Source organism: Eretmochelys imbricata, chromosome 26 (genome assembly GCF_965152235.1).
Source record: "Eretmochelys imbricata isolate rEreImb1 chromosome 26, rEreImb1.hap1, whole genome shotgun sequence".
In the NCBI taxonomy this organism is placed as follows: Eukaryota; Metazoa; Chordata; order Testudines; family Cheloniidae; genus Eretmochelys; species Eretmochelys imbricata.
In genome coordinates this window covers 10,630,409-10,702,497 of record NC_135597.1, presented here as the reverse complement: position 1 = coordinate 10,702,497, position 72,089 = coordinate 10,630,409, and the positions used below count along the sequence as shown (strand labels likewise).

The 72,089-nt window shown below is 40.6% G+C and overlaps 3 protein-coding genes across 3 annotated transcripts in view; 1 reads left to right on the top strand and 2 right to left on the bottom strand.

Annotated features, from left to right (window-relative positions):
- The window catches only part of LOC144257575 (gastrokine-1-like), an 8,623-nt gene extending 1,093 nt beyond the window's left edge, over positions 1-7,530 (bottom strand). Inside the window, exons 1-5 of the mRNA XM_077805558.1 lie at positions 7,513-7,530; positions 5,071-5,124; positions 3,103-3,240; positions 2,751-2,861; positions 176-317 (exon numbers count right to left, since the gene is read on the bottom strand). Coding sequence (XP_077661684.1) covers positions 176-317; positions 2,751-2,861; positions 3,103-3,240; positions 5,071-5,124; positions 7,513-7,530 — 463 coding nt within the window. The remainder of the gene's footprint in view (positions 1-175; positions 318-2,750; positions 2,862-3,102; positions 3,241-5,070; positions 5,125-7,512) is intronic.
- Positions 7,531-18,032: 10,502 nt separating this feature from the next.
- On the bottom strand, positions 18,033-31,803 carry LOC144257574 (gastrokine-1-like). The gene is made up of 6 exons (XM_077805557.1): positions 31,781-31,803; positions 30,624-30,696; positions 22,137-22,274; positions 21,179-21,302; positions 20,420-20,551; positions 18,033-18,130 (listed from the first exon to the last, which is right to left on the bottom strand). The coding sequence occupies exons 1-6, from the start codon at positions 31,801-31,803 to the stop codon at positions 18,033-18,035; spliced, it is 588 nt and encodes a 195-aa protein (XP_077661683.1).
- Positions 31,804-31,953: 150 nt separating this feature from the next.
- Positions 31,954-41,379, top strand: GKN2 (gastrokine 2). The gene is made up of 5 exons (XM_077805556.1): positions 31,954-32,073; positions 39,029-39,082; positions 39,872-40,003; positions 40,417-40,527; positions 41,218-41,379. Exons 1-5 carry the CDS (start codon positions 31,954-31,956, stop codon positions 41,377-41,379), a joined length of 579 nt encoding a protein of 192 aa, XP_077661682.1.
- The last annotated feature ends 30,710 nt before the right edge of the window (positions 41,380-72,089 follow it).

Genomic DNA, 72,089 nt, shown 5'->3' with positions numbered 1-72,089 from the left:
TTTACCATTATAGAATATAGATTGAGGGCAAAAAAATTCAGATCAGAGTCTAATACCCTTCTAAAGCACACCAAGTTCTTGGTTCTGCTCCATCTCTACTTAGGACAGTAACATTCATTCCATGCAGAAAATGCAACGCAGTTCGCTATGAATAGTTACTTTAACTTGCACTCACTCTCAGCCTCATGAGCCACATAGGTAGGAAGTCCTCTGCACAAAGCTTCAATGTTCTTTCCAAAAGGGGTCAGATCAAGGACTCTGGTCTTTGAGACAACGAATCTCAGTTCCTTCGGACGAGGCCCTTGAGCTCCAGCCTTCTAAACATCCGGAAAGCAAACTCAGAACACTGTCATTCAATAAAACTGATGACTAGAATCATTTATGACAGTTTGTGTTCCTGTAGCTGACATTTCTGACACAGTGCACAGTGTGTGCCAGGCTGAATAGTGCCCTACAGACCAGAAGCAAGTAGGGAATGAGCTCCTCAGTTCAGATCTCACACCGGGGCACAAGGTAGAGGTGAGGACTGAAGACGCAACCATGCATTAAGAGAAGAGTACTGGAAACTCCATAAAGTTGACTGGGGAAAAGAGAAAGGCTGTCTATAATTTACCTGGGCCCTCTCTCTAAAATATTCCCTTAATCCTATGTTCAGTCCTATACCCTAGATATACATGGGATTGAAGATAGGAGAAGTGAGGGGCTGGGAATCTATTAATTTATTTTCCCATAACCATAACAAATGAGAAGGCAGGAACATGTATATTAAACACACTTGCTGGAAATGTTTACAACCTGTTCTTGAGAACTGTAATGAATATATTGATAGTATGGCACATTGTTTGGTAGAACTAAGTGAAAATTGGAATTTCCATCCCTCAGGAAAGTCTGATGTTTCAACATTTGTTTTCATTGTGAATTAGAATAAAAGGTTGAAATACTGAAATTGTTCAAGGAATATAAAATTCCAGAATTTTTTTTTTGAAATGTAAAATTTCATTTTGCATTTTTGATCAAAAAGGAACATTTTGATATTTTTGAATCAAATTGTTTTGCTTCAGTTTGTTGAACTGACCCAAACTGCTGTCTTTTTAAACTGTACTGGCTCATTGCCTCAAGGGAGCTGTAGATCAGGTTGCCTGATGTCCCTGTTCTCCTCTGTGGGCAGGCTCCCTGACTTGAGTACATGTCCCATGATGCACCTGCAATGATGTGACTCCCATCTAATGGCACTCAGTCAGAAGAAAAACTCTGTTGCATCATGGGAGAGAATGGAGGCCTAAAGTACAACTCCCATGAAGCATTGTGCCACAATAGGAAATGAAGTTTAAAATTGAACTGACTCAAAATGAAGCATTTTGGGTTAAACTGATCCAAAACAAAATATTTAGTTTCTATTTTCCCAATAAAAATAAATCAATAAAAAACAAAATTTCCCATAGAAAATTTCAATTTTTCAGCAACTGCATTTTCCATTAGAAAATCATTCTGCTGAAAAATTCCCAGACAGCTCTATTGTTCAGCTTGAGTTATTTGAAGCAATGCTGAAGGCTGTGATGGACTATAATGGGGTATCTTCCAATAAGGAGTTTTAAAAACACCTCAAATCTGTCCCTAACTCGGTGCAATCTGGTCTTCTCCAGAGTGAGAAAGTATGTTCTTCAGGAATATTTCGATGAGCCCCCGAGTTATGTCATATTTAGCAGGGAGGACTGAGAAATATCCCTCTAGTTTTATGGTGGAATTGTAACAAGGGGCTGAGCTCTTTTGAAAATCTAGCCTCAATTGTGTGTTCTGAGCCACTGAATATATGTCCTTGAGTTCCTTTGAAAAACTGTCTGGCTCGTTTGGCCAGAGACTTTTCTTCCAGAGCTGGATCATTTGTTCCCCTCCAATTTCAGCTGGTCAGAACATGGATTTTATCTGATGTGAAAAATTTTGAAATTTTTATTTTTTGTTCATCCTAATTGGGAGGAAAAGCCAAAATTTTGAATTTTTTCATGAAATGAAATTCTGAAAAAAATTGTTTCAATTGTATTGTTTCATTTCAATACTTTCAAAATGTTTCATTTTCATTCTGATCCTGCAGGTTTTATATATATATATATATATATATATATATATATATATATATATATAAAATCAGCAGGATCAAAATGAAAACATTATATACATACATTATATATATGTATGTGTGTGTGTATATATACATATATATATACACACACACACCCCACACACACATATATAAAGCTGCAAAAAAAATTTGTTCCAAAAATGTCAAAACAGGACTCTTCTAAAGTTTTTTCATATTTTTTCTGAATAAAATTTTGTCAAAATCAATATGATACTGCAAAAATTTTCAGTTTCATCTAAACGGGAATTTCTGACAGAAAACTATTCTGATGAACATTTTCCTACCTACAACAGCTCTACCTCCAGCATCTTAAGATGATTCATTTCCACAATTAGCTTTATACTACTAGGGCTTGTTTACCTGGGGACACTCAGGAAAGTTAAGATGAATTAATTAAAGGTGTGAAGTTAATGTGCATAAATTAAAGTGTGTTAACACCCCCCCCCTCATGTGGACAGTCTCAGAAAGTGGCCCAAGTTTGTGGAGGATTAAACTACGGTGAACTAAAGCCACTTTAGCTGTGAGTGAGAGCATGTGTGGGGGTGTAGACAAGCCCTTAGAAAAAAGCAACCTCACTTCCCCCCATCAGTTCCAGCATTCCCTACCATCTTACCTTCCTTTCGCTAATCAGCCTGGGAATGACTACAATATCAGGCATGACATCTTTGTTCATTTTAGCAACGATGCAAGATTTCTTGGAAAATACCCTGGTTGCCATGAAACCCTGTAAAATAAAATTACAAAGAGCTAGATGTTTTGTTTGAGCAGCTCCCCAGTAAATGAGACGCAAATTAGGTTTGTTTAATTTTTGAAGCTAACTAACATTTAATACAGATTTCCCTCCCCAACATTTAGACCAATTTTGATAAATTATTCGTAATCTGCATGCATTATGACTAATCATTTAGGCACTACTCCAGTCAGTGACTCCATACGTTTCCCAAAAATGCATGTTTGCCACTTACATTGCCATAGTCCCAGACGGAGTTCCATGAGTTCCAGCCATTGTTTGTGTCAATGTTGGCCACGTGCTTATTGTTGTTGATGCTCACAGTCTGGTGTGAATTTCCACCATCATTTCCCTGGTTGTTTTCATTCACATTCTTGGATTTAAAAACAAAAGGTGACAAACATTTCGGTTTTTCGGGTTTTTCTCGTCAACTTTCTCATAATCACAAGTGCTTTGGAAAATCATTGCTCTTAAAATTATGTTATAGTGATGTAATGGAATGAGCCTCCCACCCCACGGAGGCGACTAAAGATTTCATGCCAAACCCTGAAATCTCTTATTCTAATTTATGCAGCCCTTCTTCGGCAAAATGCTATTGATACAAATCTAGAGGTGGAGTTTTGCCTGAGTGAGAACTCAGTCAGAACTTGTCCAATTGGCTTCAGTTAAAAGATAGCCAGATCATTCCATCACAGATCATCCCTAACAGATTTTCCCTTCCTGCATGGAAGTAAGGGGTCATCTGTCTATGCAGGACAGACCCGCACTTTTCCAGATCCTACTGACGGTGCTCAACAGGGAAAGAACTCAATCATCATCATCATCAGTAATAATAATAATAAAAATGTATCAGAGGGGTAGCCGTGTTAGTCTGGATCTGTAAAAGCGGCAAAGAGTCCTGTGCCACCTTATAGACTAACAGACGTATTGGAGTATAAGCTTTCCTGGGTGAATACCCACTTCTTCAGATGCATGTAGTGGAAATTTCCAAAGGCAGGTATAAATATGCAAGCAAGAATCAAGCTAGCGATAACGAGGTTAGTTCAATCAGGGAGGATGAGGCCCTCTTCTAGCAGTTGAAGTGTGAACATCAAGGGAGGAGAAACTGCTTTTGTAGTTGGCGAGCCAGTCACAGTCTGTGTTTAATCCTGAGCTGGTGGTGTCAAATTTGCAAATGAACTGAAGCTCAGCAGTTTCTCTTTGAAGTCTGGTCCTGACCTTTTTTGCTGCAGGATGGCTGCCTTTAAATCTGCTATTGTGTGTCCAGGGAGATTGAAGTGTTCCCCTATAGGTTTTTGTATATTGTCATTCCTAATATCTGATTTGTGTCCATATATCCTTTTATGTAGGGACTGTCCAGTAATAAAAATGATCTGTTTGTCTGAATTATTGTAGCATCTACAAGCCCCAGTCATGAATCAGGACAATCATGCTTAAAAGCCTGTTTGGAGGTGGGTTTGTTGTTTTCAATCACATTTGTAGCATAATGAATTAAGTTTCTGCAATGGACAAAAAACTCTTGTGAGGTTACCATTGGGTTACATACATTTGCCATTGTTCTAACCTATTGTTATGGGGCAGTCAGAACCATTCCTAAATATTGATGTATCTTTGTGATCAAATTTCCAGCATTCTTAACAGACACAGTAGTGTCCTAAGGTCTGATTCTCATTTATGCTAAGGCCTTTTTGCACCAGTCCGGCAGTATGAAAGGACCTTAAATTGGGTGTAAATTATATATATGCCCTTTGCAAGCACTGTTTACACTACCAGAGCAGCATAACGAGGAGTAAATATAAATGAGAATCAAGCTCATAATATATACAATGGTATCTCAATGGAATTTTATCCACTGATAGAACAAATATTCATTTTCCCACTAGGAACTCCACCAATAATCACAACATTTTCACAATGTCAGAACAATATTGATGCATTGCAATAGATATTACACAATTTTTCCTTTCATGTTTGGTCTGACATGCAGTAATGTTAATAGCAAAATCATTCTCTGAGTAGGTTAGCTGAATAATTATTTTCTTTAGAGCACAAACCCGGTCTTGTGATATTGCAACTTTATGTGCTAAGGACATTTTAGATTTTTCTTCAGAAACATCTTTCAGTAATGTGAAAATTCATGAAGCATAAATTAAACAAATTGACAGGAGGTGTATTATGAACCGTATTTGATCATTATACTCACATCAGTAGCAAGAGATGGAGTTAGGAAGACTCCAAGAAGACTGGCAATCACAATCTGAAATAAACATTGAAAGCATATCAGTACAAAGGCTGATATGGCTAAAAATATAGTAAGAAGAACCTTGACATACACCTTTCCTTCAAATTGATGTAAAGTAAAGTATCTGAACTGATTTTGCTTTCACACTGGATGCATATTACTTCAGGGGATTTATGCCTTTGTTGACACTAGTGTGAGATCAGATTCAGATCCATTGCTTTAATTTTTTACATATCAGCTATTTAAGATTATTTAAAGGGCCAGATTCTTCAGACTTCACTTATCATATTTGCTTTGAAAAGACTTTTTTGCTTGACTAAGGAGAGCAGGATTATGCTCATACTATTTAAAAGTTACAGAAAGTGGGCTTGATCCATCACTGTGTTACACCAGGTTTCAGAGTAGCAGCCTTGTTAGTCTGTATTCGCAAAAAGAAAAGGAGTACTTGTGGCACCTTAGAGACTAACAAATTTATTGGAGCATAAGCTTTCGTGAGCTACAGCTAGTGAGTATATTTATGAAAGCTTATGCTCCAATAAATTTGTTAGTCTCTAAGGTGCCACAAGTACTCCTTTTCTTTTTGTGTTACACCAGTTTTCTGATGGTATAACTCCATTGACATCAATCGGCACTGGACCATGCCCCACGCCCTCTGCATACAATACAATTTGCATCTAAATCGTATTCAGCTTAATGTGGTCTGATAAATTGCATTTCCTGTTGCAGTGAAATCACTAGTGACCCCACAAACCTTGCACCAATGCAGCTCCCATTGAAATGTCTGGTATTTCTGCGTGTGTAAAAACTACCCTTTTTGGACCAACTAGAGTGTTAATGCTATATTATTTTGTAGGAAGCAAATGGTAAATATACTCACGGAGAGCTTCATTTTTACAGTGGAGGAGGTGAAAGATCTGCTTGAGGAAGTGATACAAACCCTTCCACTTTATATACACTGGGGGTTCCCAAAATTAGGTGTGGAAAGTAAATGTATCATACTAGCATGTAGCCATTGATATGTGACATGGAGCATTATCTCCTGGTGCAATTACTATGCAAACAAAGGGGTTTGAAACTGGCCTGATAGAGTCAGTCACCTGCAGCAGATAAGGGTCAATTATACTTAATCAAGATCAGCCTTTCAATCCCTAAAGTCAAACAAGATTCCTGGTGCAAAATAGTGCCTGCATGCCAAATGCCTCAGCCCAGCAAACATTTTTCTCTTTTATAACTCATAGTATTTCATAAAGTATGATAGCATCTCTTTGTGCCAGGAAGCTCTATGGGCCTAGCCCACTCCACATGAAAAGGGTGAGTTAGCTGCCTTTATGGCTATGTGTCGGCTCCTCTGGCACGGTGAAGGGCGATCTCCATGTGTTCGGGGTCTGCACTGAGGGAAATAGCAGGTCCAAGGCATGCTGGGTGCAGGAATAGGTGGAGCAGGGACAATGCAGAAAAAATAATATGTCCTAAGACCATGTTATCTTTTCTTAGCCCCCAAGGCCAGGATCCTGGGGTGAAATGTGGCCCAGGAGTATCACCGGTTACTACTGCCCAGGAACTGGCAGTCCTACCAAGGGTCAGAGCCATGGCAGATCCACCAGATTTGGCTCCTCCTCCCAGCCCCGCCCCAGTCTCCAAATCCTCTAATTTTCTGCAGAACATTAATTTAAACATTTACTGGTTTTTATGAGAAGGGTGTCAAGGAACCGAACAAAGCAACGGGATGCAGCTAATCCCTGTGGTGCAGTGACTAAGAATGCTTCAACAACCATAATTATTTCAACTGCCACAGACAACATGTGCCTCTTAGAAATGTGACTCTCCAATCCCCTTTAGACTGTTGGTTGCTCATTATCGTCTATCTGTCAGCCTTGCATGGCTGGGCCTCTGGAGACTGTGACAAGCTTTGGAAGCTAATTAGATTCACAGAAATCAGAGATGGAAAATACTCTGCAGCACCATGTCCCATCCCATGACCAATGCAGGGTTGTTCCCTATAGCATGGGATTTAATGCTTTGCCAGAAAAGTTCTCTTATGGTGTGCAGAAGGCACCTAGAGGCAGGCAAATGGACCTGGATAAGAATAGATTCATAGATTATAAAGCTAGAAGGGACTGTTGTGATCATCTAATATCACCTCTTATATAACATAGGCAATAGGAATTCCCTGGATTAATTCCTGTTTGAACCAGAGAATATCTTTTAGAAAAAACATCCAATCATGATTTTAAAAGATTGATGGAGAATTCATGAAAGCCCTTGGTAAGTTGCTCCAATGGTGAATTACCCTCTCTGTTAAAAATGTACACCTTATTTCTAGTCTAAACATGTCTTGCTTTAACTTCCAGCTGTTGGATCTTGTTAAACCTTTGTTAGCTCAATTGAAAAGCCTTCTATTACCAAATTTCTGGTCCCCATGTAGGTATTTAGAGATTGTGATCAAGTCAGCCCTCTCTGTGATGAGCTAAACAGATTGAGCTCCCTGAGTCTTTCTCTATAAGGTATGTTTTTCAATCTTTTAATCATTCTTATGGCTCTTCTCTGAATCCACTCCAATTTCTCAAAATCCTTGAACTTTGAACACCAGAACTGGACACAGTATTCTAGTAGCAGCAGGACCGTCCCTAGCGGGTGCGGGGCCCGGGGCAGAAGTGATGAATCTGTCATTTCCAGGACCAACCCATCACTTCTGGGACCAACTGCAACGGCCAATCACTATGATCCCCCAAAGCATAGGGCCCGGGGCGATCACCCTGATTTGCTATACCCTAGGGACGACTCTGAATAGCAGTCACACCAGTGCCAAATACAGAGGTAATACATAACCTCTCTATTCCTAGTTGCCTGTGGTCCATCATGGGGAAAGGGAGCCTACCTCATAAAGGAGAATGGGAGCATGAAGCACTATGGCTGTATTTCCAAATCATAATATTTCTGATTTAAATTTTTGTCTAAAAGTCAAAATTTCTGGGTGTGGGAGGAAAAAACCCCAACATTCCCCCCCCACCCCCACCCAGCTCTGTTACTCATCCCCACACTGGCCCTGGCAGAAGGAACATGACATGGCCAGAGAGAACATGGCTACAGAACTCCTGCACTTCAGCAATACACAGTTGGCAGATGGTAGGATAGGTGCCAAATATTTTAGGGCAGTGAGCTGGAAAGCAGTATAGAACTGGCCCCATCATTGGGGATTCGCAACCTGATCCTTTGGGCCCCCCATCTCCCACTGTGTTGCACTTCAATTCCTCTGAGCCTACCAGAGAATTTGTCCCCAAGTACTGAACTGAGAAACACAGTTTGTCTGCTACACGTTATTTGCTTTAGGTGGAGAGTTCAGCAGAGGTGTAATAACTGAATGCAAAGGTCACCGTGGCACATTTTGTTAGTATTTTAGGCGGTGGCATAGAGCTCTATTGCCCGATCCCTCTTATCTCTTGTGGGTGAAGTCAATATTCATCAAAAGCATCTCAAGAAATGTTGTATTGGGGATTGGTCCTGCTTTGAGCAGGGGGTTGGACTAGATGACCTCCTGAGGTCCCTTCCAACCCTGATATTCTATGATTCTATGATTCACATGGGGAGATTTCTGAATCAATGTTTTTTTCATCTGAGTTTGTTTGATCTGGTTTTTCAGGTGTTATTAACCTGCTTCTGCATGGTTGAAATGAAAGAATTTTGCAGATTAAAAAAAAACTCTTACTACAATTTTATAAATTTATCTTTTTCAAAAATCCACATCTCTTTTATTTAAATGATTGACATCGGGTGCTGGGACTAAAAACTAATTTCCCCTTGCTAATTTTCCCCCTACTGTTACTCACACCTTCTTGTCAACTGTTTAAAATGGGCCACCCTGATTACCACTACAAACGTGATTTTTTCTCCTGTTGATAATAGCCCACTTTAATTGAATTGTCTCTCTAGAATTGGTGAGGCAATGCCCATCTTTTCATGTACTATGTATATATATCTTTCTACTGTATTTTCCACTCCATGCATCTGATGAAGTGGATTTTAGCCCACGAAAGCTTATGCCCAAATAAATTTGTTAGTCTCTAAGGTGCCACAAGTATTCCTCATTGTTTTTGCTGTACAGAGTAACACGGCTACAACTCTGAAATATTCTGCCCTTGGTTACATTAATGTAATCTGTGTTAAATCCATTGGCTGCAATGATACTGAAGTCATTGCAGTTGCACTGGTATAAGCTACAGCAGGAATTGGACCCCTGAAAGTAGCTAGGAGAGAGGCAATTTCCTGCAACTATTTTTCTATTTTTACAAAGCATTTACAGAACATTTTTTTCCATTCCAACACCTTAGTCAAGCTCCATTCTCTCCTTCTCTCTTCTCTGCAGTGATATTACCTGTCTGACTTTGAGCACTATAACACAGTAGAAGAGTAGTTAAAGATCTTGCAACCATAGAATGGAGAAGTTTGCTATCCCCTGACCTTGACCAGGAGCAGCCGATGCAAAAAGAGAAATGCAAATAATCAGCTGAAAGTTCAGATTTGCTCAGTGATATTCAAACCTACCATCTTTAGTTTATGCTGCTTTCATTCTACACAAGAATTGACACTAGTGGAAGCATTTGACATCGACTGAAGGCAATTTTATGGCCTTTGGTATTTAACCGTTTACCCAGCTTTAGTGAACATAGCAAGTATTCAGCTACACAATCAAAAGAGGTTTACGTGGCTTTCCCTCATTGAAAATCTCCCATTGGTGCTTTTGGGATGAATTGTGCATACAATAAATGGGGACTGTATTCCCCAAAGTAGCAATGGTATTTGTGCTAGGAAGGATGTACAAACTTGTGTGAAGAAAAGGAGAACTTGTGGCACCTTAGAGACTAACAAATTTATAAGAGCATAAGCTTTTGTGAGCTACAGCTCACTTCATCGGATGCATACAGTGGAAAATATAGTGTGGAGATTTTATATACACAGAGAACATGAAACAATGGGTGTTACCATACACACTGTAACGAGAGTGATCAGGAAAGGTGAGCTATTACCAGCAGGAGAGCGGTGTGGGGGGGGGAGGGGAACCTTTTGTAGTGATAATCAAGGTGGGCCATTTCCAGCACTTTACAAGAACAGTAGGAGGGGAAATAAACAAGGGGAAATAGTTTTACTTTGTGTAATGACACATCCACTCCCACTCTTTATTCAAGCCTAAGTTAATTGTATTCAGTTTGCAAATTAATTCCAATTCAGCAGTCTCTCATTGGAGTCTGTTTTTGAAATTATTTTGTTGAAGAATTGCCACTTTTAGGTCTGTAATCGAGTGACCAAAGAGACTGAAGTGTTCTCCGACTGGTTTCTGAATGTTATAATTCTTGACGTCTGATTTGCGTCCATTTTTTCTTTTAGGTAGAGACTGTCCAGTTTGGCCAATGTACATGGCAGAGGGGCATTGCTGGCACATGGCATTATCACTTTAACACCCATTGTTTCATGTTCTCTGTGTATATAAAATCTCCCCACTATATTTTCCACTGTATGCATCCGATGAAGTGAGCTGTAGCTCACGAAGGCTTATGCTCTAATAAATTTGTTAGTCTCTAAGGTGCCACAAGTACTCCTTTTGTTTTTACAGATACAGACAACACGGCTGCTACTCTGATACTTGTATGAATTATAGTGCAAAGGTAGTTAGAAAGCAGCCTGTAAAGTGACTGAGAAGTGGGAAAGGGAAGACATGAACCCCACCCGGTAGCCGGAGAGACAAGCAGAAGATTCTATTAACCAATGGAGCACCTGAGCTCTGACAGAAAAATGGCGGGAAAACACTGAGGGGAAGAAGAAAGGGAAGAAGAATCCCAACCCATGCCCTGAGAGGAAAACAAAGCCTCTTTTGAACAAATCGAGAGTCTTGCTCCCTGAGCCATGGCAGGAAAATGGAGGGGAAACTGCTCTTGTGCAGCACGAGGGAATAGAGGAGCCTCACCCCCACCCAGTGACTGAGCATACCACAGAAATTCCTATTAAACCACACAGAATGTGAGCTAGAGTGGAAAAATGGAGGGAAAACCTGAGACTGCGGAGCACGACACGAACCTCACCAAGTGGCTGACAGAAATAATAGAAACTCTCATTGATCCAATAGAGAGTCTGACCTAGGGCAAGAAAATGGAGGGAAAATCTGACACTGAGGAGTGAGAGATGAACCCTTTCTGGAGACTGAGCAAAACAGAGAAATTCCTATTGAACCAACAGGGGACATGAGCTAGGAGAGAAAATGGAGGGAAAACCTGACACTGTAGAGAGGGACGTGGGTACCGCCCAGTGACTGAGAGATAAACATAAAGGCCCTGTTGATCAAAATGTCCTGGCATCCGAGCTTCCACACTCTCTGAGAAAGGCAGACACCTCAGTCTAAGGGCCCAGTATTGATAGTGTGTTGCCGTCATCTTGCTCTTCTTTTCTGATGACTCTGTGAGGTAGATACTATACCTCTTTCATAGATAGCTAAGGGATACTCATTTAACCAGGGAAGCCAACAGCATCCCAGAGTTGACATTTTGCTGTCTGGGATTATTATCTGACTGGCTATTAGTGATATTTCTAGTTGTGTCCTTACTCATATTGGCCCGATGCCCATTTGCTGGTCAATTCAGAGATATGGATGTTGACCTGCAAAAAAGCAATATACTATATACTTCCTTTCTAATGGGAGTTAGGTGCCTATGTGCCGCTGAAAATCCCAGCAGGTGTCTTTTGGTGACTAAATATCTTTTTAAAATCTGACCCAAAGTGATTTAGGAGCATAAATCCTACTGAAAGTCAACAGAATGTACGCTCTGCAATCACATAAGTGCTTTTTGAAAAATTACCCTTAATCTTTATTTTATGGCCGTCTCTTGACATGGCTCAGGGTTATGGAAGGTTATAACTAGAGCTGTGAGAATAACTCCTTTTTTTGGTACTGTGGCCAACCCAAAAAATAGGGGGGAGGAATTGTTTCAGGTCAATCCTAATTGAAAATTCTTTTGCATTTTTTCAGTAAACCCAAAAAAAGGTGAAAATATTTTGTTTCAGGTCAAACGAAACTTTTTGTTTTCATTTAGACAGTTGTGGGTTTTTTTTAACCTTTTTAAAAAACAATAAAATTGAAGTAAAATTCTAAACAAAAAGTCATTATGAAACAAAAAGTTGAAATACTTTGTTTTGAAAATTTTTTGGAATTTTGGAGGGTTGGGGTTTTGTTGACCAAAGCAGTTTGGAGATTTCAACATGAATTTGCAGAATGTTTTGATGGACCAAAATCAGCATTTCTCACCTCCCTCCTGCCCCCCCCCCAAAAAAAAAACCCAGTTCCAAACATTTCATACAGCTCTACTTTTAACTCCTATTACATGTTGGGGGTCAGAATCCACTGTCACAATTCTCTCTCATAGATTAGTTTGCTTTACACGTGGAACATTGTTCTCTGCTGGGAAGAATGTCAGATCTGCTCGTGTGTGTGTCAGAGATACAGCAGTATTGTCAACCCCAAATGTTCAAAAATCACAATTCAAACTCCAGAAATCATGACATCACAAGTATTTTTTTGAAATAAAAAAAAATATTGAGGGGTCTTTTTATTTATCATCTGGCTTTGGGGCCTTTCAGTTACACTCAGGACATATTATTAATTTTTTCTCTGTGACAACATCTAGAAACTTTTTTAAAAATAAAAAATGAGATTCTCACACATTCATATAACTCCACAAGCTGAGGTTTAAGAAATACACTAAATATCATGAGAGTCATGATAAAATAGTGAGAGTTGGCAACACCAAGTTAGCCCTGCTAGTGGGAATAAAAGTACAGAGAATAAAAGCACTACAGATAATGGAAATTTTCCTTTAGCAAAAAACAAGCCCATGCTTTGCTGAGAAGGATCATTTTTTTCTGCTGATTTGAAATTATGAGTTCCTTTGTTAAATTAAAAAGGTAAATATCTATATGCATTCTTGAAAAAGTATCATTTTATTGAATTCGCAGCTACTGAAGTCTCTTCTGAGCTACTAAACCAGTCACTTTGGCATCTCTGGTTTGATTTCCTCCTCTTCTGACTTTCAGTGGAAATGATTCTCTTTTCAGTCTGCTTTAAGCCAACTGTCCACATTTCTGCCCTGTCTCAAGTACAATTATGGTATTGTGCTGAATAATCAATACCATATTCATCATGCAGTATAATGATTTCCTAATCAATCTAAGTAAGAAACCAAGCTCCATAATATTTGAATTAAATTCTTAAGGTTTTTCAAATGCAATGTGATTCCTCTAAAAAAGTAAAAAGAAAAGGAGGACTTGTGGCACCTTAGAGACTAACAAATTTATTTGAGCATAAGCTTTCGTGAGCTACAGCTCACTTCATCGGATGCATTCAGTGGAAAAGACAGTGGGGCGATAGCTAGATAGATTTTCGTAACATTCGTGATGCTTCTCTGTAAAAATATACTGATGGATCTGCCTAGTTATGTTTTTACAGGCCATTTCCCTGGGGGAAAATGTGCAGTTGGAGATGGATGAAATATTGCAATATGTAATAATAAATTATAACAAAAATAGGCATTTATGGTCATGTCTTTTATTGTGAGGTGTTTGAAGATTATAGATGAGCTTCTTGGCCCTGTTCCAGATGCTTGTTGTGCCACTCAACCCTAAAGTTTGGACCCTGTAAAATTGTCCCTGATTTAGGATAATCATTGATGTTCTAGAATAGGCAAAGTGGCTCCTAGGCTTCTCCTGTCCCAGCCCCCAGTGCAAGGTGCAATCCAGGGAGAAAGAGGGTGAGTACAGAACATCCCTTTCCTTGTACAAGCTCTTACTGCTGGAATAATTCTTTGTGGGCCCTGGACATCCATTGTAAATTTGAGTAGATTGTCCCCTGACATCCATCCGTGGCTCTTGCCTAATTGCATTCTGACTCTTTACTTACAGTTTTAATTGGAAATGAGTATACGTTTTCATGTCCTGTCTTAAACTGTTACTGAGCACTATTAAATAACAGCTGCACTCCACGATAAGGTGTCTGCATTTCAATAATACACTTATTGATCTTCAAATAGCTACACAGATGAATCTGGATTTCAATAATTATTATTTCAATAATAAGTATATTGATCCACAAATATATCTATATATGAGGGCTGCCAAGTGATTTAAAAAATTAATCGCGATTAATCGCACTGTTAAACAATAATAGAATACCATTTATTTAAATATTTTTGGATGTTTTCTACATTTTCAAATATATTGATTTCAATTAAAACACAGAATATGAAGTGTACAGTGCTCACTTTATATTTATTTTTGATTACAAATATTTGCACTGTAAAAAACAAAAGAAATAGTATATTTCAATTCACCTAATACAAGTACTGTAGTGCAATCTCTTTATAATGAAAGTTGAACTTACAAATGTAGAATTATGTACAAAAAATAACTGCATTCAAAAATAAAACAATATAAAATTAGAACCTACAAGTCCACTCAGTCCTACTTCAGCCAATCGCTCCGACAAACAAGTTTGTTTACAATTTGCAGGCGATAATGTTGCCCACATCTTGTTTACAATGCCACATGAAAGTGAGAACAGGCATTCACATGGCACTGCTGTAGCCAGCATTGCAAGATATTTACATGCCAGATGCGCTGAAGATTCATATGTTCCTTCATGCTTCAACCACCATTCCAGAATATATGTGTCCCTGCTGATGACGGGTTCTGCTCGATAACGATCCAAAGCAGAGCGGACTGACGCATGTTCATTTTCATCATCTGAGTTAGATGCCACCAGCAGAAGGTTGATTTTCTCTTTTGGTGGTTTGGGTTCTGTAGTTTCCGCATTGGAATGTTACTCTTTTAAGACATCTGAAAACAATCTCCACACCTCGTCCCTCTCAGATTTTGGATGGCACTTCAGATTCTTAAACCTTGGGTCAATTGCTGTATCTATCCTTAGAAATCGCACATTGGTACCTTCTTTGCATTTTGTCAAATCCGCAGTGAAAGTGTTCTTAAAACGAACATGTGCTGGGTCATCATCCGAGACAGCTGTAACATGAGATATACGGCAGAAGGTGGGTAAAACAGAGCCGGAGACACACAGTTCTCCCCCCAGGGAGTTCAGTCACAAATATAATTAATGTATTATTTTTTTAATGAGCATCATCAGCATGGAAGCATGTCCTCTGGAATGGTGGCCGAAGCATGAAGGTGCATATGAATGTTTAGCATATCTGGCACCTTGCAATGCTGGCTACAAAAGTGCCATGTGAATGCCTGCTCTCACTTGCAGGTGACAGTGTAAATAAGAAGCAGTCAGCACTACCTCCCGTAAATGTAAACAAACTTGTTTTAGCAATTGGCTGAACAAGGAGTAGGACTGAGTGGACTTGTCGGAGCTAAAGTTTTTCATAGTTTTGTTTTTGAGTGCAGTTATACAACAAAAGAAAAATCTACATTTGTATGTTACACTTTCACAATAAAGAGATTGCACTACAGTACTTGAATGAGGTGAATTCAAACATACTATTTCTTTTGTTTATCATTTTTACAGTGCAAATATCTGTAATAAAAATAATATAAAGTAAGCACTGTACACTTTGTATTCTGTGTTGTAATGGAAATCATTTTATTTGAAAATGTAGAAAAAACATCCAAAAAAATATATATAATATATAATGCATCTGGATTTCAATAATTATTATTTCAATAATAAGTTTATTGATGCTTAAATAGCCATCTTGGTCAATAAGCCTTACTGAAATACAGCTACCTTGGAACGGAATGCAGCTGTTGTTTAACAATGTTCAGTAAGAGTTTAATTCAGGAAATGAATCAGTGTACCACAGCCAATTAAAACTGGAGTGGGAAATTTTAGATAATCATATTTATTTGCCCTAATTGGAATTTGGCAAGTACACTACCATTAACCCTATTCTTGCAAAAAGAATCATTGATTTCTTCAGGGCCCGCATGTTCAGGTTCTCAGTTTCAATTAATGGAAAGCACCAGAATGTTCCTTAACATCACACAGAGAAACTGGTTCATGACTGACATGGGAGACTGCAACCTTCTAAATCAGGGGTGGGCAAACTTTTTTGCCTGAGGACCACATTGGGGTTCTGAAACTGGATGGAGGCCCAAGTAGGGAAGGCTGTGCCTCCCCAAACAGCTTGGCCCCCGCCCCCTATCTGCCCCCTCCCATTTCCCGCCCCCTTATTGCTCCCCTCAAAACCCCCAACCCATACAGCCCCTCCCCTGCTCCTTGTCCCCTGACCGCTTCCTCCTGGGACCCCACCCCCTATCCAACCCCTCCACCCCCCCGCCCCGTACCATGCTGCTCAGAGCACCAGGACTGGCAGCCCTGCCGTCCATAGAATCATAGAATCATAGAATATCAGGGTTGGAAGGGACCCCTGAAGGTCATCTAGTCCAACCCCCTGCTCGAAGCAGGACCAATTCCCAGTTAAATCATCCCAGCCAGGGCTTTGTCAAGCCTGACCTTAAAAACTTCCAAGGAAGGAGATTCCACCACCTCCCTAGGCAACGCATTCCAGTGTTTCACCACCCTCTTAGTGAAAAAGTTTTTCCTAATATCCAATCTAAACCTCCCCCACTGCAACTTGAGGCCATTACTCCTCGTTCTGTCATCTGCTACCATTGAGAACAGTCTAGAGCCATCCTCTTTGGAACCCCCTTTCAGGTAGTTGAAAGAAGCTATCAAATCCCCCCTCATTCTTCTCTTCTGCAGGCTAAACAATCCCAGCTCCCTCAGCCTCTCCTCATAAGTCATGTGTTCTAGACCCCTAATCATTTTTGTTGCCCTTCGCTGGACTCTCTCCAATTTATCCACATCCTTCTTGTAGTGTGGGGCCCAAAACTGGACACAGTACTCCAGATGAGGCCTCACCAATGTCGAATAGAGGGGGACGATCACGTCCCTCGATCTGCTCGCTATGCCCCTACTTATACATCCCAAAATGCCATTGGCCTTCTTGGCAACAAGGGCACACTGCTGACTCATATCCAGCTTCTCGTCCACTGTCACCCCTAGGTCCTTTTCCGCAGAACTGCTGCCTAGCCATTCGGTCCCTAGTCTGTAGCGGTGCATTGGATTCTTCCGTCCTAAGTGCAGGACCCTGCACTTATCCTTATTGAACCTCATCAGATTTCTTTTGGCCCAATCCTCCAATTTGTCTAGGTCCTTCTGTATCCTATCCCTCCCCTCCAGCGTATCTACCACTCCTCCCAGTTTAGTATCGTCCGCAAATTTGCTGAGAGTGCAATCCACACCATCCTCCAGATCATTTATGAAGATATTGAACAAAACCGGCCCCAGGACAGACCCCTGGGGCACTCCACTTGACACCGGCTGCCAACTAGACATGGAGCCATTGATCCATGTCCAGCCAGAGCCAGCCACGCTGCTTGCAGCCCCGCCACCCAGAGCGCTGGTGGCACGGTAAGCTGAGGCTATGGGGCAGGAGGCACAGCAGGGGAGGGGCCAGGAGCTCGCCTCCCCAGCCGGGAGCTCAAGGGCCAGGCAGGACGGTCCTGCGGGCCGTAGTTTGCCCACCTCTGCTCTAAATCATTAGCCTCCTTGCATGCAGCCCCAAGGTTCTCTTTCGTTATGGTCTCCCATCCAAATACTAACCAGGTCCAAACCTGTTTACCCTCTCAGATCACATCCTGAGCCAGTGTCCGTGACAGAAGACAGAAATTATTAGAAACATGGCATAACTGACTAATTCTTTTATTGACAGATATTGTAACAGCCTAGATTTCTTCTACACAGAAAACATATGGAGGAGAGGAAAACACATATCTGATAACACGATCATGAAAAGAACAGCAACAAAATTATTATTTGTCTAATCAGTGAGTGCATTGCTAGCTGGATTCTATCAGCAGCAATTTTATTTGAAAGATGCAGTTTCACCACAATAGTTAAATGTCATCACATCCATTATATTAGTCTTGAAACATTGTCCAGAATAAAAGAAAAAGTTGTCTCCTAGGGGAAAAAGAAAAACAAAAATTAATATCCGGTGATGGCTAAGGATGTTATCACAGTCATCCATTCATTACCGTCCTGAATAATTCTCCTGCAAAGAACACTCCAAACCATTTCCCATTCAATCCAAACCATACAAGGTCTATGCCATCTAATAAAAGCCCGCAATGCATGAGCATGATGTGGGAATGAGTGGATTATTAATTTGTGAGTAAGAGCATTAAAATTCCACGTGCCCTACAGTTAATTCTTTTGTATGAAAATGAGTTACTATAATCAGAAAAAATACTCCTTTGATGCAAACAGAATTTTAATATACTGAAGCATGATCCAAAGTTCATTGAAGTTGATGAAAACATTATTTCCATGGGCTTTGGTTCAGTTTCAGGACCACTAGGACATTACTACTTGGATATCTATTCGTCTATCTTAGATATTTACATTGCCCGTATTGGCATATCTGTGTGACTGTGATGTCAGCAATCAACAGAGAATGGTTTATCCCTCCATGCCCTGACATTTCTTCTATTTTTTTCCATTTTATTTTTCAGTACTGATTACAGTCATCTTTAAAATCTTGCTAACTATAAGTAGCAAAGATTCAACTCAAAAGAAAATAATGGGCCAGATTCAATATTGGGTTGGTTCAATTTCAGTTCAATACGGCTGCCCTGAAATCAGTGCAATCACACCAGTGCAAAATGGGAGTAACAAAGTGGGTAATAGGGCCCAGTAACTCTGAAAAAGAATCATTATTCGTTTAGTACCAGTCTTAAAGTCACGCTGGGTTTCTACGTTATAAAAAACTGACAACTACTGAGTATTCCAATAAATAGTAAAAAAAAAAAAAAAAAAAACATCAAAAAATCCACTACTGAATAGGGAGACTATGAGATTTTCCAAGCAATACCGTGGCATCTCAACATACTTTGCTGAAAATCAAAAAGGAGATACTTCTGCCATAAGATTGTCCTCTGAACCATCTAGGTCCGCACAAATCCAGGTGAAGTTCACCCTTGTGGAGAGAGCCAGCACGAGTTCCACACATCTCTTAAGTCTGACTTAAATTATTAAAAAGGTCTGAAATGGAATTTAAATGGCATATAAGCCTTTATCCTCAGTCCTATTTACATACATGACCTAAGCTAGCATGACCTAGCTTCATCAAAATAAAAAGACCAATTTCTTTCCCATCTACAATTAGGTCATGATTTGCAGAAGAGAAAACAAAGGCAATTATGCCACCTAATAAAAACTCAGATTTAAGCAAACAATTTCTTTAAGCAATTTGTTTCGGTGCAGCTGTGTTGCTCTAGTCTTTGTTTATCAGGGAAAAAGTAGTTTTTTACTTTAATGTGATGATTTTTCTTATTTCTCCAAACTTCAAACATGAGTCAGTCTTTATCATTTATTGGAGCAATATTCAGCACAAAGAAGGAAAAGCCAGTGGTGGAAAAATGAATGCGTTAGCAATTTCCACAGACAGCTCCATTTCCCCCCCGCCATTCTTTCAAACAATAAAGGAAGTTTATCACAATAATTTGGCCATACAAGTGCTATGAAATAAGCAATATCCTAACATGACACGATTTCATATTATTTTTACAGAGCTTAAATACTTTAAATTTCTATGAAAATTTCCTTTATCCTTAATCAAAATGACCCTGCTCGCCACTGAAGTGGAATGAGGCATTTAGTGCTCTCAAATACATTCTTCCTCAGATTTTTAGCATTCTGTTTTATAGAGAAAGATTTCGAGGCTATCAAACCTCATTTAAGAGTCCAATTAATTGGAAGGCAGTTGCAATGCTTGAGAGCAGACAAAATTGATTTGGGTGATATATTACAAGATGAGGGAATAGAGTGGAGAGTGGACAAGTTACATGCAGCTCTAACAGCCTCTAAACCTGCTCTGTAAGGAGATTGCAAGGATGGTGAGGGAATAAAGAAATCCTTGCATTTCTCCATCACTTTGGGCAGTGGAAAGAAAGATATGTGAGTATTCATTTAAAATTTTAGATGAGAGCCTGAGCTGCAAAATTCTTTTCTGTATTTTGAACCCCATAAAATCCAGGTGTGGTGGGATCTGGACTTTGGGTTCAGCCCCTTATAGAGATTGCCTGCAAAATTCAGATCCAGAACTGGGTTCAGATCCTGATGCCTTCCTGAAACACCCCAGGTTGCTTCTGGCTCATTTCCACTTAGGAAAGTGACACACTTGCCATGTTTCATATTGTAAATACCCTGGGTGGTTTTGCGGCATGAAATGTTAGTTAAATCTGTACTCACGAGCTTCGCGAGCAACATAGGTTGGAATTCCTCTGCACATAGCTTCAACAGACTTCCCATACAGGGCCAAGTCACTGACTCTGGTTTCTGAGACGGTGAATCGCAGTTCCACTGGGGGAGGCCCTCGAGGCCTTCTAAATATTCAGTAAGCAAACCCAGAATAACAGCATTTAATAAAATCATGATCCTCTTTGTGAAATTCCTAAGAGTGCACAGCTTGTGACAATGTGGGTACAGCCTAACATATCAGGAGCAAGCTGAGAGTCAACTCCATTGCTCAACTCTCCCGTAGGGCACAAGTGGAGAAACTAAGAAGGGCTAGGGGCTGAAGACCCCAAAAGTGCCCTGGAAAGAGTCACTGGAACAGTGAAATGCTGCCAATATTTCCACTGCCATCTAAAAACCTTTTTCTTTCATCACTACTCATGCAAACTAGGGGTCCAGTTCACCATTAACCCACACCCTGGGCAGTCACTTTCACCAGTGGACTGCTAAGAGGTGCAAAATGAGTATAAAACACTACCAGATCCGTTTAGTAGCATTTTACACCCGCTTTGTTCTGTTGTAAATGACGGCAGAAGGTGCAAGGCAACAAAGAATGAGGCTATAAGGCTCCAGAATAAAGGCTTGAAGTAAACCATGCATGGCGAGAAACGTGCCTTTTGCTACAGCAGCCTTTGCCTCTTTCTACCATTTTAAGATGATGCATTTTCACAAGCAAACTCCCTAGCCCCACCCCCACCAATCATCCCACCTTTCCCCTCCTTCTTACCATCTTTTCTTTAATCAGCTGGGGAAGCTCTACAACATCAGGCATAACTTTTTCGTTAATTTTAGCAATGATGCAGGCTTTCTTTGAAAGTATCCTGGTTGCAATGAAACCCTGCAAAATAAAATTACAGAGAGAGTGGCATTTTGTTTCAAAGCAGCTCCACTCTTTGGTCACAAATGAAATAAGCAATGGAACTTGGGGCTCAAAAAATAGATGAACTAGTATTGAGAAATGTGTAGTGTAGAGACTTGCTATAGTGCAAGCAAATGGTGTTTCTGAATTTTATTTGTTAAGGGATAGTATCATGATGACGGGGGCATTTTTATCATGGATGAAGCAAATGAGCATTTCAGTGCTGCTATATGATTGGTCCGCTCTGCTGTTTCAGGCATGTGAATGGATGCTCAATTGATAATGCTGATGCAGCACATAGTACACCAGAAGTAGTAAAAAGGTTACCCAGGACATTTTCAAAGCCCCAGAAGGATTTAGGAGTAAAAGTTCCATTGGCACTCCCAGGCACTTTTGAAAATCTTTTCCTCATATGCTTGATTCTTTTGCCATGGAAGATCTGGATTCAGATTTAGATTGCAAGAGAAGTGTATGTTTGAAAGTTTGCACCTAACTGGTCTTGCTCATACTTTCCTTGGCTTCAGTGAGAACTACTCTACCAGTTTTGAATTTTAATGTAAACTAAAATAATTCTTTTTTCAAGCCTGTTTCTTCTCTCCCTTATACAGGCATAAATCAAAAATAGTTCCTATGACATCAGTGTAACACAGGTGGTGAGAAGCAAATCAGGCTCATTGGAGTCTTATTTACACGGCGTAACTCCATTGTTTTCAGTGCAGTTACTTACTAGTGACTGATGCCCCAATCCACTGGAGCAGAATGCACAGAGCTATTGGCTCAAGGAGTCTCCAAAAATGCATGTTTACCACTTACATTGCCGTAGTCCCAGACGGAGTTCCATGAGTTCCAGCCGTTGTTTGAGTCAATGTTGGCCACGTGCTTATCGTTGTTGATGCTCACAGTCTGGTGGGAGTTTCTGCCATTGTTTCCCTGATTGTTTTCATTCACATTCTGTTTTTGTGGGTTTTTTTTTTTAAGACAAGCATTTATGTGTTTAGATTTCTAAAGCTCAGTTCTATAAATCCATTTCCATAACCAATGCTATGGAAAATCATTGGCCTTAAAATCACATTAAAGGGCTATAACAGAGAGACTTTGGGAAGTGGCTGGGATGCTTCTAAAACTATCTGAGCCAAAGCATAAAGGTTCTTAGACTCATGGACTCATAGACTGTAAGGCCAGAAGGGGCCATCATGATCCTCTAGTCTGACCTCCTGCAGATCACAAGCAACAGAACCTCACCCACCCACTCCAGTAATAGACCCATAACCTCTAGTAACTGAAGTCCTCAAATCTTGATTTAAAGACTTCAAGTTACAAAGAATTTACCATTTACTCTAGTTCAAACCAGCAAGTGACCCATGCCTCATGTTGCAGAGGAAAGCACCTCCCCCCCCCCGCCAGGGTCTCTGCCAATCTGACCTGGAGAAAAATTCCTCCACAACCCCAGATATAGCAATCAGTTAGACCCTGAGCATATGAGCAAGACCCACCAGTCAAATACTTGGGAAAGAATTATCTGTAGTAACTCAGAGCTAATTTGTAAACACAGGGGTCATACCCTATGATTGCAGAATTGCAAATACAGTATGAATGGGGAGGGGAAAAGTGATCTGGGAAACTACAGGCCCATTACTTTGTCTTCAATTGTGTGCCAGGTGTGAGGACAAATTTTGAAAGAGAAAGCAGTTAAGGACATAGAGTTAAATGGTAATTGGGATAAAATACAGCATGGTATTGGAAAAGGTAGATCATACTAGACCAACCTTATCTCTTTCTTTGAGAAGATACCCAATTTTCTAGTTAAGGAAATGCAGTAGATCTAATCTGCTTGGACTTCAGTATAGCATTTGATTGATACAGTTCCACATGGGAAATTATTAGTTAAATTGGAGAAGATGGGGATTAAAAGAAGAATCAAATGGTGGGTAAGAAACTGGTTAAAGGGGAGACTACAGTAGGTCATGCTGAAAGGTGAACTGTCAGGCAGGAGGGAGGTTACTAGTGGAGTTCCTCAAGGATCAGTCTTGGGATCAATCTTATTTAATATTTTAATGAATGACATTGGCATAAAAAGCGGGAGTGTGCTAATAAAATGTGCAGATGACACAAAGCTGGGAGGTATTGCCAATATGGAGGAGGACCAGAATATCATGCAAGAAGATTTGGGTGACCTTGAAAATTGGAGTAATAGAAATGGGATGAAATTTAATAGAGCAAAGTGCAAAGTCATGCATTTAGGGATTAACTACAAAAATGTTTGCTATAAGCTGGGGACACATCAGTTGGAAGTAACAGAGGAAAAGAAAGACCTGGGTGTATGATCAATCACAGGGTGACTGAACTAGCAATGTAACGTAGCTGTGAAAAAGGCCAATGCAATCCTGGGCTGCATCAGGTGAGGTATTTCCAGTAGAGATAAGGAATTACCATTATACAAGTCACTGGTGAGACCTCATCTGGAGTACTGTGTGTAGTTTTGGTCTCCCATGTTTAAGAAAGATTAATTCAAACTGGAACAGGTGCAGAGAAGGGCTACAAGCATGATCAGAGGAATGGAGAACCTACCTTACAATCGGAGACTTATGGATCTTGGCTTGTTTAGTCTAACCAAACAAAGGCTGAGGGGAATATGATTATGCTATAAATACATTAGAGGGATAAATACCAGGAAGGGAGAGGAGTCATTTAAGTTAAGAGCCAATGTTGACACAAGAACAAATAGAAATAAGTTGGCCATCAACATTTTAGGCTTGAAATTAGAAAAAGGTTTCTAACCATCAGAGGAGTGAAGTTCTGAAACGGTCTTCCAAGACTAGTAGTGGGGACAAAAAACCTAACTCATTTCAAGAGTGATCTTGATAAATTTATGGAGGGGATGATATGATAAGCTTGCCTACAATAGCAATCTAACAGATTTCATGAAAAACAAAATGCATTTCCCATCCAGCTCTCGCCATCATTAATCTGCAAACAGACATTAGTTGATATCATTGTACTGTGTTTCTGTGATCAAATCCTCAATGCTATCATTATCCCACCACGCCACACAATGATTTCATAATATTTATACTAGTATCAAAATATAATTTGATGTTTCCTAAACTGCCAATAATTGAGTTTTCCCCCTCAGTAAGTAAACAAACTAAATATTTTCTTTAGCATGCAAGCACAATCTTGTGCTATGTCAGTTTAATGCACTAAGGAAATCTTAGATTCCTTTTCAGAAATTTATTTTTCAGATATGAAAACTCATACAGCCCAAAAGAAACATTTTGATAAGAGTTGATCATTATACTTACATCATTAGCAAAAATTGGAGCTAGGAAGACTCTGAGCAGAGCAGCAATCACAATCTGAAATTAACATTGGAAGCATAACAATGTAAGTGCTTGCCTTGATAAAACATGTTCTAAAAGTTCTTTGTTGTCTAAGAATAGGCTTAGGCATATGCTTAAATTTAAGCACATACTTAAGTGCTTTGCTGGACTGGATCCTAACCTGTAATCTATTGGAAGATTATTCAAACATGCTGAAATAATTGTATGGGTAAATCTGTTACCATTTCTGATGCAAATTCCTATTAGCCTGGGCAGGATGCTTTGCCTATGTGAGAAGAGCAACATTTGGCTCATAGTATTTGTGACAGATTTGGCAATTTCCAGCAATATCCTTGAAAAACCTTGCTGAATTAAGTTCAAGTATATTTGGAGTCCATTGTATCAAATGGAAAGGTTATGTATTATTGTGGGTCTGGATAGTCAAAGGACTATATTGAACAATATGGCAAACAAGAAGGGTCTTTTGGGTCAGCAGATGTGAAGGGTATTTCCTTATAAATATCTAGCTGGAGGTGAATGCAAATTCCCCACCCTCAGTTATGCAAAAACCCAGCCTTTTGAAGCTCCACCCTGAGCCTTTGTCTGCTGATCACCTGAGGCCAAGATCAAAGGGCCAAGCTGTCTAAAGGAAAAACTGAAGTATTCATGGTTGTTCTGGTTCTAAGCTAAGGCTGCTATGAATTTGTAACCACAGAAGAAGGTGGGGTTTGAAGGACTGACTCCTGTCAGAGCCTTTGATGGAGTTGGGGGGTGAGCTCTGGTAAACTTGTTAACAGGCATGTAGGTTATTTCATTGTTTTTAATATGTTTTCTCGATAACACTTTCACGTTAAGAATAAATATACTTGCTGTGTGTTGACTTGTTAGTGCAGGCAATCAGAGCCATTCATAGCCTTCAAAGAGAAAGCAAAGCATAGACACTGGCCTTTTTGGATAGTTTGACTTGCTGCGAATATCACAGTGTAATCAGGGAACTGTGCAGCCTGGAAAAACTCTGGTCAGGAGGGAGAGAGATGTAGGTCTCTGCCCAAGGGAGGTGACAGCTGACCAGCTGAGAGCATAGAGTGGTTGTCCTTGCTGGACCATGGAAAGGGAATATATGTGCAGTTGCCCTGAACTGTGAGAGTATTAAAAACCTACAAAAAAAGTATATTTAAAATAGTGGAATGTCCAGGATGTGGGAGACAAGCTGAAAAACTCTTGGATAGGAGGTGAACCCTTTGGATGGAATATTTCATTCCTTAAAAGAGAGTTGATTTTTCTCCTAATGTTTTTATTTTGAATATTGACCAGAGCAATAACATTACATTATATGTGTATTCATAAAGAGTTAGGTCATGTGCTGAGAACAGTGCAGAGATACATAACCACCCCTCTCCACTCCCTTTAGGGTGATGCATGCCCCGAGGGATCTTGGTAGCATCTCTGTGCTTCTCCAAGTGCATTTCTGGTGAGCTTTTATGTCTCCTTAACCCCTTCCCCGTGTGGATCACAGAGGGCAAGGGAATTCTCCTTAATTCCTTCCCCATATTGAATAGTCAAACTGAACCAAAATTCAGACTGACTATGCTTTGCTGGAAGTGATTGCATATTTATAGAGGACATAATTTAGGAGTTCACATCAGAGATTGATTTTCAAGTTGAGACAGACACAACATAAACAAACCCTGAAACTAGTATATTAGTAGCACTTCTTTGTTTCAGTCCGAAGAAAATGTTAACAATTGAGTTATATACCCCTGAATACAGAAATAAATAATGGAAGGGCTGACACAGTCTTATTTAGTGCAGAAAACAATAATGCTAAATGCTTTCGTTATTCTGTTCTAAATGCACGCATAATTATTACAATGATTCAGAGGCTAAATATTATTCAAACTTCCCTGAATTATTTAGTCAAAGTCAGAGCCAATATATAGTGTTGTAAGATTTAATAATTTTTACATTATGTCATTTCAAGACATAATTATTGTCTTAGAGACAAATTTTGAAGTTTTTCCTCAGATGTTGACTCCCACTGACTTCCGTAAGAATTTCTCATGAGTAAAGGCTGAACCTGGCTCAGTAACTTCTTAGAATTAATTCCTCAACAAACTAGGATGAATTTAAATACAGTTTTGCTTTCCAGTCATATATCCAGATTCTTACATTTCATGATTCTATGGGTCAGATTCTCCCCTCACTTCTGTGATCATACACCAGTGTTGTAACCCCCTCGAATTTCATGGAATCACTTCTGATTTACACCTAGGTATTGTAAATGAGGATTGGCTACTCTGTAGACAATAAAACATGCATTTAAGTCTGGGTTAAAAATTCTCTCCTATTTCCATTAAAATTCTAGAGATTAATGCATAGATGGGTTCATTTCCTTATGGAGTGAAATCTCTGCTGAAAGTAAAATTTCTAAAACTTTTAATGAAATTAGCAGTAGTTCTGCGTGTGTATGGTCACACCCCAACCCTGTGCAACATTCCTGTTGTATAAGAAGAAAGTAGTAAATGTACTCAAAGTGAACCTCATTTTGATGGCAGAGGAGATTCAAGATCTGCTGGGCTAAATGAAACAAACCCTTCAATTTTTTATACACCAGTTTCCAAAGTTAGATACGGGAAGGTTAAATACTGAAATAAACTTATTTTATTGGCATGTATCCATTTATTTATGACATTGCACACTGTTTCCTTATGTAATTGCTCTAACAAGCAATTTGGCACCAAACTGATAGTGTCAATCTCATGTAGCAGATAAGAGACCATTTGTAATGTTAAATTCAATATATTTTATCATAACTTTCTGTTATGCAGAAGTTACACATGGTACATTTCCTTTAACAATGCTTAATTAAACCTAGATGATTAATCCAGAAAGTCAAACAAGATTCCCAGTGACAAATTTTGCCCGTATGTCAAAGGCCTCACCCCAGATATCTTATATCCATAATTCACAATATTGATAAAGTATACCAGATTGCCAGCCTCAAGCATTCAAAAATTAGTCAGACCCCACAAAATTATGAGATGCTCCAGGAATAGTTGAAATTAAAGATAAATTTTTCACTAAAACACTCTCTAAAAAATTATCATTTTCCAACCAGCTCTACTTCACACCCACTTTACATTGCCAGAGTGATATCAAGAGGCCTTTGTGAAACTAAGAATTCAAGTAACTGGGTCAGATCTTCCCGTGGTGCAAATCTTTTTGCTTCCTTAACCTTAATGCAGTTATGACAATTTAAAGCAGCCAATTGTATTTAGAAGCATCAGGCCTGATTCTCATTTACACTAAGGCTACTTTGAACCATTATGACCATGTAAAGGGATAGTGCAACATTATCTGTTGTCTTGCATCCTGAGTTGTCATTTACACTTGTGCTAAGTGAAGACAGAGGAGGTGTAAAATTCTACATTTAGCACAAGGTATAAAGTAGAGACCACTCAGGCCAATAGACTGCGGAGTTGAATGATCTACAGTTCTTCTAATCTATCTGAGTTGCAGATGGCAAATGGAGCAGCATATGTGTGCCATCAATGGAATCCAAAACACACAGAACAGTACATTGTTCATGTAATCAAATCCTCTCTTTTTTTCTGGACCATTAATAAATTGGGTAGTGGTCATGAGAAAGGGATCAAGGAAACTGAACTACGTAATGCCATTTAGCTACTCTCTGTGGTATCATTAGCAACAACTTGGAAAGTTCCTTAGTCCAAGAGTCCAATAACCAAAGCCATTTTGGCCATCACAGATAGTGTGTCACACTTGGAAGTCTGAATCTACAAATCCCCCATCAGCTTTTCACTGTTTATATAGTCTGTTTGGCAAACTTGTATGGCTGGAGTTATTGATTGTAAGAAAAAATTATGGAAACTAATTAGAATGGTAGAAATCAGAGAAGGAAAAGATCCAACTGTACAAGATCCCATTCCTTGGCCAGTGCCAGATTGTTTCCTGTAATATTATCTTTAAAGCTTTTGCTCAGAACATTTTCTGTCTATATACAGACTCTTAAAGGTTATCTGACAACAGGGAAACTCATATTGTTAAGAACCAACTTTAACCAAAAGTTAATTAGATTCTATTTCTGAGGCCCAAAGACAGCCTTTATTTTATACATATATATCTGCTTTTTCATGCATCTTTCCACATCCTTTCAAGCAGGATCAGAACTAGAAATAGTGAAATTAGGACTGGACTAACCCAAGTAATTTGTTTTCTAACTACACGATTTGTAGAACCCTGAACCTGCCCCTGCTCTTGGGGAATGAAACCCCAGGACAAAGGCTCTTGTAGGCAAATGTTATCACATCATGATCCAATATCAAGATATTACCAATATGGTTTTGTATTATGTGATCAAAATGAAGCAACTAGCGCTAACTTGGAAAACTCTGATGAAACCATATTCCGTTGAAACGTGTGGTTCAGTCAAAATCAAAATGCTTTGTGAAATTGAGTCCATTTTGCCAAATTTAATTTTAAAAAATTTAAAATAAGCTCCAACAATGTTGAAACATCCCATTTCAACATTATGGGAATGAAACATTTCAATTTTTCATTTTGAAATGACTTTTCATTTAGAATTACTTTACTATTTGTATTATATATTAAAATGCAATATATATAACATAACATTGTAAAAACTTGAAATCAAAACAAAACATTTCAGTTCTGTCAAAATGAAACATTTTGAATGGCCTGAAGTGAAAACTGATTTGGAATTTTCCTTCACAGAGAATTTTGAAATCTTCTCTTTTTTTTTTTTTTTTTTCTGGTTTGGAATGAAACCAAATATAGAAATCCTTTACAAAAGGGATCTTCTGTTCACCACATGGCCATAGTAGCAATTTTCATTCAGGCCTGGCCAGTTCAGGAATCCAGAAACAGCCTGTTTTCCAGCCCTTACATAAAGTCTTGCTTAGGCAAAAACGAAAGAATGCAAAGGCTGGCATGGTACAGTTTGTTGGTTTTTGAGGTGGTGATAGGCACTTTTTCCCCCATGTCAGCTTATCTCTTCTGGGTGGAACAAATATTTATCAAAACCACCTGAAGACATCATGATTCAACAGGGGAGTTTTTCGTATCAATATTTTTTTCCATCTTAATTTGTTCGACTTGATTTCCTATGTGGTGTTAGCCTTATGCATTGAAATTTGCTGGATGACTAAAAATCAGTCTTGAACTGAAATTGCACAAATTTTCCCTTGGTTGTATTTTCAAGACCCCTTTGTTTAAGTTATCTACAGTGGATGCTGGAGCTAAAACAATGGGCCACATTCTCCTTTTGGTTATACCAGTGTAACTCAAGAGTAACTATTAAAACTATTTAATAGTATTGCACTGGTGTAAATAAGGGCAGACTTGGACCTATGAAAATAACAAAGACTGACAATTCCTCGCAGCAAAAAATTACAAGCACTTACAGTGCATTTTCTTTCATCCCAGCACCTGAATCCAGCTCCCTTCCTTCCTCCCGTATTCTCTATGCAGATGTCACCAGTTTGAACTTGAGTGAACCAGCTGAGAAAAAGTGGCTCATCTGGGGGATGTGGAAGAGAAAAGCTTGCAACCCCCTGACTTAGACCAAAAGCAGCCAAGGCAAGAAGCCAGCTTTGGGACCTGTGAATATTCAGCTGAAAGATCAGGTTCACGGAGGGATACTCAGACCTGCAGTGATCAGTTTGTATAAAACCTCATTCTGCGTGAGAGTTGACATTAGTGAAAGCTGGGCTCATGAAATTGAACAGTTTATGGCCCCTTACTGTCTAGTTGGTTACCTAGCTTTAGTTTACAGGTCAAATATTCACCTATTCACTCAGAGGATTATAGCATAGCCTCCACTCAGTGAAGACATGTGTGTTTCTACGCAGCTGCTGAGAGGTATGTACATACACTGAAAAGAGAATATATTCCCCCAAGCAGTCATGCTATTCCTGCCTAGAAGGACACCCATACTCACCTTTGAATTAAAGTGCAGAGGTAGTTTGAAAAGTGATGCTGTGACAGTGACATGGATGAGTTCCCCACTGGTTCTTGGGATAAGATTGTGACACAAATCAATTAATTAGAAATTAATTTTTATTTTCTGATCCCAAGTCATGTGACAGGGATCAAAAGGATACACCCTGGTCACATGGCAGAGGTCAGTCTTCAGTGGTTATAATTCTCCCTCATTGACTACTATTCTGCCTACCACTGTGCTCAGCTATAAGAACATCAGAGATATACTTGGGTGAAACAGTTTGTGTTGCCCCCTGCTGATGGCTCATACATAGAAAGTAAAATATGAAAATTACTACTGCTAATTTAAACTGTCATTTAAACTTTTAGTTCAAGTGGTAGAAGGCCAATGTGCTTCTGGTGCCTGAGTTCTATCATCAGTGTTCTGTGTTTGCATGGTTTAGCTGGCCACTGCCTGTCATGAGCATTTTTTATGTGCCCATCACCTCATATCGAGGCACCATTGGACAACAGATGACAAGGGCAGCTTTTGATTTAAGGGCAACATCTATTCCATGCTCATCAGTTTGGTATCTGATCACAGACACTTGACGTATTGTCTATAGCTATGGATTTGTGACAAATCCATATAATTAATTATTATTGGAAAGCAGTGTGAAGTAAGACTAAGTATGTACCTTTCCTCTTACCATTGCAACCTTTTTTGAAGAGATGGATTTGCACAGAACCCTTTTGTCTCTTTATCACATGACTAAGGTTGCAGAAATTTGTTCCAGATTTGCAGTTTAGTTTTAGCAAAACGTATATGCATGAGGGAGAGAGAGATTGCAAATAATATACAGATCAGAAAATGTAAGCATACAGTACAGTGGTTTTTTAAAGTATCATTTAATTTCATTGCACTGCATTAACAGAGAAAACGAAACCTTCAAAATGAATAACATACAAGGGGCGAAGGATAAGCATAATCCACTGTGAAAGACTGCAACATCAGTGCCCATGCTCCATACTGCTATATCAGATGACAAAATGGGATTATATTTTTTTTTCAATGAGACAATGGCTTTTTCACTCAAGTGAAACTTGACTTCAGTTGTTTTGATAGTTCAGCTGGTCCATTGATCACTTTGGAGTGGCTTCTGAGATGTCCCTTACCTGGCTTTATGGCTTTCAAACATCATTTAAAAGTCCCAGTCAGGGTTTTAAAATCTTAAATGAAGTGTAATCAATGGCGAATTTCATACATTGTGGAAAGAGAATAATCACAGTTGGCAAACTGAAAAAACTGAAGATAGAGAACATAAGAACGGCCAGACTGGGTCAGATCAATGGTCCGTCCCAGTGTCCTGACTTCTGATAATGGCCAGCGCCAGCGGCTTCAGAAGGAGCTAACAGAACAGAGCAATTTATTGAGTGATCAATCCGCTGTTGTCCAGTCCCGGCTTCTGGTAGTCAGAGGCTTAGGAACACCCAGAGCCTGGGGTTGCATCCCTGACCATCTTGGCTAATGGCCAATAATGGATGTATCCGCCATGATCTTATCTAGTTCTTTTTTGTCCTCTACTTATCTAGTATCATTGCAAACTACTTTCACACTGCTCTGCCTCAATCCTGCCGGACAGGTGTCACCACTGAAATGATACTGTAGTCCAGTCTCGGTTGGTCATTCAGTCCTTGATCTATCTGCTGAGACTGCAAAGAAAGAAAGAATGCTGAAAGTAAAAAAGGTGATACATAAAATATATATAAATAAAATATAATGGATTACTGTAAAGAACTAGGAAATACAATATTTAGGAAGGAAAATTTCATGGGATTTAAACTCTTTCTTTGAATATAGTTTTAGACACTAGACCAAAATTGCAGACTATTATTTTTGAGGTACAGAATGTGTCCTTTGTGAAGGACCTGATCCAATGCCCACTGAAGTTATATGAAGATTCCAGTGGAAACTGGATTAGATCCAGTGGAACCCCTGGCATTTTTCCATTGACTTTGGTGGGAATTGGACTAGCCGCTTGTAGCATAACCCAGTTCTGGGTAAAGAATAAACCTGCTGGACTTAAAATGAACTCTGTTAAAACACATATAATTAGTTGGTCAAATTTATTTCTGAAATAAGTGGGGAAACTGCCTTCTTTTCTCTCTCTCCCTCATGCATCTCCATGAAACCAGCAATGTCCAAAAGTCTCGCCCTTTTCTTCTCCCACACGCACCCACAAACACACAGGGCTACTCCCTTTGAATTGATATATTATTGGCAGTGGTGGGCCTGTGTGTTTACTTAGGGAGTTGTCTGCCCCTGCTAGTGCCTGAAGACAAAGAAAAGGTAATGATGCTATTTTCACCGGTGCTAGCTGATATGGAATCATTAAGAGAATAGATGTTAGGGGGCTTATTCCTTCACCCACTTACTTCCCTGGTCCTTCTCGCATGAACAGAGAGCAACAATACCCAAAGTCCAAAGGTGCAAACAATTCGATGTTTATTGGGGTGAACTTCCAGCAAGCATGATTCCAGTTTCCTTCCTTAGTGTCCCCCTTCCCAGCTCTGACACCACAGAGCCTTACACCTGTGTCCCTGTTCCCATTCCTGCCCTTAGCCAAACATGATTCCAATTTCCCCACTCCCATTCCCTGTTCCCATTTCCCCCTTTAGCAAAACATGATTGCAATTTCCTTACCCCCCATTCCCTGTTCCCATCCTGCCCCCACCCCCACCCTCTTCCTGATTGACTGCAGACTATATAGTAAAACTTGGCAGGTTTCAGAGTAACAGCCGTGTTAGTCTGTATTCGCAAAAAGAAAAGGAGTACTTGTGGCACCTTAGAGACTAACCAATTTATTTGAGCATGAGCTTTCGTGAGCTACAGCTCACTTCATCAGATGCATACCGTGGAAACTGCAGCAGACTTTATATATACATAGAGAATATGAAACAATACCTCCTCCCACCCCACTGTCCTGCTGGTAATAGCTTATCTAAAGTAATCTTCAGGTTAGGCCATTTGCAGCACAAATCCAGGTTTTCTCACCCTCCACCCCCCCACACAAATTCACTCTCCTGCTGGTGATAGCTCATCCAAAGTGACAACTCTTTACACAATGTGCATGATAATGAAGTTAGGCCATTTCCTGCACAAATCCAGGTTCTCTCACTCCCTCACCCCCCTCCAAAAACCCACCCCCATACACACACAAACTCACTCTCCTGCTGGTAATAGCTCATCCAAACTGACCACTCTCCAAGTTTAAATCCAAGTTAAACCAGAACATCTGGGGGGGGGGGGTAGGAAAAAACAAGAGGAAATAGGCTACCTTGCATAATGACTTAGCCACTCCCAGTCTCTATTTAAGCCTAAATTAAGAGTATCCAATTTGCAAATGAATTCCAATTCAGCAGTTTCTCGCTGGAGTCTGGATTTGAAGTTTTTTTGTTTTAAGATAGCGACCTTCATGTCTGTGATTGCGTGACCAGAGAGATTGAAGTGTTCTCCGACTGGTTTATGAATGTTATAATTCTTGACATCTGATTTGTGTCCATTTATTCTTTTCCGTAGAGACTGTCCAGTTTGACCAATGTACATGGCAGAGGGGCATTGCTGGCACATGATGGCATAAATCACATTGGTGGATGTGCAGGTGAATGAGCCTCTGATAGTGTGGCTGATGTTATTAGGCCCTGTGATGGTGTCCCCTGAATAGATATGTGGGCACAATTGGCAACGGGCTTTGTTGCAAGGATAAGTTCCTGGGTTAATGGTTCTGTTGTGCGGTATGTGGTTGTTGGTGAGTATTTGCTTCAGGTTGCGGGGCTGTCTGTAGGCAAGGACTGGCCTGTCTCCCAAGATTTGTGAGAGTTTTGGATCATCCTTTAGGATAGGTTGTAGATCCTTAATAATGCGTTGGAGGGGTTTTAGTTGGGGGCTGAAGGTGACGGCTAGTGGGGTTCTGTTATTTTCTTTGTTAGGCCTGTCCTGTAGTAGGTAACTTCTGGGAACTCTTCTGGCTCTATCAATCTGTTTCTTTACTTCCGCAGGTGGGTATTGTAGTTGTAAGAAAGCTTGACAGAGATCTTGTAGGTGTTTGTCTCTGTCTGAGGGGTTGGAGCAAATGCGGTTGTATCGCAGAGCTTGGCTGTAGACGATGGATCGTGTGGTGTGGTCAGGGTGAAAGCTGGAGGCATGCAGGTAGGAATAGCGGTCAGTAGGTTTCCGGTATAGGGTGGTGTTTATGTGACCATTGTTTATTAGCACTGTAGTGTCCAGGAAGTGGATCTCTTGTGAGGACTGGACCAGGCTGAGGTTGGTGGTGGGATGGAAATTGTTGAAATCATGGTGGAATTCCTCAAGGGCTTCTTTTCCATGGGTCCAGATGATGAAGATGTCATCAATATAGCGCAAGTAGAGTAGGGGCTTTAGGGGACGAGAGCTGAGGAACCGTTGTTCTAAATCAGCCATAAAAATGTTGGCATACTGTGGGGCCATGCGGGTACCCATAGCAGTGCCGCTGATCTGAAGGTATACATTGTCCCCAAATGTGAAATAGTTATGGGTAAGGACAAAGTCACAAAGTTCAGCCACCAGGTTAGCCGTGACATTATCGGGGATAGTGTTCCTGACGGCTTGTAGTCCATCTTTGTGTGGAATGTTGGTGTAGAGGGCTTCTACATCCATAGTGGCCAGGATGGTGTTATCAGGAAGATCACCGATGGATTGAAGTTTCCTCAGGAAGTCAGTGGTGTCTCGAAGGTAGCTGGGAGTGCTGGTAGCGTAGGGCCTGAGGAGGGAGTCTACATAGCCAGACAATCCTGCTGTCAGGGTGCCAATGCCTGAAATGATGGGGCGCCCAGGAGTTCCAGGTTTATGGATCTTGGGTAGTAGATAAAATATCCCAGGTCGGGGTTCCAGGGGTGTGTCTGTGCGGATTTGATCTTGTGCTTGGGCTATCACCAGCAGGAGAGTGAATTTGTGTGGGGGGGTGGAGGGTGAGAAAACCTGGATTTGTGCTGGAAATGGCCTAACCTGATGATTACTTTAGATAAGCTATTACCAGCAGAACAGTGGGGTGGGAGGAGGTATTGTTTCATATTCTCTGTGTATATATAAAGTCTGCTGCAGTTTCCACGGTATGCATCTGATGAAGTGAGCTGTAGCTCACGAAAGCTCATGCTCAAATAAATTGGTTAGTCTCTAAGGTGCCACAAGTACTCCTTTTCTTTTTTAGTAAAACTTGAGTTCAGCTTAGCTATACCTTAACCAATCATTTTCCTGAAATTTAACTAACCAATCCTAACATATTGTAACATGATTATGTAACCAATTATATCCCACCACCTTAATTAGTTTATCCCCAGCAAAATTAATTATACAGCAGACAGGAACAATCACAGAACCAGACAGAGATTATACAGACAAACAATAGCAAAGTGGGAACTATAATCACAAAACAATACAGAAGTAATGATTTCACATCCCAGCTATTGATAAGTGAGTTCTTGCCAGACAGGATGCTATCAAACTAAGTTTCCTTTTACATTTTCTAGGCAATCCCTTTCTCTGGAGGTGATAGGCATTATCAGGACAGGACTGTATTCCTAACAGCCCAGTAGCACCTTCTTTCAATGTGACTAGTTTGGAATGTGAGGATGTGACCGGTCGCTTCCCAGCTTATGGCTGCCTCTGTTGCTTAGCCAAAGGCCTTAGCCTAAGCACAGGGCCTCAGACTGTCACAGTAAGAGAAGGCCCTTACACCGGCAGACAGTGATTTTGATTCTTTCTTTTATATCTCTAGAACTAGCCAAGTGATAAGAATACATCTAAATTCTTAGAGTACAGGCCTTTACAGACAGGCCTGAATATCTATATCCTAGATGGAACATAGATGGAACTTACCCATTTTTATAGAGTAATTTTTCACAATACGACCACACTGTATTGGTGAAGTCTAGTGAAGTCTAGCTGAAATAAAGAACAGTTGTAACTGCGAACCAGGAGACCTAGATTCTATCCCCCACTTTTCCAATGATCCATTTTGTGACAATTCACACAATTCATACACCCTCTCTGTGCTAGTTTCCCCATACATCTTTATATCAGGGAGACTAAGACTTACCCAATTTATGCATTCAAAGACATAATAATCAGTCGTTTTAATTCCAGTAGTTATTTAATGGGCTATTTTGGAGGCAGTAGCCAAAAACTGTGAGGTGCAGTAGCTGAGTGGTTCAGGTGTTCAACTAAAATCCTGCAGGGTATGGGGTTTTGGCTCAATAAATCTCACACTAAAAGGCCACTTCCAGTTTACCCAGCTGTAAAATGGGTACCTGATCTATCAGGTTAGGGCAGTCAAAGGTGGTCACCTGTGATGCTGACCCCATAAGGCCCTGGTGTTCTGTTGGCTATGAAACTGATACGCATTAACTGTGCGAGCCTATTGAGACATTGACTTGGGAGAACTTTGACTTTGACCTAGAAAGTTGATCTATTCATTGGTATTTAGCCAGTACTTGTGGGTTGCCAGGATATGGATATTTCTGTCCAGGTTCATCTTAAAGCTATGTGGGTGTTTGGGGATGGAGATACAGAAAGTAAAATGTAAAGAGTAGGAAAGAACAGTAGAGTCTTTCCTTATATCCATTTCTGCTAATAAAGACAAATTGAAATTATGTCTGTGTATTAAAAATTAAAACTCGCATTTGTATACGCTAGAGAGTTCATTAGTACATAATAGATATTTGCGAAGTGAGCAATTTTAATCTTTTCAGGGTGGACTAAAGTGCTTACAACATATCAGGCCCAAAATTCAGATAAAGCAGTTTACCATGGTGTGGCATGTAGATATGGAATCACTGAAGTCACAACGCATATTTCTGTCCAGTGTTTCCCACACCTATGGCAAGATATAAAAGTTACAGGTCTCTGCAATTTTTTTCCATTTCATCCACAACTTCTTGTTCTTATCCAAAAGAAAAATGAACACAGTTGTGAGTATATTTGTCCTTTATTGTAGTTGTAATTATTTTAAGAAGCTACTATTTATATAAAAATGTGAATTCTTTTTGACGAGAAGCAAGAGTGTTCAGTGAAGTTAGCACTGTTTTGAGAATAATTATGTGTCATGTTTCATTTGCTGGTACAATAAGAAGGTACTGTCCTGCATTCTTTGTGCTGCAATAATCTCCTTGAAATCAATGGGAATCATTCATTAACAAGGGATTCAGGATTGAGCCCAAATTTAAGCATGTTTCATTGCTAATTTTTGTTATAATTTTTTAGAGGAATCAAGAAATATGTTTGGAAGCAATCAGTGTAATTTTTGAATAGCAAGAAAAATGTAACTTCTCAAAAGGAAAAGTATTGTGTTATTTTCTGAATGAAATCATTAAGAAAACTGAATTTACAAATTTTTTACACAGACAAAAGTTTGAGAAATGTCTCAGACAAAGTCAGACAAGGAATGGCAAAATGCACATGAATATTACTGTCTGGTAGAAAATATTTAGCAAGTTGCATTTTTTAAATTTAGACTTTGGACTGGATTTTGTAATATTTTATCTCGTAAAATAGGCCTCAAGCAAATATGGGAATCTAGGAAATACCGTACGATATCTGACCTGTGGTCATAGTTGTACCATATCTCAGACAGTGACCAGCACCAGATTTATCCAGAGGAAGGTACAAGAATTAGGGCAATTAGGGAATCATCAACCCACCAGATATAAATATCCCAAATTCAGTGGGAGATCAAAATCTGGATATGCTTCTCGTTCCAATGGAAAGGGGCAGGGATTTTTAGTTGTAAGTTTTTTAGAGACCATCTAAAAGTTTTTGCTTGTTTTTGTTAATGCATATTTAATGTCAATGACTAACATTCTGGAGGAAGAAAGTGTTTGTTAAATACCTTCTTCCCTTTGGCTGAGGCGTGAGAGCTGATGTACTTTGAGACCCCACCAACAGGTCCTCCAACAAAACTAGGGAACAGTAGGTTTGGGGTTCCTAATATTTCTAAGACAAAAACACAAGTATCAAAACAATCACAAAGTAGATAGCCAGATAGCTAGATAGATTCTGTAATACCATAAAAAAGTAAACAAGTTCACAAGTAGAATTCTTTTAAAATTCCTTTTTGGGTTCCCTTTAAGATTAAGCAGTTTTTATAAAGTTTCACAGTGATACAAGCAAAATGAAACGTAACCAGGAGAAACTTACAATTGGAAAATGTAATTATTTTCAGATAATCCACTTGCAGTGCAAAGTGGATCATTTTTCAAACCTTGGGAATAAAATAGCTTCCCTTGATTCATTAATTCTGCAAGCTCTGAGTTTTGGCCTGGACTCTGTCCATGTGTCATGGTGGTTTTTAGTGTTTCTGTTGCATATGAATGCTGTTATTTCTTTTTCAGGCTACAGTAATTGCTGTGCTGGGAGTCTTTTGGACTCAAGCTTTTTCATATGAAGTAAGTAGACTGCCAATGCTTTGTACTGCCTAGTATTCATTTGCAATGCATTAGGTCCCTGGAGAAATGGGATAACCAGGAAGAAAAGGCACTGAGGAAATTAATAAAATGCTTATTGCTGAGCACAAAGGAAAAGGTAATCTTTGCCAAACCAGACAATCCTATAAATTAAGGAGCCAATCCTGCTGTCATTACTCAGGAAGAACTCCCATTGACACTTGCCTGAGGAAGGATTGTTAGATAAGGCCCCGAAGAAGAAAAAGACGTGTGAGGTCACCTCCTTCCATCCCACTAAATCAGTTCAGGATTATTCCCTACAGTATAGATATTTGCAAGCGCAACACTTCCTAGGCAAAAATAAGTCACAATCCAATAGATCTTGCCATGAAGAAATTATTGCTGCTTTATACAGCCTAAATAATTGTGTTCACTTTATAAACCATTGTTCCTAGTTATCTCCCTTCTAAAAAATGTCTCCCCTTTCTTAATATTTCACCATGTCATATATAGATAGTATCTCCCTCCTTAATCATCCCTTAGTGAAGCAAGATGCAGCAGGCCTGATTCTTCTTTACAGTAAGGCGCCTTTACACCACTCTGGTAGCTTAAAGGGGCCTTGTACAGCCAAAGTGATGCAAAAGGGCCATAGCGTAAATAAAAATCAGACTCATTTTAATTCTTTGACTTCATTAGCTCTGGAATCATAACAGGTAAAATACTGTATTTTATGTTGCACTTTTCAGATGAGTGAAAAAGGTGACTATCGCATATTTTGTGTTTTGTACTCAGATCTATAGCCTCCCAGGAACAAATGGTGACTATGTCCAGCAAACTGTGACTATTAGCAATGAACTTCATATTGCTGATATCCATATCCATGCTGGGTTGTGCTCCTCTGATACCATTTTTGACTACAAACATGTAAGTGAAACCAAGAATCTGTCTTGGCTTAAAATCATCTCAATGTTTTTTTTTCTTTTTAAACACAGTAAACTAGCTTGATACCTCTTCTTTCTCCTTGTGAATAATCCTTAAACAATGTCTATTTTAATCATCCATCTCTTTGGTTTCTTCATATGTCTATTCAATGCAACAGAAATACAAAACGAAGAAAAGATAAAGTTTGCCCTAGAACTGTACATAGACATAAACAAGGAGATATAAATTCTGTTCCTAGTTACAATGGTGTGACTGCAGAGTAACTCCATTACTTCACTCTGCATTTACACCGTTGTAGCTCAGAGCAAAATTTTGGCCCAGCATACAAAGAGAAGATTAACAACTGGGTGGCAGTAACTATTTTCAAATTAGAAACCTGCTTTTCTATATCACAGGGATACATTGCTACCAGGCTGTTTTCCCGGAGGGCCTGCTTTATCTTGAAAATGGAGAAAGGATATATCCCAGAGCTGAAAGAAATTGGACGGCTTGCTTACGAGAAACAGGTAATTCTCTGAAGTATTATGTACTATATACAAGCAAGTCATGTTAGAGAGGTGGTGTGATGGAAATAAAGGGTACTGCCATCTGGAATACTCTTTGTTCTTAGGAGTCTTTCTTATTAGACTGGTGATAACAAAACAGAGACTTTGATACTACAGTGATGCACTCACTAAAGATAATTGTGCCTGCAAAACTGAACATCTGGCCATCAGTTTACTTGGGCCAACCCATGAAGTTCCTATACAGGCAAAACTTTCACTGAAATCAATAGGGATTTTGCTTGAGTGGGAATTTCAGAATTCGGCCTCTTTTTGGCAGGTGAACAGTAACTTATTCATAGCAAAATTACTTAATATAGTTATAATAACTGTACAGATTAGGAGGGTGAACATGGAAAACAAAGTGAAAGCTGCCAAAGTGTAAAACTATATAGCTGTTCTATATTATTATTAATCATTATTAAGTATTTGATTAACGCAGTTCATTTTTGCTATGTGTATACAATTACTCTTCAGTGAACTTTGTGACTATTTCCTTCTTTGTAATTAACAATCTGTTACTTCTTTAGATGATGCTTTGTATGTGGCTAGAGAAAATTTGTTAGAGGTGGATGGGTTTTCTCACAAGGATGTTACAGAAGATTAAGGAATAAGATGTATTGCTAACTATATTTTAATATTTTCTCCTTTAAGATGATGAACAAGATGTTTTCCCCAAAACGCCTGTGGGTGCAATATGAGCCCAGTGATTCTATATTTGGTGAAATCAAGGAGTGGTTGATCTTTGGTAAACCCATTGAGAAACTCTGCAAAGGTGTGCCTGTTTACAAGGTTCGCAAGGTTGAAGGTGGGTAACAAGACTGAAACCAAATTCTTTTGAAGGCGCTGAGTCTTAAAGAAGCTAATTTTCCTAGTTCTATCTCTGGTTCTGATGTGAGCCATAGTTCCTGAGCACCTCACAATCTTTAGCATATTTCCTTGGGATCTAGAGCAGTGTTAATATCCCCCATTTTATCGATTGGTAACCAAGGCAGAGAAAGGCTAAGGGCGGAATGCTCAAAATGAGTTAGGATAACTCCTTTTGAGCATCCTCCCTTAAGTGATTTGCCCAAGGTCACACAGGAAGTCTCTGGCGGAGCAGGAAATTAAACCAGGTCTCCCAAGTTCAAGGTTAATACCCTAATCACTGTACTGTCCTCCCTCTCTTGCTGAATATAAAATGACAGCTTGGGCTCATCTGTGCTAAAGCAATTCTGCATTCCACAATTTAGTACCGAGATGGATTTGCTGGAGTGGTGGCCCAGGATCTGTCTTGCAAAGCAGACAAAGGTAGCACTTTCTGGAGCCCCTATTGCTGGTCCTCCATTACACCCTGCTGCTGGCATAGAGGGTGTGGCCATGGGAAGGGGGAGGGAGCCAAGATTCTTTTGTTCTCTAATGATCCCCTGCCATTTTAATGGCTATAGTAGGTCTAACTTATGCCAGAGCACTAGTTTGACACATGGCTGGCCCAGGACCAAAAGCACAGAAAGGTGGCTCAAAGCCACATTTGCATGTCCCCCATTTGAGTTGCACCATAAGAGTCTGATCCAACTCCCTAACTGATAATCAGGTCCTGTTCCTGTACTTTTTCTTTTTTTTTGCTTGATTTTGGAGAATTGTCATTGAAAATATATTTTGTGTCCTTGTTTCCTGTTTAGGTGCCATAAGAGCTGGTGGCTGTGCTAAGGCAGGAATCCTGGGCATTTTGGGCATTTCAATCTGCGGAAAGATCAGTGTTTAGACATAACCCTGGCAGTGCCATTGCTTGGAATGGGCTTATTATTTTCCAGCGGCTTTCATTCTTTGTAAGCCATGAGCAACGTTATTAATTTGGGATCAATCTCATTGTTCCACATAATCAGCCTCTCTCGCAAACTATGATCTACCAATAAAAGAATGAAACATTCCACCTGCCTTGGTTTTCTTTTGCAAAACAAGCAGCACACAACTAAATGAATCCCCTCTCCTCTTATTTTTGTGTTTGTATGCTTCCCTCCAAAGCAAAATAAAGCTGTCCTTGTTCCATTCATCTGTTCAGCATGCAATGTGACATACATAATATGGGCTCAACCTCGCAGGGTTTTTTACAAACAAAACTCCCCAGTGAAGTCAGCACCTAGATATGTCAGTGACTAGCACTCCATAAATGTGATGGCTAGGGATAGATAGATAGATAGATAGATAGATAGATGTCATCCAAACTAGCAGCCACATCTTTAATACTTCAGAACTCCTTTTAGGATGTTTTATTTAAACGTTACTTTTAGAGATGGGTTTGAACCAAAACCCCAGACCTTAACATTCTCAAACTTTGAGAAAGTTTAGATCTGGAAGTTTACATTCAGCCCCTATCTTTATTGTGAGATGAACCAAACATTGAATGTGAACACCATCCCAACTTGGGAAAAGTTTGGATGGGACACTTTGTTTTGCAGTGCATTTCAGGTTCCTCACTGACTTAGACTGCAGTTTTCAAAGGGGCCTAGGTCAAATGGAATTGGCTACCTAAATTACTTACAGCATTTGAAATCTCACCATCATTTATCATCTTTATTATTATTAATAATAATTGTTTGTGTTGTAGTAGCAACTAGGACCCTAGGCAAGGACTAGGTGCTGGGTGCTGTACAAACACAGAACAAAAAGATATGTGCCCCAAAAAGCTTACTTCCCGGATTCCCTTTCCTCAGCACCAATTATAAAAGCTGTGCCAATTGCTAAAGGCACTTCACATGTTTTCCCAGAGGGCAGCTTGCAAGGGGAACTGAATGAGGCAAGGTAGCATAGCATAGCTGCAGCCGTGTCTCTTAGATTTCAGTGCGGGAATTAATGTTTGGGAAGAATGTATATTTTAGAGTTGGAAAATGCAGCCTACTGAGCCTTGAAGGACTGCCAGTGAGCAGAGCATACTTATGAGTCCAGGGAATTGGATAATTTCCTAACCTAGTTATTTTCAAATCTGGCTGCTTATCAAACCATCTGTCACTTATTAAAGGAGCATTTTATCTTCTTATGATGAAACTGTTCTGTTAGACAAATTAATCCTATTCACAACAGGCTGCAGGTCTTTGGTGATCCGGAAAAATGTACCTGGAGGGTTCAAGGCTGGCAATTAAATCTAGGAATATTTGTGTGTGTGTCTCCAAGAGATAGGATTTTGGATTTAATAATATTTTACTGTGAACTCAGTGCTGGTGAAAAGTGCAGGATTGACAGTCTTGGAGTGCAAGGTCCTCTATTGATCCACAGAAGAGGTACAGCCTGAGAAAACTTCCCCGTCTTGTCCTGCCAAAGTGCATCAACATTGCTTTGAAAGTACCACCTGGCAGGCTGAGAAGATAGTTCATTCTCCACTCACGCTTTCGGCTGTCTCCTGAGTGTGCCATCAAGAGGAGCAATTCAGTTGGTGGGATTTGTAATGTGGATAGCTGTACTTCAGAAACTGGCCTGGGACCGGTGTTGGGTGAGAAATGGTCTTCCCGCCCTATGACAATTTTCCAAGATTTTGAAAAAATTTCCTACCCAAATCAGGACAAAAAGTACAAATCTTGAAAATTGTCATGAACTGACAAAACAAAAACAAACAAACAAACAAAAAAACAGTTCAGGTTAATTGAAACATTTTTCTTCGATAAATTCTAAATGTTTTATTTCAATTTTGAATTTTTAAAACCCTTTTTTGTCTACATTTGCTAAAATTTGTAACTGAAAAGTCACTTCAACGCAAAAAACTGAAACTTTTCATTTCAAAAGTCAAAACTTTTCATTTCAACAATTTTGAAACTTTTTTTGCCAAAAAAATTTCAAATTGGGAGATTCATCGAAACTGTCCCTATTTCACAAACAGTTTTGTTGTTGACAAATAGGCATTTTTCAGTAAGAAATGTTTCAGTGGAAAATTCCCAACCATCTCTAACTGGGACCTTCCACTAGTTTTACACAGGCCACGAAACAGCCTCTAAATGTTAATTATATGTGTTTATCACCACTGACACAGACTGTCTTTGAACTGATAATGTAGATGTGAAAGTCCACTACATATTCCCAAGTCCTTGAGCCATCCAGTCACCTAAAGACATAGAAACTGGTTGTCTCTATTAATTTAGGCTTTATTACACTGGATCTTCAATCTATAAGTCTCTGGTTATGTTGCTCAGGTTTCAAATCTGTTATGGTGCTAAAACTGAAAAAAGCCCTTAGGGAACTATCCTGCACAGTCCCCTAAGATATGTGCTGGATGCACAAAAATAATAGATAGATAGATAGATAGATAGATAGATATTAGTCTAGGATTATTATTTAATAAAAAAGTGTTTTAAAATAATTAATTTGCATTTATCTGGTTATCTTAATCTGAATTTGACTGTATAACTGGGTTTGTATTTTTACTGCCTGTATTTTTACTCCCTTTAAGACTCCCAGGCTGTTACAACTGGCAAACCCACTACTGCTGGAAGGCTAGTGCTGTGAAAGTGAAAGGGCTGTGGGCTGCTGCAGTTCTCCTAACAAAACAACATCAAACCTTTGTCTGTGGCTGTCCTTGGATTTAGGTCTATATCAATACACAGGTCCTCTCTCATTATACTTCAATATTTTGCCAATATTTTTGCAGCAAGGCAGACAACGAAAAGCAGAATAAGGCAGCAGTGTGGGGCATGACACTAACTCAGTGTTTTAACTTCCAGCCAATATCCTTTTTATTAAACTCTGAGAGGAAAAAGGGAGAGTCAGGCACAATCCCTTTCATGAAAGCACTTTATTTAACAGTTGGAGGCCAGACTTGAAATCAAACAATGGAATGTCTGAAATGGTGTATTTCTAAAAATAGAACAAAAGAGACAGATAAGGTGAAGAGAGAATAAAAAACCCAAAGCAATGGGGATCCTGAATGATGACCAACAGCTAAGCTTAGCAACCTGAGATGTTGCCACACAGGTAAATGCCCAACAAGCCCAGAATTCCAGAATCAGCACAGCCTTGAGACTCAAACAATAGGGCTCCTCCTTTAAGGGAAAAAGAAAAGATGAGAGATGGTTAGAATATAACGAGATACTTCAGAGATCAATTAATTATACTGCTTATTGAGAACGTTGCTTCTGACAGCAGCTGAACAGTGCCCTAGAAATATACGTTTCTCTAGCCCATTACCAATCTCATCCAGTCCCCATTGAATGCAATAATCTACATTCTCCTTTTTCATGCATTATCATGTTCTAAACACTCAGGCAAAAGTGCTCACCCTGATCCTGTTGTGCGTAGTACGTAGGGACTCCTTTACAGAGTATGTTAATGGACCTTCCGAACTGGGCAACATTCCTGATGCAGGTCTTGGTGATCGAAAATCTCAGGAAAGGTGGTGGTGGCATACTCTTGGCTGGCTATATCATAGCAGAATGTGCACAATGCAATCGATAGGCATCCTTAAGATATGTGTGAGTGTTCATTTGTGTCACCTGGATGTCTGGCCTTGACCCAGGAAAGCATCTTTACGACAGAGGGTTGAAAATGTTCGATCAAAATTGCTTTCTGGCTGAAAACTGAGTTTTGGACTCAACAAAATTTTTCATGAAAAGCATCTGCTTTCTGCCAAAAAAATTTGGCATTTTGCTTAAAAATTGAACACCTGAAAACTGACAGCTTTTGGCTGAAAGCCAAAAACATTTTACCCCGAAACCAAAAGGTTTTGGACAACATTTTTCAGTTTTGGTTTTTCAAAAAAAGTTGAAATTCTCGACAAAAAAGAAACCAATTTTCCATCCAGCTCTAACCTTTGTGCAGATCAGTACTTATGGCTGTCATTAATTTTAAGCACATGTTTAAGTCTCCTTGGAGTCAATTTACCAATACTTTTGTGACTTCTGAATAGAATTTTGCATGATTTTACTCACAACTGTTCTCATTTTTGTTTTGTGGGCAATTGAGTAAGTGGAGATTTGTCTGTATCAAAACAAATTTTGCCACACGGTGACTGACCCCTTTAAAGGAAAATAGAGTCAGCCCCATCTGTACCATAATTAACTGCATCCCGCCCTGAATGGGCAGGACTAACGGGGTCTGGTGTTCATATGGTCAACACTTGGACCTCATAATAAAAAGGCTTAAGGGAACCAAGTCAGGAGCTGGCTATGGAGGAAAGTAGTCAGGCTGGGTTGTAGCTGGAGACCTGAGCCACAGGAGTGGCACTAACTCCTGAAACAAGAAACCCCGTTCCAAGGTGCCAGTCCTGGGGGTGATACTCCGCAATAGCAACAGGGAGCTGGAAAAGAGCCCAAGAGGGACAAGAGACCCAGGCCTGGAGAGGGGCAGAAGAAACTTTTCACGGATGTAAGTGAGAGAAGACTCAGGCCCAATATATGGAATACAATACTGCATCAACACAGATTGCCATGCTTTTCTGTCCCATTGAGCATTTTAGAGAGAGTGAACGTGATTGTCCCCTCTTTTACACCAGTTTTAAACTGATGCGACTTCACTGAATTTAAGAGCTATGGACTCAACCTTTCTCCCGCTGATACCAGTGGCAAAACTCCCATTGATTTCAGTAGGAGCTGGATTGTGCCCTGTTTCTAAAAGAGTTTGTTTTGACTAACATTTCCTCATATGTATTGACCTCTCTCACCTTCTGGTCCTTGAACTTGCTGAGTTTCTCCAGACTTGGGAATGCATCTTTATTCATCTTTGCAACAATGTAAGCCCTCTTGTTGAACAGCCTGGTAGCAAAAAGTTCCTTTAAAGCAAAGAAGAAACTGCTGACATGTGTATTACATAACATCGATGTGAATGATTACTTATCTGATTCTGTGTAGCACCTTTTAACTAAAACATTGCTTCTGTGACAAAAGTGCTGTATCTTTTTTGCCTTAATCACCTTCTGTTGTACTCTGTGCTCCTTTATGTCTATGTATGAACCAAATTTCATGGAGCCAAAAGATTCCAAAGTTCTTTCCAAATGGATATGCCAACTATATGGAAATTATTTCACCTGCCATTAAAATGTAGCCATCACTGGAATAAAATAAAATGGGTCTTTTATTATAATAGCAACACTACAATAGCAGTTTAGTACAGGAAACAAATAATAATACTACATCTAACCGAATTAAAGAAAAAGGGAATTATCCTACTTGGAATTTTAATGTAAAAACAAATGCCATGGGCTCTTTAATAACTCCAAGTGGTCGGAACCTCAATTTTATAGCTGATCTGAAAGTTGCACGTAATTCTCCAGGAATTCATTGTGATGGAATATATTTTTGCAGATTTTTTAATTTATTGTTAACAACTTGTCTACGTTAGAAGGTTGTACCAGAATAGTTAACATGACAAAATCCTTGTGTGGACATAGTTATATTGCTATAAAGGGGCTTTATACCAGTACAGCTATTTGTGTACAGGAAGAGGAATAAGCCATCCCAGTATATGGCACCTTTATACTGGGATAGCTGTTTCCACGCAGGGGTGGTAATGATATAACTATTTTGGTTGAAAAAAAATCACACCCCGACAGAAATAGTTATACTGGTACAAAACGTCCAACCGACATGACTTGCATGTGTGCAATGTGCTGTCAGACTGAAAACAACTTTGGATTAGACTGTGCAAAGCCTGGGCATGTCCATGCAAGGGCTGATCAACCTCAGGCCCAAAGGTAAAGCACAGATGTGTAAAATAAGGGGTGAAATGCTGATCTAGGGAAAACTGCATCCTTACATTTCAGGAGCCTGATCCAGAGCCCACTGATGTCCATGAGAATGTTTACATCGCCTTAAGTGGACTTTGGATGAGGCCCCAGAACAATAACTGATTAATAGCTGGGGTCAGGAATACATTTCTCCTTGCATGTAGTAATTGACAAGTGGCTCCTATAGGTGAAGGAGGAGGAGGGGGTAAACCTCTGTCCATTCCAATATGTCAGTTGTGGTATATAGAGAGCAGCATGATACTGTGGATATGGCAATGCACCTGGAGTTCGCAATCCCAAATCCCACTGAAGTAGATGGGGATTTTGCCACACGCTTCAATGGAGCCAGGATTTCACCCCTGGGTTCCATCCTGGCTCTGCCACTGATTTTGCTTTGTGACCTTGAGCAAGTCACTTTCCCGCTCTGTGCCTTGGTTTCCCCATCAGTAAAACAGGGATAATGACATTTCCTTTCCATTTGCAGATCACTTTGGATGACAAGTGAGGTAAGCTCTCCATGTAATTATTAATACCCATGTTCTTAGTGTATCCTGACCTTGCTGTAGTCCCAGACTGCATCCCAAACCTTCCAACCATTGTAGCTGTTGATATCAGCAGTGTGGTCTTGGTTGCTGACGTTCACGTTCTGGTGGCTGTTTCCACCATTGTTTCCTTCGTTGTTTTCATTGACCGACTAAATGAAACAGAACAGCATGAATAAGAATGATACAGGTTCACTGCAGTCTCACCCAGGGCAAAACCCACCGGATTTCAATGGGAATTTGGTCTGAGTAAGGATTTTGGAACCTCATTAATAGAGTAAATATTGGGTCAAATGCTCCTGTATCACAAATTGAAATGAGTATCACAGGGGTAGCCGTGTTAGTCTGGATCTGTAAAAGCAGCAAAGAGTCCTGTGGCACCTTATAGACTAACAGACGTATTGGAGCATAAGCTTTCGTGGGTGAATACCCACTTCTTCAGATGCATGAGATGCAGCCAGTTGAAATGAGTGGGTCTTGTCGGTGTAACTGTGTGAAGAATTTGGTCAGCTCTGCATAAGATTCTTTGCTCAACCTGTAGGTATCATCCATTAATATTAATGGAAATTATATTCATTCACTAAGGGTCAAATCCTCAACTATGCCTGAATTGCTGGACATGGGGGGTGGGAAAGAAGCCTCTTCCCAAGCCACAAAGTAGCTGTGAGATGCAATGTATCAATCCGTTTCCCCATGCCCCACCATGCAGGAGCAACCACTATAAAATCCTCAGTCTTTGTGCATTCCCTTTTCTCCATCCTCTGCATTCTGCTGGACAGGGGGTCCCCGCAGAGGAGGCAGGGGCTGTTCCATGCTGGTGCCTGGTCTGTACCTCATCTCTTTGGGGTGACAGAAGCATGATGATGATGATGCTGTCAAGGGGCCTTTCATGGCCCTGGAAAAGATAGCAGTATTTACCTCTCCCTGCCAAATAATAGGTCAGTATGTGCCTCGGACACTTCATATTGTAATTTTAGGGGGAGGAAAGCCAGACCATAAATGAATACAAAGTACTTTAGATAACAGTAGGAAAACCTGCAGAGTCTCTAGGGAGCTGCCTATCAATTTGAATACTGCAGCACTGATTAAATCCCGTTGCACAAGATGAGTACTTTAGGTCAGATTCTAATCTCACATGTACCAGTGTGAATCTGGAGTGACTCTGCTCCAGTGTGTTTACTCCAGATTTACACCAGCATAAACATGATCAAAATTTGTCCATTTACTCTCCGGCTTGTCTTTTCTAGATCAGAAGTATATTGTGGACTTGGCCCATTTCATGTTTTTATTGTTTAAATATTGATTTTACTACTTGTTTTGATAAGCCCTGAACACAGAAAAGTACTTGCATCCACTTACATCGTCGGCCAGGGCCTGAGTCAGGCAGACTCCCAGGAGAGCACCAATGATTATCTGAAACAGAGACAAGTCATGCAAAGTAAAGCCATGGAATTTCTACACATTATGCAGCATCTCATAGACCATCACAAAGCAAAGAGTTCTTTCAAAATGACTCTAAGCTTGCTCTAATGTTGGAAGTGTTCGAGAGTAATACACGTTCACATGGCTAAATAGCCAGCTTTTAGAAATAATTAAGGGTGAAATTTGTCCCTGTGCAGAGAGACAGCAAAAGGCCTATGTATTGCTGAAATCTTATTTATGCATTATTGTGAGGGCTTAAGTGGTGTATGGAACTTGTGAAGAATGTATGTCACCAGTAAGGCGATATTTTCAGAAGTTGTCTCTAATTTGGCTGCTTCCCTTTTTTAACATCTGGTCAGACGCTCAAATTGGACATTCAAAATTATTTATTATTTGTATTACAGTAGCGCATTAGTACCTCAATGTGGTAGGTCCTGTACAGGCTTATAGTGAGAGACAGTCCCTGTCCCAAAGAGGTTTAAGTCTTAGTAAGGGAGGCATCCAAAATTAGAGACCAGTTTTGAAACACTGAACCTTAGCAAGTCTACATTCTTAAGGCCAGCTCCTCAGCTGGTGTATATCTGCAAAGTTCCACTGAATCCAAAGCATGAGATTCTGGTCCCACTGAAGTCAGTGGGAATTTTGCGTCAATGTCAGTGGGGCTAGGATTTCATCTAAAGACTGGCTGTGCAAACCGATCAGAAGTCAAGCAGACCCGGCTGTCTGAAAGTTCCCCTTGCATAAGGGGACTCCATGGATGGTGTACAGCTGTGGTACTAGTTCAATGCACCCCTGTGTATTCTCTGGCGTAGGGATGATGGTGAGGAAGAGTGATGTGGCCAGAACTCCCTCCACTTCAGAGTTTCCTAGGTGTCACAATGGTCCATTAAAGCCATAGAAACTAGTATACATTAGAGCAGCGCTGAGGTTGCTCTAAACTGGAGTGAGGAGTTGGGGACTAAACTGTCCCTAGCCAGCAGTGCAAGCTGCAAAGGTATCATAAAGCAACTTTTACTTCCCACCTCTCACCCTTCTTTGGCCCTGAAATGATCAGAGGATCAGGTCCTATTTCCATGTTTTTCTCTTTTCTGTTCCTCTTTCTTTTTAACATAGACTCAGACATAAACTAACATAATAATTACAATAGAATTAACAATTCCTGCAACCCAAGCATAAAAATTTAATATATATATATATATATATATATACAATATAAAATAAAACAGAAGTATCATGTTACAATATTCATAACATTGGAATAATGTTGCAATACATTTGAATATATATTTGAATAACTGATACATTCACTTCATTCTCAGTATATATCCCATTAGTGTTTTTTTAATTATTACTGTGTGGTTATTCAATGTGGGCATCCAGGGAGGCATAAGGGCCAAATCTACCTACCGCTGAAATGGAGGGAAAAACACCGGTTGACTCTTGTAGAACCAGGGTGAGGCCCAAGCAGTATAAATTCATAGCAGCATCCATGTCCATCTAAAAGCTGACTCTGATCTCACACTGGTTCCACTGCCTTCAGTACAGTTACTCCAGATGTGTGAATCTAAACTCTTGTTGAGGAATTGTTTTGGGGAAGGAAGTTCTCTGGCCTGTGTTATGCAGGAGCTCAAACTAGATGATCACTGTGGTCCCTTCTGACTTTGGAATCTATGATCAATGCATCCATGAGGACATCAGTGACAAGCTGCGTGTAAAGGAGATCAGTCAGACATGCTGATTCTTAGGGAATGAGGTTTGGATGGCTCAAGTATTGTTAATGGAACACAGAACCCTTCACTTCAAAGGATCTGATCCTTCGCAGCTTCACTCAGGTCAGAAATGATCACTCATAAGAATAATCTCATTGACTTTATGAGTGAGGATTACTCACGACACTAAATCTTGCAGGAACCTGCCATTACCAGTTCAAATCCAGTCTTGTTTCAGGGTTCTATGTGAAATCAGCTGACAGTCCAATTCCTAGAGGACAGGCATCTATATTGCGTAAATAACCACCACAGCTGCTACCGTGGGCACCTTTGTTGGAAGTGTCAACATAGCACCTAAGTGCTGAATGCACCAGGGGGCTGAACTGTTTGCCCCTGATGGTTCTGAGATACTAACTACCCATCTCAGATGATCACTCCCAGTTACGTTTGAGGCCCATTGGGAGGACAATGGAGGGGAAGCTTGTGTTGCTTCTGCACCTGCTCTAGAGATAACCAGATGACTTCAGTCTCTGCTAGTGCTCTCGGGGCTGCACCTTTTAAATTTACTACAAATATACTTTAATAAAATAGACTTTACAAATCCCGCGGGCTGATTAGAGCTAGATGGCCTGCATTGTAATGCCGTAAAAAAGCAGAGCAATTCCTTTACAATAATAATTTAATAGCCATCATACCGAAGGTAGAAAACACCCATGAGTAACCTAATACCCATCACACTAAAGGTAGAAAATATACTTACTAGGGTCTTACATAGGCAAATCTCTGTTAGAAATTAGTGGCTTGAGTAAAGTGAGTAAAGATGTGGCCTATTGACTTCAATGGGTATGTAGCACCTTGTAGGAGTCAGTCAGTACTTTTTGCAAGTTCAGGCCTATATAGCGCTTTTCATCTTCAAAATGCTTCCCAAACGGTGTTGATGATGATCATAATTTATTACTGCAGTGCCTAAGGACCAATCCAGCCCATTGGGTTAGACCCTGTAAACCTGGTCCCTGCCTCAAAGAGCTTACAACCTAAACAGACAAGATGGCCACGGTGTGCGGCAAAGGGATATAACACACAAGCAGAGTGCAAATCTCATGTTAGTTCTATGTTTTGGGGGGAGTGGGTTTACTTAGGAAGGGATAGGCTTTAACTCTGTGCTCACAACACCCAGGGGATTCATATAAGTGCACACAGTTATCCCCATCTATGCGATGGGGAAACTGAGGCAGGGAGATTAAGTGATTTTGCCAAGTCTTTAGAGGAAGTCAGTGTCAGAGCTGGGATTAAAACTCAGGAGTTCCTAGTTCTATTTTCAGCCCAATACATCATGCCTCTCTGTCTCTCTGGCTTAAATTTCTCCGTCTAATCATACTAAAATGAAAAGGGACACATTTTCATGATGGGAGGGATACAGAGCCACAGCCCCCACCTTTTCAGAAGTGCCCCTCACAGAATCATGAATGGCAGAGGCCGACGAATAGCTTCCAGTTATAAGTAAACCAATGCAGTGCCGTGCAAGAAGATGCAGGCAGTGCAATGCACCATTGTTCATATATACCGTGTCCTGAGATGCTTTGCTGGATGGATCTGCTCTAAGCTGCAGGCTGAACGTTTTTGTTTGCACAGAGGGAGGCAAGATGTTTGTAGTGCTCAGAAAGAAAGAATGTCTAGAGCGTGCATGGTGCTGAAAGCCCTGAGAGCAATGGGCCGACCTGGGGAACGTCAGGGTGGAAATGGAAGGATTGGAAGAGTGTTTCCCTTCAGCATATCTCCCCTGGATCAGAAGAGAAGTGAAGGAACAAGGTGGGAAGATTGTTAACGAGCGCTATCGCCTCTCTCTGGAGCATTGTAGTGAGAGAAGCGCCTGACCTCTGCTCCCCAGCTATCTCGCTGGGGAGTTCCCCTGCCGCCTCAGTATGGCTTTGTTCATTACTCTTTAGATTTTTTTTTCCTGAACTTTAAAATTACAGCAAGCAGTATCAATGACATTGCTTTGAAAGGTGCAAGGCCAAATTCACCGTCGGCTACGGTGCAAGCAGCATGACTGAAGTGAGTGGGGCATGAATCACTGCTGGCCTAGGCTGTCACAGCTCTGGTGAAGGCAGGGGAGCCAAATTTAGTGAGTGAGGTCCAGATCTGCAGAAGTATTTAGGCTCCTAAATTGCCTGTGGATCTCAATCAGTGAAGGTTGTTCCTCCTGACACCAGGGCTTCCGCCCTCCCACTTCCTGGATCCCAGTAGGACCAGGGCTGAATTTGGTTCAATTGAGCTGTGCCTGGTTATCCCAGCAGAGAATTTGACTCACCACAGCTGTTAATTACTGGTCAGACACTAGACTGGACTCTGTCTACCTGTGTTTTAATAGTGCGCTCATCTCTGCCCCCTCTGGATGCCTAGCAGGGTCTTTCACAGAGTAGTCAGAATTGCTGCGCATTCTGTATATTGTCACAGCCAAGACTTGAACCAGGCTGTCTCGAGGTGTCATCTCTGCCTGCAGATCCCTGGTGCAGGATCAGGGTTCAAGACAGTAAGAGCTGTGCTAATCTCACTGCATCTGACAGCTGCTCTTGCCTGCTCTTGTCCTGGAGGAGACAATGCAAGTGATAGTGGGATTATGAGAGACCCAGCAGGAAACTGAAATAGTGCAAACCCATTGTTATAATTTTAACATGAAATGTTATTGCTTTTGTTTAAAAAAATGGGTTTACAGCACAGCTGATAATGTGTGCACAATCACACTGCACATCTGAATAAGTGACCTATCTCCCATATGTTGCAATTCACAAGTGCCCGCCGGAGAGCAGATACATATTCCCGAAGGGCTTGGTCCTGCTTTCCTTTCTCCTATTAATGGGAGTTTTGCCTGAATGAGAAGTTCAGGAGTAGGGCCTAAATCAGACCATGACATAGATATTGTTATGCCGGGCAACAGAAGCTCAGGCCCTCTGTTATAGCCAAGGAACAGACAGAGCTACTCAGAGCACACGTGCAAAGATGGCATCAAATTTACCTTTGCACTCCCCTGATGCTGGGAACTAAACTAAATAGAAGGAAGCATTATTATCCCAATTGTATAGAGGGAGAACAATGGCACAAAGTCTCAAAGGTAGTTAGGTGCCTCACTCCCATTGAAACCAAGATCCTTTGAGGATCTAGGCCACTGAGATTGAAGCAACTTGCTACCAGTTGATGGTGTGTCTCTGACAGAGCCATGAACTGAATCTAGATCTGCTGAGCCCTCATCTAGTGCCCTAACAAGACAATCTTTCCTCTGGACATTAAATGTACTTTTCTTCATAAAAATGGCAAACTCAAAAGTAGGGGGGTTTATCGTCTGAGAAAGCAATACTGCCCAATTAAATATTAACAAGCCTTTAGTGTACATTGTCTATTAGTTTTGAAGGCAGTGCTGTATATGCTGTAGATTTGTGTTTGGAACTCATGCAAACGGTGAAACAAAGAGCTTCAGTGGAAAGCTCCTAGATACATTATCATGCTACCGTGTGGTTTGGCTGGAGAGAGGAGGGATAAAGCGTTCTGCGTTCTGCCCCGTTTGTACTCAAACATGGAAGGAATTTGATCCAACTTTTCTTGATCTCTTATTTGAAGCTTAAATAACATCCATCAGGCCTATTGGAGACGTATTTGGGTTTGTGTTTAAGTGTGTTATTGTCTGAAAAGTGATGTCGCAGAGTCATATTTATTAATGTCAGCCACCTTCCAATTGAATTTGCTGGGGTTACTGGTCAAAAGATAGGTTTCAGAGTAACAGCCGTGTTAGTCTGTATTCACAAAAAGAAAAGGAGTACTTGTGGCACCTTAGAGACTAACCAATTTATTTGAGCATAAGCTTTCGTGAGCTACAGCTCACTTCATCGGATGCCGATGAAGTGAGCTGTAGCTCACGAAAGCTTATGCTCAAATAAATTGGTTAGTCTCTAAGGTGCCACAAGTACTCCTTTTCTTTTTGGTCAAAAGATGATTTTTCTAATAGCCAGTGCTCCAAATTTTGCCAGAAAGCTGAGGGGCAGGCCCTCAGCGGGGGAAAATCAGTGTAGTTCTGTTGAAGTCAATGGAGTGACACAGATTTACACCCATTTAAGATTCTGGCCTCGAAACTCCAGCTGGGCTATTTCTGCCTCTAACCCCAATAGCAGTCAGAGAGATTCTGCAACCAGAACTTAGCGGACAATTTGTGGATGACGCATGAGCCAGAGTAGAATCCAGCTCCCTCTCCTGTAGCTGAATTGTGTCTGAGGAGTTAAAGCTCACTTATCCCTAGTGAGGCATTTGACCTCACGAGGGCATAGAGCAGAACTGCATCTCCCCAGGTAAAGCTAAGCATGAGAGGCATTTATCTGAGACAAAGAATGACTGTGAATCCGTTTCATCATCATACATCATTAACGGCAGGGGTTCTGAACCTTTCCCATGCCAGGTCCCCCTAAATCCCTCTTCCACAGAGATGGGACTCTCCACCTGTTTAGTCATATAGGCTGGGTAAGCTGATTGTGATCCCGTGGCAAGTCTTCCTGAGAACTCCCAATTAACAAGCACTCTGACCCTACATACAAACTTCAGGCCTAATCCTGTTGCCATTAGCAAAATTCCCATTGACTTCAAAGGGGAGCAAGGATCAGGCCCTAAATGGCTGCAGAGCAAAGCTGGGGAGAACCAAAACCTAGACAAATACAAGTGCACACCCAGCTGCAGTGTGAAACAAAGCAGACTTGCAAATACTGAAATAAATAAGATCCTTTTGATAGCTTATCAAGTTGATATTATTGTTGATTATTTGCATTTCCTGCCTAGGAACAGTCTCCAAAATATATAGATTCCACTAGGTCCAGTTGTTGGGCTAAAGAGAAAGGCTCGGGGTATAGATCAAGGGAACAATAGATGGGTTGTCCTCTGGAAAGGTGGCTCACATGTAGACTTAAATGACTCTAACCTGACAATGTTTTTGCTGTCTGAAACAACAGCCTGATAGCAACGATGATTACCTTGAAGAAATTTATCTCTCTCCTTTTACATATGACTTCACTTCATAACAAGAGATACAAAAAGCATTTGATGTTGCATATCTTATGATGTAACAATAATATTAGTGGTATACAGTACCCTTCATACTGCAGGATCTCACGGTTTCACCAATTCTATGTAGATCCTTAACCAGCTCCTCTGCAGTTGACGGAAAGAGACCCATTTACATCAGTGGGAGACGGATTGGGTCCCAAGACCATCACCAGTGTACAGCTCCCTTTTGGGTGGAGAACAGCTAACAACCACCAAATGACAGACAACACAATGGTGGGGCGAGGGAAGTTTTGTTCAGACTCGACAAAGGAGATCCCTTACTCGTACCAAATTTCCAAAGGATTTTCAACGTAAACAATGCACAGAGCACACAGGACATGAGGGTTTGTTACCCACAATGAGAAGACCTGCACAGTGAAAACTGCATGGGAGTTCATATATCTACATCAGGAGGGATGAAGGGTTGAGTCTGTCGGACCAGGATTTGAACCTGTATCTGGGGCAGACTGAAAACAGCAGGTGTGAACTAAGGAAACACTAAGAGGAGTCTGGGGAAGGAATCTGGGAAGAAAAGCAAGGATAAGAAGATAGCAGGGCTGTTACTCTTTGCGAGTTATCTTAAAGAACCCCGCCGACCGCTGACTTCCATCAAAGTGCAATAGGGAGTTGAATTTAGTTTGGCTCTGACCCCATCCTATACTATGTCAGAGCTTTGGGAACTTATTTTTATAATAGAGGAGAGAGAGCGTGTGTATGTATGTGAATTTGCCCATCAGGACTGTTTTCAAGCAGCTTTTACTGGTCTAATTAATGAGGATGTTAATCCCAGACCAAGATATCAGCATAATACTGAGAATGGATTTCCATCTTATTAAAACCAGAATGGTGATTAAAAGCTTGTCTGGGATCCCAGAGCTGGTATCATTCAATGCACATTGACAAGCAGTTAAAATATGTCAAGTATTCCATGGTGGGAACTAGCACAAATTCCAGTCTCATCTCTCAAGCTCTGCTATGTTTAACCTTTGTCGATCTCCATGCTCATCAGTGGGGCAGTAAAGGTCTATGGTCATCCACTGCCAAGCACAAGTATTTTTCTAATCACACACACATGCCATGGAGAAATCTAGGATCTTTTTAGTATTCATCCCATCCCATACACAACAACTCCCCCCCTCCAGTTTCCATTTCTCTCTCATGCATCATGTGGAATTCAATGTATTGCTCTTATGTTTATAAAAATATATGGGACAATATATGAAACACTGTGTTATATATAATATGTCGGGCAACTGTAATCGTTTTAAAAACAGGGGGGCTGATCCTGAAGCCCTTACTCCTGTGAGGAACACCATTTAAATTAATGGGACTAGTCAAGTGAGTAAAGACTGCAGGTTTGGGCCTATCTCATCTGATACATGGGCCAGATTCTCCAATCTGCTGAATACACTTTGCACTACACAATTAAAGTAGCTGGTTATTTGCATTGGAGAATTTCCCCTGCCTATGGATTATCTCCACCATTATAAAGCTCACTGTAAACAGAACTCAGGCAGGGTGGGGAATAAAATCCAATAGATTATACTTAATAACTAAAATATTTGGTCTATTTCACCAGTGCCCTGCACCTTTTGAAGTCATTTACACCTGGGCAAAGTGGTTGTGAATCACAATCATTGGGATTTGATAGCATTTTATACTCTCTTTGCAAAAGCGTAAGATGATCATACCAATTCAAGGCAGCAGAGAATACCAGACACTTAAACTTTAGGGGAAAAAAACTATAGGACCAAATTTTGAATGGGTTGCTATGCCTGCATAAAGCCCAGTGAAGAGCAAATTGCTACAGTCTAGCCTTGAGACAATGAAGGCATGAATGACATGGCAAGGGCCACTTGCCAGGATCATCTGGGTATATCTCATGTAATCAATTCCCTGCCATTGCAGAGGCCTTGGACGTTGGTGCATGTCAGTACCTCCTGTTCTCTGCCTGTGGCACATGATAGTCTAATCTCTTGTGGGCTGTAATACTTTGATCTAATTTCGGTTGTTGGGTTTAGTGCACTAGTGGCTGGGTACTGTTAGTAGCTTGTGATATACAGGTGATCAGACTATCTGGTCTGGTGGTCTCATCTGCGCTTAAACTCTCTATGCAAGATCTATGTTCAAGAGAAAAGGATGAACTTTCCAGAGAGAGTGGAGACATTTACCAAATTTGAATGAAGGTGCTGAGATTTAGGCACCCAATTTTGAATATATTGGCCTCTGATGAAGGTGAATTAGGCTTTCTTAGGTTACATGTTTAAATAAACATATGCCCTCAAGTGTCATTTGAAATGAACTTTCCACAGCACATAGTCTGGCACAGGAACAGGAACTAATTACTGATGTAATTTTCATTGACCACTAGATGGCAAATGATTACAGTAATCAAAGCAGTGATGCTCCGCAATTGCACTTCCAAGTTCAGTGTTATTATTAGTCAGTGCTGGTGTGTTGCTCTTATTGGCTTAGGTGAAAAACTAAGTTAGATGAAATCCATACCTTAATTAAAAAAAAAACCCTCACTATCTGATCAACTTGAGACACATTAATCAAGAAGTAAAACACAGGTCAGGATGCAGGGTATCAAAATTATTTTTTTTTTATTATTTCAATACAGTTGAGATGTTTGTTTTAAAGTGAAAGTGCTCAATTCAGTGAATCCCCCCAAATTTTTCAACCCCTGGACAATTGCCACTTCTGTATTGTAATAAATAATCATTAATAATTATCCTGCAATAAAGCTTCACTTTTACCCAGGGCTTATTACCCAAAGGTCTCAAAGTGCTTTAGGAATATAACAAATTAAAATGCATAACATCCCTGTAAATTAAATCGGTTCATCTCCATTTTATAAAAGGGTACAGTGAGGCAGGGGGAGATTAAGTGATTTTCCCCCAGGTGAAACACATTGCCATAGCAGAGATGGAAATAGGACAGATGAAATCAATGTCCCAGGCATTTGCTCTGTCCATAGGGCCTCAAAATAGTCACCCTCTAACCACTGACATGTGGAGGAAAAAGAAACTAAGCACATAAACCCATTTCCATCACACCCCCTGTTTATCCCGCTGCACCTTATCTGCTTCTTTATCCTTTGCAAAAAAGCACTTCTTGCCTTAGGGTTCTTCATGGTCATGCCCTCATTCATCTCCCACCATCTTCTTTCTTCCAATCCTGCCATTCCTTTCCTCTAGTCCTCCAGCTCCAACCTCCTCACTTCTAGTAACATGGCTTCCAGCCTTAAAGTGACTCAGCAACTCCAATTCCAGTGGAAAGCTTTGTTTTCATGCACTCCCAATAAAAGAGAAGTGCATAGGGTTCATAGAGTCGTACGGTGAAATCCTCACCCCTGCTCCAGGCATTTTATGCTGGGTGAAATGGGCTATGTAGCACAAAGTGTCCCCCACAGCCCTGTCTGTGGCCAGAGGATTCCCCCTTGGCCCAGGCACTGCAGAAACAGCATCACAAGCCCTAGCGAAGGAGGTGTGCAGGGGTAGGGCTGCACCACGGGGGACATGTCGGGGGTAAGGATGCAGCACTGTGGAGAATCCAAGCTAAAGCCATCACAGGTCCCCAGGCTGCGAGCTCTATACTGCCAGTGTAATCCACTGGCAAGTGTTAAAGGTCTCCCAGAGTGCCAACATACAAGGACTGAACCAGGGCCCTCCAGAGCTGAAAGCATAAGCTGCTATATCTTGAGCTAAAGCCAGGGGCTTTACCAACTTGTAACCTCAGCACAGAGAGGGACGTCTAATGCACGCTCACTAGTGGGTTATGCCAGCTCTTAAATGCATCGCACAGAATCTTGCCCATAGGTATTAAGACCACAACGAACTGTTATGATCACCTACCCTGACCTGCTTAACACAGGTCGGAGAATCTCACCCAGTAATTCCTGCATTGAAATCCTTATTCAGCAGATCATTTCCGCCCTGCGTCTTAAGTCCATCCCTATTCGGCAAAGCATTTAGAGATGTGCATAATTTTAGACAAAGGCATGCAAGTGCATTGCTGACTCAGGCTGGGCCTGAGCCCCTAGTGGTAGCCAGTGAGTTTTTAATCTCGTGCTGTCTGAAATGGGTTCAGCTTTCCCCTAAAGAAATTTCCATGCTTCAGAAATTTGCTCTGAGCCTGTTTTGAGGTGTTTGACAGTAACACATTAAGTGAGGTCCCTGGGGGCATTACAGTGAGAGCTAAGCCAGGGCACTCTGCCACTAGCTGCAGATAAGTAAAGCCCTTTAACACCAGAGACTGCTAGGGGCTTGTTCCATGCTCTCAGTAAGATAAGCTGCCATCCACGCCTCAAAAGACACTCCTATCTGCCAAGCGACTCTGAGAAAAGCGGGGAGATGTGCAGGCTGATGTAAAGCACGTTACAGATTTGCCCAGTCTATAGCCCTTAGACTCTTCTGGTGTCACTAAATAAATGGGGTGAAACTGGGGAAAGCCTTCAAATACAGGATTTATTTGTTATACCTGTTAAATAGCCGTAGTAGTGATTATTATCATTAATAATAAATGTTGATGAAGAGAATGGAGGAGATTCTTAATGCACTGGTGTATGACCAGCCACTGACCAATATATATTCTTCATGATCACCATCAGTCCCATTGTTAAAGTGGGACACCCCTTTGGCTAGCTTCCAAAATCAGGAGCAAAAATAAGCCTCGTGCTATGAGGGAATGATTTTTTCCCTTCTGAAAAATTTTGGCAAAAACAACACAAAAATTGTTTTTGTCAGTATTTTTCTTCAATATTTTTCGGGGTTTCGACAAGAAAAATGACACTCCCTCAACGGAATATTTTTCCATTTTTAGCAACTGAGTGTTTTCAGTTATAAAGTTTTTTTGGAGGGTTATGACAATGCAGTCTTTGACAAAATAAAAATATTTCCATTCCATTCCAAAAAGCCATTTTTCACTGAAAAAAGTTTCGATGTACATTTTTCAAACACCTCTACATACAGTTTTATGAGACAAGCAGCAAACCCAGCTCGTTCATTCATTTGCAATATATTAACTAACCCATTTCACCTGCAGTGATAATAAACATAACTCCAAACTAGATCTTTTGTCCTGTTTTAGACAAAGACATAAGAAGGAAACAACATGGTGAATGTAAGATGGATAAAAAGTTCAGAATAACGTCTGAAGCCTTTACGAAAGTTCTGAGTAACATCTGAATCAACTTCTGTGATTTAAGCCAGAGATAAGTCAAATTCTCTACAACACTTCTATCTAGGAAGACGAGAAAGGGGAAATTGTAAATTAGCTTGCATGACAGACAAGGGTAACGGAGAATTGGCAGCTTACCGCCCTAATTTTTCTCTGTTATAGACTCTAAAGCATCAGTTTTCAGAATCTCAGGGCTTATCAGTATGAACACTTAGCTCACACTTAGCTCATGGCAAGCTTGAGTATAAATATGCCCTACACTAGTCTGCTGCGCACTAAATGTTCCCTAGTGTGCTTTAATCTGCTCCCATTTCAAACTGGGATAGATCAAAGTGCACTACGGAATTGTCAGTGTGTGGCACCAGGGTCCACACAGACATTTAGTGTGTGCAGACTAGTGCACGGTAGATTTACACCCCAGCGTATTGTGAACTAAATGACGATAGAGACAAGCCCTAAGGCATAAGCTTTATATCTTCAGTTCTTAGGGCTTCTTGCAGCTGAACTTGCATGGCTACTGTGTACATTTGATCAATGTATTACATCAGCCCATACAATTTACTTCTCCTGTGTTTTTTCCTTCCAAACCCCACCATCAAATAAAATATATAACAAATAATCAAAATAAATATTAGATATATTTGTCTACTTTTGCTAATTCTAGTTTCATTGAGATGCTTGTGAGCTGTTAAGATTTGTAGTTATTGTTTGATGGCCAAATCCAGTGCCATTGATTGATTTCAGTAGGAGCAGGATCAAGCCCTGGATTAGTATCAAAGTCATCAATTAAATAACTTCAGAGGATTACAGTTATCAACGAAATAATTTCTTTATTAGACCTTTAGTCTCTTACCTTTTCTTCCAGCCATGCTTTTTAATCCACAGCTGCCTAAGAAAAGACAGGATACGTTTAGTAATTGCTCCTTGGAATTTTGTCCTTCTCAGGTTCATCGAGTACATAAATGAATTCTCATTAAGGAAAAGTATGACATTCTTTGAAATAGCCCCAGGACACAGCTGAGGAAGATAGAGGAACAGGAGTCTGGAACAAAGTTGGAAATTTGTGAAATGACTTTGGTCAGTTTTCTTGCTTTTGTCAATGTCAGGGCAGCTCCCCAAGGACTTGTCTGATGCAACACCCAACTATTATAACAAAAGACCTCGATGATGAGGGAGAAAATTCTAAACGTGTCCAATGAGAACTTCCCACAGTTCTTTTTGGTTTAGGGCTTTGCGCTGACCCAGGGAAGTGGAGAGGGAATAGCCACAGTTGTATTAAATAACATGCCCCTGTGCTATGTGAGTTAACTTCGCAATACAGCAAGCTGCCACCTTTTAGCTGGCACTTTACTAAATTAATTGATTAAATCTGACAATGTCCCGATGGACACATTATTAGATCTATGTTACAGAAGTCAGGACTCAAGTAACATTCCCATGGCCACACAATGTAACTCAGGTAGTGACAATAATTTTGCTCTGAGCCCTATGTCCACGCGGCCTCCCTTGCCAAAATAGAAAAGAGCCCCCAGCTGAAAGACATGGATTTGTGAACTTTTTCAGGGTTTGCAGGTACTAAATTTTAAATGATGTTTTTTCCAGTGGTATAAGCATCCACACACACGCACACACACGCACGCACGACAGGAGTTTGAGGATAATTATTCGATTTCTTGATGAAGTCTCCAGTTTGGCAATTAACTTCAGCACCCTGTGATGGGGTGGACAAACCCCATACTGGGCCCAGAAGGGTTAAAGGACAATACTGGGCCCAGGTAGCCCCGCCCCTCCAGACCTGCAAATCATGATCCAGCTGGAGAGGAAGATTACAAGAGAGCGACCCAGTTCAGTCAGGGAGCGGCTGTGGAAGAGGAGAGACCTACCCTGAGGGCTCCTGGACAAGGGTGCCAAAGAAGCCTCAGGACCACACGCTGAGCCCAGCTGGGAGTGAAAGTTTAGTTGTCTTTTCTTTTTCTTTGGTTACCTTATTTTGGTCTTGGAGCCATGGGGGAGAGGCAGATGGTAGGAAGTGACTCAGGGAGAGTATTTCCAAGGGCACCCCAGGGTGCCAGACACTGTTGACTCTCATAGGGCCTGGGGTTGGAGCCCAGTGGATTGGGAGGGCCTGGGCTCCCCTCCTAACTGCCCTTGTTGCAGGAGGCACATTCCAGCCTTACTTCTCCTCTGCTAAGAAGCAGGCAAGGTCATTGCAACCTAAGGTGAAGCTAACTCCATCCTCGGGGGAGGAACTGGACTGAAAGGCTTTTACTCTGAGAAGGGATACTGGGTGCACTGCCCACTAGACCACCTGGTCCTCTGAGGGCTCTATTACACATCCACTTAACTTGACTTCATTTGGAATGGTCACAGGCTTAAATTTCAGCACATATGCAAATATTTTGCTGTATTAGGGCCCAAGAAAGGACTAAAGGGTTGAAGGAGAAAAATAAATGCTGGAGCTTACAGAAGGGAGTGACATTGCATAGATCTGCTTTGTCATTCCTCTATAAGGTCATGTTGATTTGTTTGTATATTTCAAACACCGTGCTTTGGCCTAACTGCACCATTATCTCACTGGGAGGCTGATTTCTCTAATGCATAATAAGAGCCGCGTTAGAACATGTTGCCTTTTATTGACAGTAATAAAAAAGAACCAAGCAGACCACAAAACAGCTGCTCTTCCAAATAACTATGATGGAAACAAGCATCCTTAGGGCTGCCTGGGACTCTGTGTATAACAGCTAAGCAACATGCCTGTACTGAATGCTCTGCATGTGAGACTGAGAGCACGTAGCCAAACCAATTTAAAAAATCCTTTATGCCATTCCACAATCTGGGCTTCCCAGTTCATCCCATTTCTTCTGTTCGTTTGCAAACTCTGATAAAGATTAATGTTTATATTTTAAATTTATTAATAACTGCATGGCACTTTAAAACTTCAGCATGATCAGCAGTGCGGGACAACTTCTACCTCCCACTCTCTGCAGCCACCAAACACCATGAATTTGATGCAGCCAGTGTGCTTCCAGGAACCTACACAACTGATCTATATCCCACAAGTGCCTACAATCTACTATGGACATAGCAATCAGGGGACCTAGGGATCACAGAAGGAATGGAGTCTCCATTGGTGCCCTGTCATCGAGGCATAAGCCCCCAGCCCCATCTCCATGCAACAACCCAGTTAATGTAACTATCTCCCTTAGAATTTCCTTTCATGCCCATGGGTATAATCCATTTGCTCAGAGACTATGCTAGGGTGAGGATTTGTTATTACTGTTTATTTGTACTGCAGTAGCAACTAGTGTCCCACGCTATGGTCAGGACTCCATTGCGCTGGGTGCTGCATAAACACATAGTGAGAGACATTCCCTACTGGAAGAGTTCAGTCTAAACAGAGACGTGAAATGAGTTGGCCAACGTCACGCAGTTAAGTGGTAGAGGGAGGCATAGAACCCAGCTGAAAACGAAGATGTGCCACAGGCTTCCCACATACAGCTAGTGATGGATGTTTCAATGTTCTCTTCTAAGGGACACCGCAAGATCATGTTATATAGCATGCTGCACAAATCCCTCCCTGCCAACATGGCCCCACAACAACTTTCCTGCTTCTCCCTGGGTTGGAGGGTTCATGATATCTTGTGGTCCTGTTTCATAGAGTCACAGAGTTTAAGGCCAGACGGGATCATCAGATCATCTAGTCTGACCTGCTGTATAACACAGACCATAGAATTTCACCGAGTCACCCCCGCACTGAGCCCAATGACTTGCATGTGGCTAAAGCATATCCTTAATATCTAGGCATTGTCACATTCTCTCCCTCTGGACTTCTTTTTTTTAACACCATCTTATGCATTTCCAGTGACATCAGAAACCAGCTGGGAACGGTCCATTTATGGAAAGGAACCCAAGAGCAGCCATGAACCGAGACGGGAATAAGGATTTAGCGAGATGTGGGATTGGAAACTAATTTTAGTTATTCCACTGCAAGCTCATCACACTGTCAGTGTCACACGCTTTTTATCTCCCATATCACATCCAACAGTTACCTCATGCCGCAGCCATCTTCTGATGGAGACCATTGTAGGGAATTTTCCTAATAATTTCCTACCCATATTTTGGAAAACGTCCTACCACATGTCACGGCAGTCACTAGACCAGCATGGGTCGCATTGCTCCATCACTTCCCCAAATGGCACATGCACAGATGTTGTCATTCCAATTAGAGAGGGACCTTGAACCAGAATCCTTGCATTTGAGCACCCTCAGATTTAAGGAAATGTGCAAAATCTGCCAGATCTGAACTTTTTAATTGGCCCTTATCTTTATATTGGCTGGGCTAAGGAATTGAATGTGGATTTTGAGATCTGACTCAAACACTGTTATAGAATGCTATTGTAGCATCCTCTGTCTGCCTTTGTCCTGCAGTGGATAAAATGTGTGTATTTTTCAGAAGGAGATTTATTAGTGGATTTATAAGGACAAGCAGTATTTGGCATCATGGGCCTTGAAATATTGCACATGCTGACTCAGAAAGTAAGAGGCATGCACATTGTCCCATGAAAATACATACTTTCACCTTCATTAATCTTACATTGCTTGAGTGGAAAAGGCCCAACATGACTGGGAGCTAGAGCACTCTGTTATTCATTGAAAAGGCACTCGTTCTTGAAAGTGAGAGGTTTTTAAATGGCTGCTACATCCTAATGCACAAACAAAACGTGCTTTGTATTGAAAGGCAAATAACTTGCAGAACTGGGAACAGAGAGCATATCCGCTAGTGATTAAAGCAAGGCACTAGAGCTGGACCCCAGAGAGCTGGGTTCAAATCTTGGCTCTGCCACAGATACCCTGTGTGACCTTGGACAAGTCATTTAATCTCTCAATGCCACACTTCCCCATCTGTTCAATGGGGATACTAACATTTCCTTTCTCTAACTCTTTGCCTATCATGCTTATTTAGATTGTAACCTCGTCAGGGCAAGGATTGCCTTTCACTATGTGTACAGTGCCTAGCACAATCTGGTGCTGGTCTCAACTGGGGACCTTAGGCATTATTATCACATTATATATATATATATATATATATATATATATAGTACTAATATAAAATATTTGTTCACATGGTGAATACTTACAAATAATAGACACACCAATAGAAACATGTGTCAGTTCATGAGCAATTTGTAAACAGAACAGAAGGCGGACCTTTAAAATGAATTCCATGCACAATGAATATTATTTGTAATGAAAAATACGAGCAGCTGTAACAATAACACAGAAATGTATGAGGATTAATTAAATGATATTGTGACAGTTCTTTGAGATCTTTAGATGGGAGCTAGGTACGCTCCAGATACTGGTTCTGAACCTCCTTGGATTTGGAGGATGTTTGGGATTTGGATCTGGAATTTGCATCTTGACCTCAGCTCTACAAGAAAGGTTCCAATGAGAACACACTGGATCCAATCCCTGTCATACTCTGGGAAAGTTTAGAGCTGGATTGGGCCTGAACACATCCCATCCTTAGCTGGGATGAAAGGTGCTGTGGTACATACTAGAGGTGATCAAAAATTTTTCATTGAAATGTTGTTTTGATTTGGGTTGTTTGGTGGGGGCGGGGGGGGGAGGGGTTCTGGAAAATACCTTTTAGATTAAAAAGAAATTTTTGCATCATTTTTTAAAATATTTCAGATTTTTGTCAGAAAACTGAAAAAAATTGCTTTACAGTTGCTGAAAACAGAATAACTTTTGGTTTTCAGGTTTTCAGTGTTTTGATGACAACCAAAAAAGAAAGATTTCAAAAAAAATGAACAAAATCTTGTAAAGAAAAAAAGTAATGTCCTGACCAGCTCTGTATATAGATGCAAAAAGTTATTAGAATTCTCTAAAGGAACCAGTTATTGCATATCTAAAATCTACCTTACTGGATTCATATGGTGAGAAAGATACAAGACCTTATTATACCAACTACCAGACTTGAAAAAGAACTACCCACAAGTTCAAATCCAAAACTCGATAGCACATATACAATATCACACTTTTTCTCCAGGGGAGCCTCCGTTCTAGGCAGGGTAATGAGAACAGGTGACCATCACTTAAAAAATAAGTATACTAAAGAAAGGTAGGACACCATTAAAAATCACTTCACATTCTTCTTCCCCACTTCCTCTTGCACAAATAAGGATCACACCCTTTCAATCATAGCATATCGTCGACCTTGACACTTCTTAAAAGCCCTGCTTCTTTTTCTAGCCTTTCAGCACCAAGCATGCTTCACACATTCCTTCAGAGACCCCTGCAATTCCACTGCCTCTTGAGAGAAGAAACCCATAGAGGCTGCTGCTAGGCAGAAGGTGTGGGGCGACCCGAGATCAGATTGCATTTTGGAGCCACTTCCATTAGGGAATGACCCTCTGAAAAACAGAGCTGCTCCCGGAAGCTGGACACCTTCAATTCCTATTGATGTCAACTGGAGTTAAGGGTGCACAGTAACACCCTGACATGCTCAGCACGTAAAGGGGGGGAAATCCTTTCTGTGGTCTATGGATTGTTCCAGGTTCCCAGATTTTCATGGCAATATAAGAACTGTGATATCAGATTGGACCAGGGGCCCATCCCATCTCTGGCAAAGGTCAATATCTTCAAGGGAAGGTCAAAATATTATTTAAATAATGTCAAATGAGCCACGCTACAAGTGCTGAGGAGACATTGTTCCCTGACCCTGTTGTGATCAGCTTAAGCCCAGAAAGAAGCTTGAGATTTCATTCGCTATACCGTACCATGCACAACTACGAATTATCCCATCCTTCTTTGGATTGTCAGTCACATCACATAACACATCTCTGGAAAGCGTTCTGACACCAGAGTAAAAGAGAATTTACAGTATCATTAATAATAAAAATACAATGTAGCTAGCTCTGTACATTTACATGGCACTAATCAGCCACCCCATGACTCTGATCCAAGTCCCTTTGAAGTCAATGGGTATCTTTCTATTGATTTCAGTGGGAGTGGGATCAGGCCCCATGTTTGCAGAGATGCCACTGGCTTGCTTTAATCCCAAAATAACAACCTGTTAATTAAACACAGCAAAAAAGCAGAGCTATATCTACCACTTGAGTGCTAATAATCTTTCAGTTTTTACTATTCCCTCACCTGAATTTCCCGACGGTGCCTCAGAGCGTTTGTCCAGGTTAGCTACCACTAACAAAAAAGGTAAATTAAATGTGATTTTAGATGAAGGAGACTCAGGTTGCAGGAGAAGCCTAGTTTGCATGTAACACTGGCCTCCATGCATGCTCTCTTTCCTACAATGCTGCCTACCTGTCACGTCATTTATTGCTCATAAACAGGCACACTGTTAATGCCATAAAGTTAATAGTAGCAAGGATCAGTAATATTCCCTCTCCAGCTAGCCCTTCTTAATCTGTTTAGCATAGGTTTCTGCATTTAGCTCAAAGGAAGTTTCCTTTTCTGCTCACCTCTATCACACATATGACGTGAATATCTATGAGAAAAAAACTGTAATTCTTTTAAGTGGAAAAGTGAAATAAAACAGCCTTATTTCTAGGCTGTGCAATCCAGTCTTTTAATTCAGCAAGAGAGCTGCATGGTTTAAATTCTTCATCCTGCAAAGCAAAGGAAACAGGAAACTCTTTTTATACCAGATGTCATGTAGTTGTACTGTACATCTGGCAACCCCCCAACAGCTGTACAGGGGCTAAGCCACGTGAGCTAAGATATTAAGCAGTGGCTTGTTTGTGTAAGACGGTAGGCTGTGTTGCCCTCAGGAGAGTTGTTCAAAGAGTTCTCAGACAAGAGGGGAAATGCAAAGAGATTTAGAATGTTTGAGCTGTAATTCTGCTTGTAACAAGGTATTGATGAGAGATGGCACATTTATAGGTTTCAGAGATATATGTCAGATTACCTTGTGTACTCCAGTCTTTACTTATGTCTATGGTGTCTTCTGGCTGCGAAATGTGACGGTCACTGTCATGCTTTGTGATTTTATAGCCAAATAAACCAAACTTGCACTGTAGGCTAGAGATTCTAATCTACAGTGGCGTGACTCTGGAGTGACTCCACTAGAGTGACTCTGGATTAGCATGGGTTTAGCTGAGAGAAGAATTTGTTCCAATATGTGGCCAAAGACCAAAGATAGTCCCTGGAGTCATAAAACACAACTCACAGCCATGGAGTGGGAACTAAACCAAAACCTTGGTTCCTAACAAACACACACACACACACAAAACCCACTTCTAGCTCTGAATCTCATGGCAAAGTCCTGCCTTTGTAATGGGTCAGAGCAAAACTGTAGATTCAAACACTTCCCAGCACTGAAATGCAGATTTGCATTTAGCTGCTGGTGAACTCTAGGAGCAATTTCTGTCCATCTGTCAAGAAAGAGCCAGATATGACCACGTACTGATGAGAAGGCAGTTAGGGCCTAATCCTGTGAGGTGCTGAGCAATTTCAACATCCCTTGACTTCAGTGGAAGCTGAGAGCATGCACTACCTCTCAGTAGATGCTCATCTCCTTGCAAAATGTATGCACATTTATATGCAAAATCAGTGCAGCCTTCAAGCGTTTGACAAATTCTATGCATGGCCCCTGGTGTTGATCACATCTGGTATATCTGAAATAAATCCTGATACAAAAAGCAGGGCATGGCAAGAAGCTAAGACTGCAGCAAGAGACTGCCAAAGATGGAGGGCAGAGGTGAGGGCCCAGTGTTCTGCATAAGACAAGTCAGTCAAAAAACGGGACCTTTTGAAACCACCTCTGTCTGCAGCTCAGCACAGCCCTTGCGGTAAATCTACAGCCCCTATCCAGGCTCTGTCAGAACATATTTTTCCAAAACAATCTAAATGCCTACAGTTCCCGCTTGGAATGGTCAGACACAGACACTCTGAGATGGAAAACCATGAAGAACTTGTAGGCAGTAATTTGTGATTTCCTTAATCTTGATTTCATTATGGACGTAAGGTCACCCTCCCTCCCGCCCCGCCCATGCAGCATAGCCAAGAGATGAATCACTCAAGAAAGGAGCATTGCGCTTTCACTTTTAAATTAATAAATAATGAAGATCTGCGTTCAGATCCAAAACCCTCATGAAGTTTTGGGCTGCTCAGATCCACAAAAGCATAAAATACAGATACAGAGTAAGTTTGGGGGGTCAGGTTCAGACTCAAAGATAGCCATGGAATTCAGATCGCGCTCTGAATGTTCCTCCAAGGAGTGTCTGGTTCTGGCTGGGCCTCTCTGTAACAATCAAAATGAGCTTGGTCATTTATTTTGTTAAACTTTCATAGTAAAATGGCAAGCTGTTTGAGAGGAGAGTATTTGGAATGAAGCAAAAGAACAAAGGGCCACATAAATGTATGGCTCGATGCTCTTAATTAATGAACATTCCTCTCTGTGAAAATAATCTTAATAAATCAGTTGTCTTTATTCAAAACTGCATAAGTGAGTGCAACATGAGTGAAGTTAGCTAGAGTTGTGCCCCTTAGTTTTGTTTGCCTGCAGTACTCGAACGTTTTTGGAAAATACAAAATTCTGAACATCCCCACTCCCCCGCTCAAATTGTTTTTTCTGAAAACATGAACCTTTTCCATGAACATCTTTCTGTGGTTTTCAACCCGTTCCGGTCACAATGTACTGCCCCATGCCACCATATGTTGATCTACCGCAGTCTATGGGCCTTAATGTTTAGTTTCATGCCAGTTACCACAAAGCTCCCTGGTGGGAGATGAGATGAGGACACTCGATGTAACAGAGCTCATCAGTGAATGTAACTTGCCAAACCAGACACATGAGCAGCAGTAGGGGCATAAACCTTTTATGAGCCATTTGCAGTTGTTCCAGTGCTCCCCGCTGATTTTGTTTCGAAACATTTCTGTGGA

What these genes read in the sequence shown, in the direction of transcription:
- GKN2 (XM_077805556.1), top strand. Translation starts at nt 31,954, where the DNA reads ATGGTCCGTCCCAGTGTCCTGACTTCTGATAATGGCCAGCGCCAGCGG. An exon ending in CCATTTTTGACTACAAACAT is followed by an intron (nt 40,004 to 40,416) that starts GTAAGTGAAACC and finishes TCTATATCACAG; the next exon opens with GGATACATTGCTACCAGGCT. An exon ending in GGCTTGCTTACGAGAAACAG is followed by an intron (nt 40,528 to 41,217) that starts GTAATTCTCTGA and finishes TTCTCCTTTAAG; the next exon opens with ATGATGAACAAGATGTTTTC.
- LOC144257574 (XM_077805557.1), bottom strand. Translation starts at nt 31,803, where the DNA reads ATGTTTGAAAGCCATAAAGCCAG. An exon ending in CTCTGCACTTTAATTCAAAG is followed by an intron (nt 22,275 to 30,623) that starts GTGAGTATGGGT and finishes CCACAAAAACAG; the next exon opens with AATGTGAATGAAAACAATCA. An exon ending in CCGTCTGGGACTACGGCAAT is followed by an intron (nt 21,303 to 22,136) that starts GTAAGTGGTAAA and finishes TTTATTTTGCAG; the next exon opens with GGTTTCATTGCAACCAGGAT.